Raw genomic sequence first — 72,089 nt, 5'->3', positions numbered from 1 at the left:
CCACCTGCCTCAGCCTCCCAAAGTGCTGGTATTACAGGGATGAGCCACCGCGCCCAGCTCCTGGGAGTTTTAAACTCCTGCACGTCAGCCCTCAGGTGAGCTGTTTCAGGGCAGGGCTGCTTCTTCCCGGATACTTGGATTCATTTCCTGTGGCTGCTGTAACACGTTACCACCAATTTGGGTGCCTTAAAACAACAGAAATTTCTTGTCTGATATTTCTTGCTGCGAGAAGTCTGAACTCAGGGTGCTGGCAGGGCTGAATGTCCTCTGCAGGCTCTGGGGAAGGGTCTGCACCAGGGTGTCTCCCAGCTCCTGGGACTGCTGCCAGTCCCTGGCGCTTGGCTTGCAGCTTCCTTGCTGCAGTCTCTGCCTCCATCTTCACAGGCTGCCTTCCCTCTGGACGTGTCTACCTCTGTCTCTTCCCTTTGTGTAAGGACATCCATCGGTCACATCGGATTAAGGGCCTGCACGACTCTAGTGTGACCTAAACTTGATCACATCGTCAAAAACTTTATTTCCAAAGAAGGCCGTATTCACAGGGGCCAGGGGCTGGGACTTCAACCTACCTTTTTAGGGGGACACCATCCAGCCCACAATAATGACTTTACTTTCTTTGTCTCAGCTAAGCCAGCTTCTCACAATTACTGTTCATAGCCAAGAGACTTTACCATAAAACACATTAAATGTCAGCCTCTTTTTTTTGAGACAGAGTCTCGCTCTGTTACCAGGCTGGAGTGCAGTGGCGCAATCTCAGCTCACTTCAACCTCTGCTTCCCAGGTTCAAGTGATTCTCCTGCCTCAGCCTCCAGAATAACTGGGATTACAGGCATGTGCCACCACACTCAGCTAATTTTTGTATTTTTAGTAGAGACGAGGTTTCACCACGTTAGCCAGGATGGTCTCAATCTCTTGACCTTGTGATCCGCCCACCTCGGCCTCCCAAAGTGCTGGGATTACAGGCGTGAGCCACCGCACTCAGCCAGCCTCTTGATGGATTGTAAAAATCATTCATTCTTAGCTGGGGGAAATTTTGCCCTTGGGGGCATTTAGCAATATCTGAAGACATTTTTGGTTGCCATGATTGATTGGGGGTGGTCGTGGTGCTACTAGCTCTAGTGGGTAGAGGCCAAGGGCACGCTCACCATCCTGTTACGCCCAGGACAGCACTCACAACATGGAAGCATGTAGTCTAAAGTGTTGGTAGTACTGCAACTGAGAAATTGATGTAACTCAAACATCCCATATTGGTTAGCACTTCAACATATCTTGTATGGGGACACAGTTCAATCTATAACAGATCTCCCATTTAATTTTATTCTGGCCTTACCCCAAGTTAGACATCTGAATCATTACAGTGATGATAAATGGTTGCTCAAATGCAAGGCAGTTTTACTTGGGGGCATGGATGAAAGCTAGATGTGACAGGAAATGAGAAGCCTCTATTTTAAATGTTGAATCTGTGTTAAAATCTTTTTTTTTTTTTTTTTTTTTTTTTTTTTTTTTTTTTTTTTTTTTTTTTGAGATAGAGTCTCACTCTGTTGACCAGGCTGGAGTGCAATGGCATGATCTCGGCTCACTGCAACCTCCACCTCCCAGGTTCAAGCACTTCTCCTGCCTCACCCTCCAGAGTAGCTGAGATTACAGGAGCGTGCCACCATGCCCAGCTAATTTTTTATATTTTTTGGTAGAGACAGGGTTTCACCATTTTGACCATGCTAGTCTCGAACTCCTGACCTCAAGTGATCCACCTGCCTCGGCCTCCCAAAGTACTGGGATTACAGGCCTGAGTCACCACACCTGGCCTAAATATTGAATCTTAATCACTTATTTTTGTGAACCCCTGCAGCAAACGAAAAAACTAACAGTGCTGGAAGCAGATGTGTCGAAAAGGTCCAATATCATGTTGTATAGTTAGGAAATGCCACTTTGTTAGAAAAAATTGCATGTTCCATGAAATTGGGGACTGCATCTGTTTGTTCATGGCAGTATTACCAGCACTTAGAGTGGGGACTGGCACACAGTAAGTGCTCAGTGAGTTAGAGTCTCAGGGAGGAATTTTGAGGAAAGCCCTTACCTTGGAGGCCTCGCCCCTTACTACTCAAAACAGAAATGACTACAACTCCCTTTCCGGGATGCCATGGCCGTGGTGTTTACAAGTATGAATTGCTACATGTGCAGATGACAGAGCAGAAGCTTGCGTATGTATGAAGAGTACAAAGTATTACTCAGATCACACATAAACATAAACATAATTATACAGTGCTCACCTCTGTAAACCTCCTAAGATAATAGTGAAGAGGACACAGGCTAAAAATGGGAAGTCTAAGTGGAAGGGCCAGACAGTCCCCAAAGGAAAATGATCTGTAGACCTAAGAAGGGCTGTTTGTGAAGCCAGGACCAGGGGTGCAGACAGGAGCTCAGGAGGCTCCACAGCCACCGCTGCAGCCAAGGTAGTGCTCCCAGCCATGCCATCTGTCTTCCAACTCCAGCCTGGTCTGGAATCCCCCTCCTCCACACCACACTCCTCTGGGAGGTGGTCTCCTTTCTTCCTGCCCAGCACCTTTATGTTCTTTAACTCAAAAGGTAGTGGAAAGAGAAGACAAGGGCCCTACGAGAGACCTGGGGAACTCTGAAGCCTTTGACTTTGTTCTCAGTAATTCTTAGTTGGCCTTGGGTTAATCTGTTGGCAACAAAGTCCAACGCAGCAGTGATAAAGAACTTTCCCACTGTGTCAGGCAAGGCCTTTGAAAAAGCAGGGCTGGGACAATCCTGGTAAGGCACGCAGGGGACAGTCCTGCCTCTCACAGCCTGTCCAGTGGCCCCTACTTGCTCCTTGGGCCCCCGGTGCTCACGCTGGCCCATGCCAGGTCTCAGGACACCCGCCCCCTTCCATTCTGTCATGTCTAAAGTGTCTACCCAAAGACTAACCTCCCCTGGAGTTCAGGAAGACTCCGCTCTAGGAACGCAGCTGACCAACGTTCCAGGCAGGAGCAGCCAGTTGAATCTCGTGTCCTCTGGGCTGCTGTCTCTGCCTCAGTGGCTTCCTTGGAATCTCACCCTCCCAAGGGAGTCCCACCCCACTGGGGCTTCTGGGCCCCCCTTAGACTCAGCAGGTCTCTAAAAGCCAGGGCTGAAGCATATTAGAGTTTTGCTACAAGTAATAATAACAATAAATGTAACCCTAATTATGGGCCTACCACTGTTCTAAGAACTTTACACACAGCCAGGTGTGGTGGCTCACACCTGTAATCCCAGCACTTTGGGAGGCCGAGGCAGGTGGATCACCTGAGGTCAGGAGTTTGAGACCAGGCTGGCCAACATGCTGAAACCCTGTCTCTACTAAAAATGCAAACATTAGCTGGGCATGGTGGCAGGTGCTATAATCCCAGCTACTCCGGAGGCTGAGGCAGGAGAATTGCTTGAACCCAGGAGACAGAAATTGCAGTGAGCCGAGATCGTGCCACTGCACTACAGCCTGGGAGACAGAACAAGACTCTGTCTCAAAAAAAGAAAAGAAAATAACTTTACACACATAAATCCATGTCATCCTCCCAATAACTCTAGACAGGCTATATCAGTGTCCCCACTTTTCAGATGAGGAAACTGAGGCAGATGTCAATTAAAGCACTACTTGACACAGCTAGCAATTAAATAGTAAAAATAGTAGTGAAAAGATAATTAGTAAAAAGATAGATAATACGTTTTTGTGGGTTTGTTTGAAAAGTTAATCTTCCATTTATGATACTGTTTCCACAGAAAATGCTTTTGAATTTCAAAGAACTACTTCCTAAAAAAATTTTGAACCAAAGTCAAGCCTAGGCCTTCATACCCATATTTTAATAGTGGTGTTTTGGGCTTCATAGAACCTTGGCAAGAAGAGCCTTCCTTCTGCCCCCCAACTCCTACCACACAGCCGCCACCTCCTCCCCTGTGTCTCCCCCACCCCACAGCCTGGACACACTTCCATTAGAAAGTACTGGAACTTTTTTTTTTTTTTAAGATGGAGTCTCACTTTGTTGCCCAGGCTGGAGTGCAGCGGCGTAATCTCAGCTCAGTGCAACCTCTGCCTCCTGGGTTCAAGCAATTCTCCTGCCTCAGCCTCCTGAGTAGCTGGGATTACAGGTGCACGCCACCATGCCTGGCTAATTTTTGTATTTTTTTAGTAGAGATGCGGTTTCACCATGTTGGCCAAGCTGGCCTCAAACTCCTGACCTCAGGTGATCCACCCGCCTCGGCCTCCCAAAGTGCCGGGATTACAGGCGTGGGCCATCACTCACGCAGATACATCTTTGCAAGAGCAGATCTTAATGGAAGAAATTACCATAAAATTATCCCTAAAGTTTGCCAAAATGATGAAATAAGAATTGCTCAATTTTTTTACAATAATAAGAAAGTCTGGAAGCCGCAGCATCTCCTTAGGAGTTATGAGTAGAATAAATAAAAGCTTCAAGAGGGAAGCCGATTGCAGGATCCCAGGTGGGTGGGGAGGGTGGAGGGGGATGAAAGTTGATTACAAACATGCCCAGTAGCAACTGGGAGTGGGCAGCCTGAGCCAGGAATTCCCAAAAGGTTGAGGGAGTTGTACAGAAATGGGTGAAGGGTCAGAACCCAGTCGCTGGGTCAGATTGCAGTAATGTCTTCCTGTGTTAGAAAGAGTGATTCATTATTTTCAAAGGAATGGATAGAAGAGGCCATCCTTACACACATCTGGGACCCAATCTTCTTTATGGTAAAGAAAGGTTGGTCATCACTCTTTGAGCCCTTTCAGCTTAGAGTCTGTGAGTCGGAAGAGTTTGTCCTCGAGCAGAGACACTAGAACCAACTCAGGTACAAACACGTTTTCATAGTGTTTAGAGAATGTGTTGCTTGCATATTATGGCTTCAAAGTCAAAATACAACTCCAAAGGACAAACAATTTAGTAGAGTCATGAAAAAGCAGGTGAACCCGCTGTAGGATTGGCAATGATTGAGGAGGCCAGGCTGGTGGGCTCTGGCAGAAGGAAGAGCTCAGCAGACAGGGCAGGGGGCAGCGTCTGTTCAGCACGATGCTATCTGGGGCTGACCAGAATGGCTTCATGAGTGTGTCTGGGTGTGCACATGTGTGTGTGAGTACGTGAGTGTGCATGCACACGTGCTTGCTGCAGTTAGTCACTACAGTGCTTGTTTTTGCCAAGTTCTCAGCTCCCGAGTTGGTGCCTGTGAAGCTGGTGCGGTCTGCAGATGAGTTTTCTCTGTTTGGGCTCCTGGAGGCTCCAGCTGTGCCAGGCTAGAGTATGGCCACTGGTGACTAAGCAGAAAAGCATGTGTCCAGCTGGGTGTGCCTCTCTGGGCAGCTGCAAAGAGAAATAATAGGCTTCTTTTCCTGTAGGACAAGCCCCTTGTCAGTCTGCAAAGAAGTGACTGGTTCCTCAGCCAGCCACAGGGAGACCCTGAGGTGTAGAGAAGAACCTCTCTGACCCTGGGGAGCTGAGGGGATGTTCTGTAGTGTCGCAGGGGGGATTATTCAGGCTACCCAAGCTGTACAGCATGGCTGGAGGGAACATACAGTCATCCCTCAGCATCCCAGGGGCATTGGTTCCAGGACTCTGTGCAGATACCAAACTATGCGTGTTCAAGATGCTTATGAAATCACAGTCTTTACATACATCCTCTGCACATCCTCCCATATACTTTAATTAATTTATTTAGGTATTATTTTTATTTTTTAGAGGAGGATTTCACTCTGTCCCCCGGGCTGGAATACAGTGGTGTGACCATAGCTCACAGCAGCCACAGTCTCCTGAGCTCAGGCAATCCTTCCACCTCTGCCTTCTGAGTAGCTGGGACTACAGGCCCACAGCACCATGCTTGCCTAATTTTTGTACTTTTTGTGGAGATGGGATCTTACTCTGTTGCCCAGGCTGGTCTTGAACTCCTGGCCTCAAGTGATCCTCCCACCTTGGCCTCCCAAAGTGCTCTCCTGTATACTTTAAATCATCTCTACAGTACTTCTAATACTTAATACAACATAAATGCTATGTAAATAATGGTTATACTGTATTTTTTGTTTGTATTAATTTTATTGTTATTTTAATTTTTTTCCCAAATATTTTTTATGCGCGGTCAGTTAAATCTGAGGATGTGGAACTTGCAGATTTAGAGGATGGACTCGACCTGTGTGGTCATCACCTGGACTGTCCAGCCTGCTTTAGTGCATTGCTATGTGCCCATTCCCAAAACCAATACTGGAGCATGTAGTAGGGACCCACCAGGCCACCTAGTCAAGGCTACAGCTTGACTCCCTGTGGCCAGGAGTCCCCAACTACACATAGCCATGGGACAAGGGAGAAAAAGGCAGGCCTTCTTGGCCTCACTGCCCACCCACCATGGTCCTCGGCCCGCCGCAGCCACAGCTGTCCTTGACCCCACCTTGCAAGCTCTGCGTTTATAGTCTTGAGCTCAGCCTGGGGGACTTCATTCAAAGCCCAGGCCCTTGGGCGCGGTGGCTCACACCTGGAATCCCAGCACTTTGGGAGGCCGAGGCAGGCAGATTACCTGAGGTCAGGAGTTCAAGACGAGCCTGGCCAACATGGCAAAACCCCATCTCTACTAAAATCCAAAAAAATAGCCAGGCATGGTGGCACATGCCTGTAATCCCAGCTACCCGGGAGGCTGAGGCAGGAGGATTGCTTGAACCCGGGAGGTAGAGGTAGCAGTGGGCCGAGATTGCGCTACTGCACTACAGCCTGGGAGCCAGAGTGAGACTCCATCTCAAACAAACAACAACGACGACAACAAAAACAGGCCCTGAGTTTAGTAGCTGAATCTTGCCTTGTTTCTTATACCTAAGTTCTCAGCCTTATTAACTGAGCTCCCAGGAAGTTTGCTCCCATCAGAGTTCCCAGGATGGACACCTTGTTCCCCAATGGCTTGTCCCATTCTCCCTCAGCCTTCCCGGGATCTGGGTGGGGTCTCCTTTGCCGCTACTGAGCTTTCCTGTGTCACTTGCTGCCCCTGGCGCCTCTGCCTCCACCCCAAGTCATAGCTTTCTCTGTGGCCTGCCCTCCATGGTGTGAACACTGCCCACTCACAGTCCCTGGCTGTTCTCCTGCATCCTGCTCCAGCTCAACTTTTCTGCTGCCCTCTTTTGCCATGCTCCAGGGCAGCACCAGACTGGTCACCGGTTGCTATGGTCTGAACGTGTCCCTTTAAATTCCCATGTTGGAAACTTAATCCCCAGTGCAACAATGTGGGAAGCTACAGCCTTTTGGGAGGTGGTTGTGTCACAAAGGGCTCCACCCTCATGGATGGATTAATGTGGCTCTAAAAAGGGCTTGTGGGAGTGGGTTCACTCTCTCTTCCCCTTTCACCTTCTCCCATGTGAGGACACGCAAGAAGGCTCTCACCAGATGTCACTGCCTTGATTTGGGACGTCCTAGCCTCCAGAAGAATGAAGAAATGACGTTCTATTTTTCATAAATTACCCAGTCTCAGGTATTCTGTTTTAGAGCACAAAACAGACACTGGCGTTCTTCATGCTACCATGCCCTCCGTGTGGCTCCTAGCCAAGGCTGTCCACAATGCAGCGTTGTGATGCCTTGGGATGCAGGGTCACCCTGCCATCACTATGTGTACCAGCCCTCCAGCTGGCTACTTTCTGGGTTCCTCCATGGGTCAGGCAGGAACTTCAGCACATCCTGCGTATGATGCAGGAGCTGCAGGACACTTGGTGGGGTGCTACACTCTGGCCCTCCCTTCTACCCCACCATGCTGCCTCACCCTACTTACTGCAACTGTGGGCACTCAGCCAGTGTTTTAGCGCACTGGGCTGCTATAACAAATTACCACGGACTGGGTGGCTTATAAACAACAAAAAGTGATTGCTGACTGTGCTGGAGGCTGGGAAGCCCAAGGTCATGGTGCTAGCAGATTCTCAGGGTTCTGGTGGTCGGAAATCCGAGATCAGGGCTGCCAGCATGGTTGGGTTCTGGCGAGAGCCCTCTTTGTGGCTTGCAGGTGGCCATATTCTTGCCGTGCCCCCACATATTGGGGGACTGGGAGGCAGGGAGAGAGAGAGCAAACTCTCCAGTATGCATTCTTATAAGAGCACTAAATCCCATCATGGGAACTCTGCCTGCATGCCTCATCTAACCCTGATTGTCTCTCAAAGGCCCCATCTCCAAACACCATCACACTGGGGGTTAGGGCTTCAATGTGTGAATTTTAGGGGCATACATGCAGTTCATAACGAACGTCTACCTTGCAAGGCTGTTGTGAGGGTTAAAGAGATAGTGCCTCGGCCGGACGCAGTGGCTCACACCTGTAATCCCAGCACTTCGGGAGGCTGAGGCAGGCGGATCACTTGAGGTCAGGAGTTTGAGACCAACCTGGCCAACATGGTGAAACCCTGTCTCTACCAAAAATATAAAAAAATTAGCCGAGTGTCGTGGTGCACGCCTATAATCCAAACTACTCGGGAGGCTGAGGCAGGAGAATCACTTGAACCCGGGAGGTGGAAGTTGCAGTGAGCTGAGATTGTGCCACTGCACTCCAGCCTGGCGACAGAGTGAGACCATGTCTCAAAAAAAAAAAAAAAAAAAAAAAAAAAGAGAGATAGTGCCTCTCCTATAGTGCCTTCCTCCAGCCATCAGTAAGTAAATATAGCACATAGAGTTTAGCTCCATTGGACTCAAGTAGCCATCAATAGGGGACTAGATAAACAAGCATGTTAGACTAGCTAAATAAGCTCAATGGACACCATGTGACAGAACAAGGAGTAAAGAATTCCAATGGTCCAATATGGAGCCATCTTCAATATACATCTTCAAGCTGGCAAGAAAAGATACAGAATGCTGCACATAGTAAGCCACTCTTGTGTACAAAAGGGTGCAAAACAAGAACATGTGTTTGTATTTGCTTGTGCTTCAATGAAGGGAAATGTAAGAAACTCACAGAAGTCATTAGCTGTAAGAGAACATCAGTGAGGAAGAAACAGGTAAGAGCAATTCTCAAGTTACAGCTTTTAAAACATCTGGGTTTTGAATCATGTTATATATTTCTATATAAAACATTAAATTACAACAGATGAATAAGTAAAAGGTTTGCTGCATTCCAGCATCCACTGTGTGTAGGGGCAGGGCCTAGAGATGGTTGAAGCATTTTACCAGTGTGGAAACTGAACCTAGAGAGTCCCAGGACTTACCTAAAATCACACCGTGGGTGGCAGGATGAGAATCCACATCTACTGACTCCTGCTGCAGGGGCCTCTCCCCATCGCTCCTTTCCATGGTTAAGGCTCTGTATTCACTCCAGGGCTTTCTCAGATGGAGTGGAGAAAAGATAAATTAATCCCCTCTAATTTCTCACTATCGGGAAATTTCCAGAAACCAGGGATATAGGAATAGGAAAGATGTAAATTCCTTCCTGCCTAACAGATACAATCACAGGGTTTCATGAACGGCTCTCCACCTTTGCATGGAGTCACTGCCAAGGGAGAGGCCCCCCCGGAGTCACCTGCCCTCGCTGGTCCAGCCAAGTGCACAGGATACGGCTGCTTCCTCCCGTGGCTGCTTTCCTCTAGTGACTCAGCAGGAGAGCTCCTGAAATACAGCCCTGGGGTGGAGGAGCTCGGGGAAGCCCTGGTCGTCTGGGGGAAGCACCCTTGTCACTGTCCCAGAGATAGCTCTCCCAAAATGTGTTTTCAGCTTCCGGCCAGTGGGGCACTCCAACCCATGGGGTTTTAGAATGACAGGAAGTGTGTATTGGAAAGTGCCTGAGAAATCTCTAGACCAGTGCTCGCTCCTCAAACCCAAAGTGCACAGAATCGCATGGGGTCTTGTTACAATGCAGAATCTGAGCCAGTAGGTCCAGAGCGTGGCCTGAGATCCTGCATTTCTAACACACTCCTAGGCGAGGCCCTCCTGCTGGTCTCTTACAATTTGTGGAAGAAGGAAAGGAAGTCCCAAGAGACACAGAGGCTCCACCAGCGGTGTGGGCTCCTATCTCCTGCCTCTCTGTGGAGGGGATACTTTTCCTGCTGAGTCACCGTGCCTTGAACTTGGACCCTTTTTCAAGGAAAAACAAAAGCCATGGTCACTGGTCCCCAAGATTATGTCTTATTCTCAGTCGTTATAGATTACAGACTTTCAATCTATTCTAAAGTCTTTTTCTGCGCCTTTGGATGGGTGTTCGCGGGCTCCCAGGATGCAGCAGGGAGTGAGGTTGAGGCCATGCCAGAGGCTCCGAGCCTAGGGGGCGGGTCCTGCCTGGCCATGCGAGGGTGGGAGTGGGGCAATTGGCTGACTTGGGGATGCAGGGCACCGGGGACGTGGGGAACAGGGGTCCCACCACTGCCACTGCTGCTCCCGCAGCTGCTTTTGCCACTGCGGTCCCTGCCCTCACTCCCGCTGCAGCCGTGATGGCGGCAGCAGCTCTAGACGGCCCACCCACCACTACCATTACCAGCACTTTGGGAGGCGGAGGCAGGATGATCACTTGCAGACAGGAGTTCAAGACCCATCCGGGCAACATGGTGAGATTGTTGTCTCTACAAAAATAAAATTTTAAAAATTAGCCAGGCATAGTGACACATGGCTGTAGTCTCAGCTGCTAGGGAGGCTGAGGTGCAAAAATCACTTAAAGCCATGACTTTGAGGCCAAAGTGAGCTGTGATTACACCACTGCACTGCAACCTGGGTGACAGAGTGAGATCCTGTCTCAAAAACAGAAAAAAGAAATTGATAGACGAATGGGTAGACAGATGATAGACGCAAGCTGCCATGCAGAGAAAAGGGTCTCTCCCCTGTTGGAGTTTAAATGGGAGAGCAACCATGAGAATTAGCAGAATTGAAAACAACTGAACTCATGGAAGCAGAGAGTAGAACGGTAGCCACCATTCTACCGGGAGGCTGGGCTGGGAGAGTGGGGAGACAAGAATCAGAGGGTACACTGTCTCAAGTAGCTAGGAGGAATAAGTTCAATTTTTTTTAGATTGATTGCACAATGTGGTGAATATACTTAATTGAGCACTGTACATTTCAATATCACTAAAAGTAAATCTCAAATGTTCTCATCACAAAAAATGTCAAATATTTGAGGTGATGGATGTTAATTAGCTAGATTTAATCATTTCACACTGTATTCAAAATCATAACATCACTTTGTGCCCCATAAATATATACAACTACAATTTGTCAATAAATAAGTTTAAAATGTTTTAAAAGAAAAACAGGAGACTCAACACGGCAATTGTATGGCCTTGATTCACCCCAGAGCTTCCCCTCCAGAAATCTCCACAGCACTCAGCTCCTGAAGGCAGCAGAAGCTGCCCACTGCTGCATGCCCCAGCTCAGCCCTGCCTTGCAGCCCAACTGTGCCAGCCACAAAAGCAAATGAGGACCCAACCAGGCATCCCAAGTGCTCACTGGGCCAGGCAGTTCCTCTGGGAGTCCATCAGTGACTTCCAAATCCTGGCCTAGGACATGTTCACAGCAGCCCCACAGGGGAAAATAGAAAATAGAAAACTGATAGATTCCTAAAGCTGGAAACCAGAAACTGAAGCCAACTCTCACAACTCATAGACTCTCAGAGCTGGAGGGAGGTGAGGCCACAGGGAGGTGGCATGATTTCTCTTAGGTCACAGAGTGCAAATCATACTGCTGCTGCATATCTCACTGTTTCAGTCATGTACCAATCCAGGTCGCTTCAGGATGAGGCCGTGAATTATCAAATATGTTGTAAGTGGATGAACCCTGGTTTTTAGTCTTGTACTAATTTTTGTTGTTTGTTTCTTGTTTATTTCTTTGTTTCTTGAGATGGAGTTTCACTCTTTTTGCCCAGGCTGGACTGCAGTGGTGTGATCTCGGCTGACTGCAACCTCTGCCTCCCGGGTTCAAGTGAATCTCCCGCCTCAGCCTCCAGAGTAGCTGGGATTACAGGCGCCCACCACCATGCCCAGTTAAGTTTTGTATTTTTAGTAGAGATGGGGTTTCTCCATGTTGGCCAGGCTGGTCTCGAACTCCTGACCTCACGATCCATCTGCCTCGGCCTCCCAAAGTGCTAGGATTACAGGCATGAGCCACCGTGCCCGGCCATGAACTAATGTTTTATTGTGTGCTTAATAAATACTTGTCAAGTGAATGAGTACTTGAATAAACCAATAATTCACACACCCCTGCATTCCAAAACTCTAAACAAATTAGATTTATGATTCTACAAGGTTCCAATAGATTTGGTTTTAATATATTAAAATCTATCAAGTTCTCCTGCCCTCAAGCTATAGGAGCATAGAGAGATTGTCCTTAGATGCCAATAGGCATTAGGGATGGCAGCCTCCACTTTCTGCCCACGGGGCCATGTGCGGGAAGGAGAGGGTGCAGGTGGACAGGAAGCAGCTGGAGAACCATTGGGCTTAGGCCTTACCTGACATCGGACTTAAAACTAAATGACATAAATAAAACTTCATGGTGTGAGCGTATTCATTTGTTGAATGTCAAATGCGAACATTTATAATATGTCACAGTTTTGATAACATTGTTTTGGCATATCTTCTAGTTTTAAATATATCAGGGCAGTACATTCATTGCACCTGTGCCTGCACTTACACACATGCACACCTGAGATCCAACCCTAACACTCTGGCCTTGCTCTGAAATGCCCAAGGGCTTCCTGCTTTCTGGGTCTTGACAGTCTTGTTTATCAGGATCTCTTCCTATGTCCTGCAAGGAAGCAACTGCTCCTGGCCACAATGTCTATAATCAAAGCTAAGTCAGGATTTACTGACTTGAAACGGAAGCAGTCGTTTGAATGCTAAAAACCATATCACAGGGCAGGGTGTAGCTTATGGATGTAATCCCAGCATTTTGGGAGGTCAAGGCAGGAGGATAGCTTGAGTCCAGGAGTCTGAGACCAGCCCAGGCAACATAGTGAGACCCCATCTCTACAAAAAAGAAAAAAAAATAGCCAGGTGTGGTGACATGTACCTGTGGTCCTAGCTACTAGGGGGGCTGAGGAAGGAGGATTGCTTGAGCCAGAATTTCAATGCTGCAGTGAGCTTAGATCTTGTCACAGGGCTCTAGACTGGGTGATAGCAAGACCTCATCTAAAAAAAAGTCTTGATATGCTGTGATACACACACACACACACACGTGTAATATGCTGTGATATATACATACACACGTGTGTATATCATATGTATATTACACAAATATATGTGTGTATATCACAGCGTATCAGGACTTGGATAGGTCTTAGACGTCTCCTAATCATGGCCCTTTCATTTTATAGGAAAGATCCAAAGAGAGTGCGTAACTTTCCCAGGTCGGATTGCTGGCTTGTGGTAAGACCTGGTCTCCAGAGGGATTTTTTTTTTATCATTAATTTGGTGTCTTCAATTAGGAAGACAGAATTAGAACCAGTGAAAAACACATCACATTCCCAGGAAGATTGTACTTCTCTTTCATTTGTATCAAATATCAGATCATTGAGAGCAATCTTTGCTAATATAGCAATCCTTGTGGAATTGCCCAAATATATGATAAACCAACCATCAGAAGCTTTTGCCACAGTTCGCATGGGGAAGAGCAGGTCAGATTCACTTACTGGCTCTGGAGGCTTCATGGGTATACCTCTTACCTTTTAAGCTTCATTTTTCTCATCCGTAAAGTGGGGCTGACAAAAGTACTTAAGGTTTGGGCCAGGCGTGGTGGCTCACACCTGTAATCCCAGCATTTAGGAGGCTGAAGTGGGTGGATCACCTGAGGTTAGGAGTTCAAGACCAGCCTGGCCAACATGGCGAAACCCCGTCTCTACTAAAAATAGGAAAATTTGCCAGGTGTGATGGTGGGTGCCTGTAATCCCAGCTACTTGGACTGAAGCAGGAGAAGTGCTTGAACCTGGAAGGTGGAGGTTGCAGTGAACACCACTGCACTAAGATTGCACCACTGCACTCCAGCCTGGGTGACAGAGCGAGACTCGGTGTCAAAAAAAAAAACAAAAACTTAAAAGTTTGTTATGAGAATTAAGTGAAACTATGCATATGAAGGCACTTAGCATAGTTTCTGACACATCTTCAGTGTTAAGTAAATATTAGCAGAGTTATTATTGTATTGTTGCTGCTGCTTTTGTTATTATGCAGATGAATCCACTTCTCACATAGGTGCCCCGCCCTCTCTCCCACCTGACCCTTCCCTCTTAGGAGGGGTCTCATGTCCCCACTCCCTGAGTCTCTGTGGCTCTCAACATTTATTACCAAGCACCTGCTTACAATTACTGACTCTCTTGAATCCCATGATTTGAGGTTTTGTCTGCCAAATTATATTTATTAAGAAATAATTCCTTTTCCAAGGTCTAGTTCAGGATAAAAATGGTCACAAATTCTTTCTCCATTCTCTGAATCCATGACTTGATTTGATAGTAGAATATGGTGGAGGTGATGCTGTGCAGCTTCCAGACAGGACCCAAAAGGCCTTGCAGCTTCCGCTGGTGCTGTCTTGGAGTGTTGCTATTGCACATAAGAAGCCTGGACTAGCCTGCTGGAAAACCAATTAACAGCCCCAGCTGACTATTGACCGTGGGAGTGAAGGTGTCTTAGACCAGGCCTGGTAGGCCCTCTAGATGACTGCGGCCACATGAGGGACCCCAGACAAGACCAGTAGAAGAACCACCCAGTTGGGCCCAGATCAGAGAGCAGAATCTTTAGCAAATAAATAACAATTGCTTTATGTGACTAAATGTTGGTATGGTATGGCCTACCAGGTAGCAATGATACATCACAGAAATTGTTTCCGGAATTGAGATGCTGGCATAAAAAAGAAGAAAAAAAATGCACGTACGTGACATCATCTTTGGGAATAGTTAGGCTGAGTCTGGAAAAGTGAGGAGGCTGTTAGCAACAGTTGGAGCAATGACAGACAGACTCTTCATGGAGAGTGAAAAACCAGTGAGGAGATTCTTATTTCAGGTTGGAAAGAAGGCGACACATGTTATATAGTGGCAGAACAACTGGGAAAATGTCACCTGTGGTAACTTAGAAAACAAAAAGCGTATTTATTAAATTTGTAGCTCTGGTTAAGAACATCTCTAACAATGTTGAGAGTCACGTGAATGTTTTTAGCAGAATATAAGACATTGCAAAAGAGAAATGAGCTAAGAAGAAACTGTTGAGTTTGCAAACAGAATTTAGACCTATAGAGGGCTCAGGACTTAATGGGTTAGAAAGTAGAATTCAGCTAAGCTTTAAAGCATTGTCTCAGAGTGGCCTGACATGGACAAATAGAGATCTGTCTCAAAACAAATGGATAGTGTGGCTTTGGGGGCATGGAATGTACCCTATGTGATTCATGGGAATCCTACACAGTCTTAAGAGTTGTCCTGATGAAGGCACCACCAGCCCAGACTAAAAGAAAACAAGACAGATCACATTAAAGAGAGAACTCCAGACTCCCAAATTTCTTCCTTTCTTTTTTTTTTTTTTTTTTTTTTTCAAGAAAGGGTCTTGTTCTGTCATCTAAACTGGAGTGCAGTGGTTCAGTCACAGCTAACTGCAGGATCAGACTCCTGGGCTCAAGAGATCCTCTTACCTTAGCCTTCCAAGTAGCTGGACCTAAAGACACATGCCACTATGCCTGGCTAACTTTTTTTTAAAATTTGGTAGAGATAGGGTCTCACTATGTTGCCCAGGCTCATCTCAAATTCCTGGCCTTAAGCAATCCTCCCACCTTGGCATCCCAAATTTCTGTGAGCAGGCAGCAGACTTGAGAAAGGCACTAAGTTTCAACTACAGACTTTTTATTATAGAGAAGGAGGGATCTCTTGGAAAGTAGTTAAGACCTCAGAGGGCTGAGTCATGAACCACTGAGAACAGCGGACTAGAGAGCCACTTCCAGAGAGCAGAACTAGGCCCTAACTACGGATCAGCTGTGGCCACCATGGTGGATTTCAGAATTTCTGTGTATTCGTGATTGCCAAGAGCCACTTGTCCTTCCCCTCTTCAAATGTGAGTGCTTACTGCAATTACCCTGGCCCTGTTTCCCCACTGTGTGTGTGGAGGGGAGGGGAGAGGGCAGGGAATTTGTCTTTTTAGTTTACAAGCCTACAGATTGTAAATGAAAAAGTATCTGAGATGCATCTCAATCAATTGAGAAGTTTATTTTGCCAAGGTTAAGGATGCACCTGTGACAGCCTCAGGAGATCCTGATGACAAGTGCCTAAAGTGGTCAGGGTACAGCTTGGTTTTATACACTTTAGGCAGATGTGAGACATCAATCAATACCTGTAAGATATACACTGGTTCAATCTGGAAAGACAGGACAACTCAAAGCAGGGGCTTCTAGGTCATGAGTAGATCTAAAGATATTCTGATTGGCAATTTGTTGAAAAAGTTATTATCTAAAGACCTGAAATCAATACAAAGGAATGTTTGGGTTAAAATGATAAGCAGTTGTAGAGACAAAAGTTTTATCATGCAGATGAAGGCTCCAAGTAGCAGACGTCAGAGAAAATAGATGGTAAGTGTTTCTTATCAGACTTTGAGAGTCTGTTCTGTTAGTCTTAAGGTCTCTGTGTTAGTGTTCATGAAACATGTCTGACCCTTACTTTCCATCATGGCCTGAACTAGATTTTCAGGTTAACTTTGGAATGCCCTTGGTTGAGAGGAGGGTCTGTCAGTCAGTTGAGGGGGTTAGGGTTTTATTTTTGGATTACGAGATCAAGAGAAACTGCACCCTTCCAGAAGACTCTCCTATATCTGCACCTGCTCCAGGGCATGAGATGACAGGTTCTGAGCCTAGTTCCGTGATGGGATGACCACACCCTAGGATGGTGGAGTGCGTTTTGCCGGAGGAAATGACGTAAATAATAATGGCCAAAGGGTGAAATGGGACAGGTTAAAAATAGCCACGAATTCTTAGCAGCTCCTCCCATCAAGAGAGATAGTTTATTTCTCCAGCCCCTGAATCTGGCCTGGGCTTTTGACTTTCTTTAATGAATAGAATGTGCTGGAAGTGACACTGTGCAGCTTTCGAGCAAAGCTGTAAGAGAGCTGCAGCTTCCACTCCTGCTCTTGTAGAATGCAGATGCTGCTGCTGCTGCCACTGTTTATGAAGCCCAGGCTCACCTGGCCACGCGGAGGAGAGCCAAGGCTCCCTTGAGGACCCCCCAGCTGACCTTCATCACGGCTGACCCCCAGACATGTGAATAAGGCCACTGCAGACCATCCAGGCCTAGCTGACCCACCAGGTGACTGCAGCCACAAGAGTGACCCCAGCCCAATTAATTTCAGCCCAAATTGCTGAATCACAAGATTGTGAGCAAATACATGGTTATTTTAAGCTACTAAGTTACAGATTGCTTTGTTACATGGAAATAGATCATTAAGATGGGTAATCTATTTTTTAATGCAAAAAATACAGGATATTGCTGCTAGCCTGTGAATAATTTCACTTCGCTTGCCCCTGCTCCTCTTCCTATCTGTGGATGCTACAGACTCAGACTCAGGAGAGCATGGGAGGGAGTCATCATCTTCATTCTGCTACTTCAGTTTCCCAAGGTGTTTCTGATGTGGGCTTAGGACACCACCTTTCCCTTCACCCCCATACAGATCTGGAAGCTTAAGGCTCTACCCTGATTCTCACACTTTGCAGCATATTAGAAGCAGCCCTCTAAAGCTGTGCTTCTGAAATCTTACTGTTCAAGTGAATCACCCAGGGGCCTTGTTGGTGTGGATTCTGACTGCACGTTGTGGGCTGGCCTGAGAGTCTGCCTTTCTCACACGTGCCCAGGCGATGTTCTTCTGAGGTCCGTGAACAACACTGGGAGTAGCAAGGGTGGAGGGGGGCTGGCTGAAGCACGGAACAGCTGGGCTCAGCCTTGGTTGTGTTGAAACAGCCTCTGGAGTGTCATAAGATGCTGATGTCTTGCCCCCATTCCCAGAAATTCTGCCTTAATTGGTCTGGGTGTGGCCAGGGACGGGATTTCTAAATGTTCCCTTGGTGATTCCCACGTGCAGCCGGGGCTGAGGGCCCCCGCTCTGAACGATGAGTCCTGGCTCTTTGGAAAGGGCCCCTCCCATGCAGCCAGCTCCCACCACATCTGCAAAGACTGTGCCAGACCCCCAGTAAGTGAGCTCTGTTAACCCCTTCAGTGCACATTGAGCCAGCCAGAAGACTGCTGGAGAGCAGTGACTGGAAACGGCCAACGCCTGTGCTCGCAGCAAAGCAGGGCACAGGGATGAGGCACGAAGCGCTGATCACAGCTGTGTGGTCGGTCACAGCGCTGAGCCTCCCTCAGCTTGGCCTTCCTCACCTGTGAATAGAGTCTTCAGGCTACCTTTGTGGGGTTGTCCACCAAGTACCTGGCTCAGGTTAGAGACCCCATAAATGGGAGCTATTATCCCTAAACAGGGCGTCCGTTGACCTGAGCAGCCAGTTGCAGAGAAGTTGAGAGCAGCTGATGTCTGGGATTCACGTTCGCCAGTGTGAAAATCCTGCATGGGAAGCGATCCCTTCTGGTAAATGCGAGACTCTGCCGTTTTCCGTGAGGGTTTAGAGGGTTTAGGGTTATTATTACCTGCTGCTGCCCTGCCGTGAAGCCGGGATGAGAATGGCTTCATTTTAAAGACTCAAAGAGTGAAAACCTAAATATTTTAGAATTTAATGTCTTCTTCAGAAGGCACTCTTTCTGTGTTTTGAGGTGAGAGAACCTCATTAAAAAAAAAAATAAAAGCAGGCTGGGCACGGTGGCTCACACCTGTAATCCCCGCACTTTGGGAGGCCGAGGCGGGTGGATCATGAGGTCAGGAGTTCGAGACCAGGCTGGCCAGTATGGTGAAACCCCGTCTCTACTAAAAATACAACAATTAGTTGGGCCTGGTGGTGCGCGCCTGTAATCCCAGCTACTTGAGAGGCTGAGACAGGGGAATCACTTGAACCCGGGAGGTGGAGGTTGCAGTGAGCTGAGATCGTGCCACTGCACTCCAGCCTGGGGGACAGCAACACTCCATCTTGGAAACTGAATGAATAAATAAGCAAACAAAAAATGGAGTATGCTTTATGATATAATGGAGTATACTGAATAAACCCCATGCCACATCAACTGGAAACTAGTAAGACTGGGGATTTATTTGTTCATATTAAAAAGGCAACTTTGTATACAATTCTTGGGAGGTTTGGCTTTGCTTTGCTCCTCATGAAATACGGAATGTCTGTCTCTTGGGAAAGACAATTCCAGCATCCAGGAGGATGGGGAGGGCAGAGGAAGGTGTTGTGGTGTTTGCTGGGTGGTGGTGGCCCTATGAGAGTGACACAGAGAGTGTGTGTGTCAGGAAAACAGGTGAAGGGGGACAAAGAGACAGACGATTCCAACAGGACCATCCAGAGTCCAGCGGATGTGGCTCCTGTACCCCAGCACCCCACACAATGTCTTCTCACAATAGCGCCTCTTTCTTTTCTTCTCTCTTCCTTCCTTTCTTCCCCCAGACCTATACTCTTTAAATCACAAAAGTACCAAATATTGCACACATCTAAAAGTGAAAAATGAACCTCCTCTTTCTTTTTTTTTTATTATGCTACTTTAGGTTTTAGGGTACATGTGCACAATGTGCAGGTTTGTTACATATGTATCCATGTGCCATGTTGTTTTGCTGCACCCATTAACTCGTCATTTAGCATTAGGTATATCTCCTAATGCTGTCCCTCCCCCTTCCCCCCACCCCACAACAGTCCCCCAAGTATGATGTTCCCCTTCCTGTGTCCATGAGTTCTCATTATTCAATTCCCACCTATGAGTGAGAACATGCGGTGTTTGGTTTTTTGTCCTTGTGATAGTTTACTGAGAATGATGTTTTCCAGTTTCATCCATGTCCCTACAAAGGACATGAACTCATCATTTTTATGGCTGCATAGTATTCCATGATGTATATGTGCCACATTTTCTTAATCCAGTCTATCGTTGTTGGATATTTGGGTTGGTTCCAAGTCTTTGCTATTGTGAATAGTGCTGCAGTAAACATACGTGTGCATGTGTCTTTATAGCAGCATGTTTTATAATCCTTTGGGTGTACACCCAGTAATGGGATGGCTGGGTCAAATGGTATTTCTAGTTCTAGATCCCTGAGGAATCGCCACACTGACTTCCACAATGGTTGAACTAGTTTACAGTCCCACCAACAGTGTAAAAGTGTTCCTATTTCTCCACATCCTCTCCACCACCTGTTGTTTCCTGACTTTTTAATGATGGCCATTCTAACTGGTGTGAGATGGTATCTCACTGTGGTTTTGATTTGCATTTCTCTGATGGCCAGTGATGATGAGCATTTTTTCATGTGTTTTTTGGCTGCATAAATGAATCTACAATGAACTCAAACAAATTTACAAGAAAAAAACAACCCCATCAAAAAGTGGGTGAAGGACAGGGACAGACACTTCTCAAAAATGAACCTCCTCTTTCTACCCAACTCTGTGAACAGTGGTTTTTACGGTTTAGTACGCAGAAGAACCACCTGGAGAGCTTGTAAATAAGCCAGGATTCCTGCGACCCATCCCCAGAGGGTCTGATTTACCAGGCCTGGATTAGGGTCTTCATTGTTAAGAGTCCTTAGCCCCCAGCAGTGATTGTGATGTTAGTGACCTTTGAATTCTGCTTTAAGGTATGTTGCCGGGAGCTGGCTAGTACTGGCTGCTAGGGGTAGGGTGTGTGTCTTGTCTTGTCTTTTCTTTCTTTGAGATGGAGTTTTGCTCTTGTTGCCCAGGCTGGAGTGCAATGGCGTGATCTCAGCTCATCGCAACCTCCGCCTCCCAGGTTCAAGCGATTCTCCTGCCTCAGCCTCCCAAGTAGCTGGGATTACAGGCACCCACTACCATGCCTAGCTGATTTTTGTGTTTTTAGTAGAGATGGGGTTTCAGCATGTTGGCCAGGCTGGTCTCGAACTCCCGACCTCAGCTGATCGGCCCCCTCGGCCTCCCAAAGTGCTGGGATTACAGGCGTGGGAGCCACTGTTCCCAGCTGGGTGTGCGTCCTTTCATATTTAGCCATGCTGACCTGGAGCACATGTGACCTGGTGTTATATGACCTGGAGCGCTCACACACGGGACTACATTACATGTGATACATAGTTCTCCCTGTCTGGCCATGGACCATAAGCCAGAGCCCATCTGTTATAAAACCTGCATTTGACTAGACAAATTAAGAGTAGGATTAGAGAATCCTCATATGCTGCTTTCTGTAATACCGGCCCGGGTGTTCTTGCTATCCGACAAAACCTGCCCACACAGAGTCAGACAAAGCCACCCCTCCTTGCCAGTGATATGCTAGAGTTCTGGCTGGTCTTATCTGCAGCTGGCAATAGATTAGGCTTCCTGCTACCCTACAAATAGCCTTTAACCTATTCCCCTGTGGTAATTAATATTTTGTGGTGAGCCAATACCTGCACAGGTATGTTCCATGCCTGACCGGTCTGAATACCAGGATTCATTCCCTAATAGAGCCAACTGCATGGCCCCAGGGACTGAGTTGCATTGTGGAAAGAGTAAACGTTGTGACGCCAAGTAGGCCTGAGTTCAACTGGGTGCCCCTTTCACCAGCTGAATGCATGTGGTCAAGTCAATTAACTGCACACAGAGCCTCAATTTTTCACCTGTTAAATGGATATAGCAATGCTTTGCTCACAGTAATGGTCATGAGGGTTATGAAATGACACAGAAAGAACTTTACCCACAGTAAGCTTTCAGCAAATTCATTCATTTGGCAAGTATTTATTGAGTGCCCGTCTATTGCACCCCGATGGATTGCTAGCCAGACTCTACTTCCCGTGGCCGTAGCAGTGCTGGACTGGGCCCTGGAGTGCGGTGTAGTGGTGAGCAAACAAAAGAGACAAATATCCCTGTTGATGGAGCTCACGGTCTGAAGGGAGCCATCATCACTATCATTATTGTTCCATGATCATCTGTTGCTCTAAGACTGTAAATTGACTCGATCTTTGTGAAGGAAGGGAGGCAGCTAAGCGGGATTAGGAGGCGGGACGCTCAGAAGACTTGTCTTGCACCAGGAATATGGATGTGCTTGAACCTGATTGGAATCCATCACAATCGGGATGTTGATGAATTCAGGTTTCCACATACAACTCATTAGATAAATGGCTAAATATAAGCCTGTCCTATACCAACCGTAGTAGCCAAGCCTTCAGGAGGAAGCAAGACAGATCCCCTTGCCTGTGCTTACCTTTCTTAGTTGGGGAAATATTGAAGGGGCGGCCCCTGGGTTCCCATCACCAAACTTGAAACCAGCCTGCTGAAGCTGACCACGTGGTCAACGAGATTCTGAAACCAAGTAATGCGCTGTAGAGGCATGTTTCCTGGGACTGCGTGGTTTTGTTTTGTTGCATAAATTTCAAAGTATTTAACATGTAGCCAAGAAATTGTTGTGTTCAGAAAATTGCAAAAGAAAACTCAAGAGAATAAGGCCTCCGGAAAAAAAACAAACAAACATGTTTTTAGGGTAATGAAAGCCAGGAAAAACAAATAATAATTATTAAATCGATTTTGAATTAGATTGTTATTTCAATTCTTTGTGTGAATGACTAAATCATAATCTAGTCACAAGTGATAGAAAAACTGTGAACTGAAAGCCAATTCCAAATTCAGCACTTTTAGATGTTCTATTATATTCAATGTGCTGATAAAGCCCTTGATGGAAAGAAAGATATATATATATATATATATACACACACATATATATACACGTATGTATATACACATATATATACACGTATGTGTATACACGTGTAGATACACGTATGTGTATACACGTGTAGATACACGTATGTATATACACACGTATATGTATACACACGTATATATATACGCGTATATATGTGTGTGTGTATATATATATATCTTTTACCAAGTTTTACTATAAAGAAAATTTATTTCTTCCCACTAAATAACATGGACTAATGTAAAAATATGTATATTGGCTTGAAGAGGGGCTACCTTTGTAGCTGCCCTGCAAACCTCATGTCTGGGTCGAACCCTGCTGGGATGAGCTTCTGGACAGTCTGCGTGGGATAAGGTCTCAACAGATGGGGTTGAGACTCCCACTCACTTGGTAATTCTGAAAATGTAATCTAGTGTGTGTGCACTTGTTTATTATTTAAAATCACATTTGTTGTCCAGGCACAGTGGCTCACGCCTGTAATCCTAGCACTCTAGGAGGCTGAGGCGGGTGGATCACCTGAGGTTAGGAGTTTGAGACCAGCCTGGCCAACATGGTAAAACCCCATGTCTACTAAAAATACAAAAATCAGCCGAGCACAACGTGGCAAAACCCCATCTCTACTAAAAATACAAAAATTAGCCAGGCGTGGTGGTGCATGCCTGTAATCCTGTCTACTTGGGAGACAGAGGCAGGAGAATCACTTGAACCTGGGAGGTGGAGGTTTCAGTGAGTCAAGATGGCGACACTTCACTCCAGCCTGGGCAACAAGAGCAAAACTCCATCTCAAAAAAAAAAAAAAAAATTACATTTATTCAGCACTGATTCTATGGTACAAATTAGATGCAAAAATGAGCTGGCCTTGCCCTACACTCACAGAGCCTACAGACAAGGACCCAGGGAACTAGAAGTCAGTGTGGTCCTGCAGGACCCTCTGAAATCTAACCTAGCTGCATGACCCAGCAAAGTCTGCAGGAAAGCTAAGAACAGAGGCAGCCCTGCTGATGCATTATTTAGCCAGACTGCCCTCCCCACAGCCACCAGCCAAGCATGTGTTCTGCCAAGAAGAGACAATTAGGTGGCCGCACTGTGGTAGGGCAGACAGCTCTTGCAGCTCTGCATGAAATGGGCACTGAGGTGAGTGAGTACTTCCCTCTCCTGTTTTAGACCAAGGATCAGTCAACTTTTTCTGTAAAGGATCAGACAGTAACTATTCTGATGTGTTTGTGCTGTGAGGTGAGTGCTGCAACGCCCCCCACCGCTCTGTCGTGGTAGTATGAGGGCAGCCGCAGGCACAGGTCACGGAGGGGCGCGGCTGTGTTCAGTAGGGCAGCATTCATAGAAAGAAGCCAGCAGCGACCGACAGGCCCTCGGGCTGCAGTTTGCGGACCCCTACTTGAGAGCCAGGCCAGGCCAAATTCCCAGTTGCCCTTTATTCACGGGGAACTATGTAAACATCAAGAGACTATTTTCCAAAACTCGTTTTAAAAAAATCTCAAGCACATAAAAACACATTGTGCTTCTCGGTGTTTGTTTTTCAGAAGTGTTTTTCCACTGGCATTTTAACTGAAGGGATTTGTTTCTTCTTTCATTTCTCCTGGTGCTTCTTGGCGACAGAGTCTACATACCGACATTTCACCCTTTCCTCACCCTCGAGAGTAAGACTTCCAAGATTAAGTTTATTGTACTCGGGAGCTGGCCAAGCAACCACATAGCTCCTGTCTCCTGCTCCAAATCCTCAAGGCAGTGCCAGCTGCATTTTTCCAGGCCCAGACAGCATGCCAGAGGGGCAACGTCACAGTCCAGGCAGCCAGGCCTCCGATTCCTGTCTCTTTCCTCCTGAAAGACACATGAATCATATCAGCTTTATCATTTGACTCGGAGCTCATTTCCCTGTTCCACAAACGCCTGGAGTTAGAGGCAGTGAGAGCCAAGTATAATCAAAACATGAAGTCCTTAGTTGCTTTCTCCCCTTAAGAATGGAACACATGTTCTCCCATCTCAAAAGAAAGCACCTCAGCTGGCTTAATTTGGAGTCTTTTGGCCTGAGCGCTTGGCTCCTGGGTCAGACACTGGTGATCTTATCTGAAAAGCTGGGCCCTGCCTGTGCCCAAGGCAGGTGATGTCCCAGCCATGGTGGCAGCAGGGCCCTTGTGTGCATCTATCCCTGGCACCTGTGGACTGTGTGCTTAGGGGCAAGTATCTCCTGCAAGTAACCCTAGCTGAGTGTGAATGCAGACAGCAATCTGTGCTCACATTGCAACCTTTCCCTGGGCGTCTTACCATCCTTGCTCTGGGGTGAAAGGGCTAATGGGAAAGGAAAAGTCTAACAAAGAATTTGGACACATGAATTTGAAACTAAAATATCAATGACTTGTAAATACGAGGAAGGGATGGGGTGGGTCAGAGGCAGGAGCTATCCAGATACTGCTGTTACCTGCTCACAAACACATATTGCTAAATTTATTGAGCACTTACTACGTGATAGACCCAGGTTTAAAAAGGATTTTACTTGCACTAACTCATTTCATCTTCACAACAATGCTGCGAGGTAGATGGAGTTGTTGCAGTTTTACAGATGAGGACATTCAGGTCCCAGGAGGTATCTTGCCTGAGGTCGGACAGCTAGCTAAGGTCAGAACCCAGATTGATGGCAAGGATTCTGAATGACTGTGAGTATATGTGTGCTGTGTGATCTAAGAGAATAACATGATAATAAGCAGATCCATTATTACAGTGCGTGTATGTGTTTCAGAAACTCCCTGTGTGTTTTAGTATAATCATGTTCGGCATGATGAGATTAGACATTTATGTTTATCAGAGCCACACTATTGAAAATATACAACTGGCCAGGCGTGGTCGCTCACGCCTGTAATCCCAGCACTTTGGGAGTCTGAGGCAGGTGGATCATGAGGTCAGGATTTCAAGACCAGCCTGGCCAAGATGGTGACACCCCGTCTCTACTAAAACTACAAAAGTTGGCCGGGCATGGTGGCTCACGCCTGTAATCCCAGCACCTTGGGAAGCTGAGGCGGGTGGATTACCTGAGGTCAGGAGTTCCAGACCAGCCTGGCCAACATGGTAAAACCCCATCTCTACTAAAAATACAAACATTAGCGGGGCGTGGTGGCACACCCCAGTAATCCCAGCTACTGAGAGGAGCTGAGGCAGGAGAATTGCTTGCGCCCAGGAGGCGGAGGTTGCAGTGAGCGGAGATCACACCACTGCACTCCAATCTGGCCAACAGAGCAAGACTCTTTCTCAAAAAAAAAAAAAAAAAAAAAAAAAAAAAAAATCAGCCGGGCATGGTAGCAGGTACATGTAATCCCAGCTACTCAGGAGGCTGAGGCAGGAGAATCGCTTGAGCCCAGGGCAGCAGAGGTTACAGTGAGCCGAGATCAGCCACTGCACTCCAGCCTGGGCAACAGAGTAAGACTCCATCTCAAAAAAAGAGAAGAAAGAAAATACACAACTCAATATATACACTATCTAACTGCGCATCCATGCAAATATTACTATTTAACACTCCTGGATCCTCTATGTTCCAGGTTGGGGTCTGCGTCCCTGGCTGGTCCCAGAACAGACCTCTGCAGCTATAGATGTTATCACTTCATACGCTGGTCTTCTTGGGCTGCGACGTTACTTTGACCAAGTAATGCTAAGTATTTTCTAAAAACATTGGTTAGGCCAGCCTTACCCACATTTAACTGGCTTTTCTGCATCTTCTTTAAATAATATTTTGAAAAAGTTTGTGAAAATTGAATTCTGATTCTCCCAGCATTTGTCTAACTAAAGGGAGGAGGTGTTTATTGGTCCGGAGGGTTGCAGAGGTCAGACAGTAGCATACCTTAAAGTACTATGGGTCCCCCCTCAATTGGCCAATTAGCCTAGTGAACTCTGACTTTCACCTTCCCATTCCATCTGCTTCTCTGACAGCTGTTCCATATCCTCTCAGGGAAGTAATCTGTGTTTAATTTTGACTTTAAATGAGAAACTGAAATTCACAAGTGTATGTTTTGTACCTATTTTGTATTATGGCAAAATACCCATAATGAAATTTATCATCTCAACGTTTTTAAGTGTACAGTTCAGTGGTATTAAGTTCATTTACACTGTTGTGCCACCATCACCCCCATCCGTCTCCAGAACTTTCTCCTCTTCCCAAACTGAAACTCTGTCCCAATTAAATAATAACTCCCATCCCCCACTCCTCTAACCCCTGGCAACCACCCTTTTACTCTCTGTCTCTGTCAATTTGGTTACTCTAGGCACCTCATATAAGTAGAATCATACAAAATTTGTCCTTTTGTGACTCGCTTATTTCACTGAGCATCATGTCCTCTAGGTTCATCCATGTTGTCACACGTGTCAGAGTGTCGTTCCTTTTTAAGACTGAATAATATTCCATTGTGCAGCTGAAGCTCATTTTGCTTATCTATTCATCTGTGGATGGACACTTGTGTTGCTTCCACCTTTTGGCTGTTGTGAATATGCTGCCGTGAACATGGGTGGGTAAAGACCTGGCTGAGTCCTTGCTTTCGATTATTTTGGATTTATACCCAGCAGTGGCGTTGCTGAAATTGTATGGTAATTCTATTTCTAATGTTTTGAGGAACCACCATACTATGGTGTTTATTGTTTTTAAGGGCTACATAGAATGGACAAAACTATGGTTGAGTCTAAAAGAAAGATAAAAATAAACCTAGGCTTGACAAATTTGAAGTAATTCACCAATGGGACTGCAGTTTTGCCTTTTCTTTCTCATTTATCCACTTATTTGAGAAGTTTTTTTGCGAGCTTTCTTTAAGGATCCAAAGTAGGGTCTATTATTATTAGCAGATAATGGGTATTATATTAAAGACTAAATAGTAAAGGAAGAAAGCTGTATGAGATGTGCTGTTTGGAGAAGATTCTGAAACAGCTAAGTTTATTGCTTGACTCTCCATCTCCCTGGCATATTCACCAAAACTGCACTACAGTCTTTCATATTTGCAGCCATTTATTCACTTGACAAACATGAAGCTTCTGCCATGGGCTCAGCGACCGTGCAGCATAACACTTAGTCTTCACTGTCCTGTAGATATCTGGGTTCGTGTCTTATAGCGCCAACCCACACAGTGCCTGCTTGAACCACCCCAGGAATCAGACAGTGAGAAAGATGAGTGTGAGGGCGTCTGCGGGCTGGTGAGGCCGTGGAGACCTGCAAAGCTCAGAGCTTATCAAAGGGGCAACCACTCATCCTTCTGGCTACTTATTGCCCTGTGGGAATGCAGGTCAAGTTTTCCAGATCTTCCTAATTTCCAGGAAAAACAAAATATCCAGCTCCTAATGTAAAATCTTCCAGTTTTAAGTTTTAGCCACTTAGTCAGAAAAAAAAAAGAAAACACGGCGCAGGCCAAATCAAAGCACATTTACAGGTCCCTGCAGCCGGACAGCCATGAGCTTTGACCTCTGCCCTCATTGAAACTCTCTCCTGGAACCCTCAGGACATATCTGGTGAGCGTCTTGTTTTCCTCACCGTGTCTATCAAGAGGGAAAGAATGAACCAGGAAATGGAGGTAGAGGTGGATCTCCAGGAAGCTAATGAAGCCATAGCTCCTTGGCTCCTTCGTTCCCTGGGGCCTTGTGTTTTGTAATGTTTTCCTTGATTAGGATTGCCGTGCCTTTCCATTCTGGCTTCCCCTTGTCTAGTGTGGCAAAACTACAAAGGGAAAGTTGAGTTGAGGAAACATTCGGTTTGTGTTGAGACGGGTATATTTTTGTGGTTAGCAGAAGTAGTGCCTTCGGCTGCAGCAAGGCCGCTCCCCTCTGACCATTGTCTGGCATAAGGTGAGAAGTTTTGGGGGCGGAATGATTGGACGCGCCCAGAGCCCAAGCCCCAGATTCCACACTATATCTGGGATCCTGGAATTTCCTGCCCCACACCTGGAGCCTGCATCAGAGCTTGCTTGGGGCCCTCATCTGTATCTACCTTTCTAAGGACAATAAACTTCACTGCTGGTGAGTTTATTGGTGCTCCAAGAGGTGACCAAGAGGCGACTGCCTACAGGGAGTGTGGATATAACTCAGGTCTGCATATGTGTGAGGCCTGGCAAGATGCAAAGTGGAGGATGAAGCCTTAGGTGGGTAAAGGAGGTGAGAGGCCAGGCTTCCATGGGAATTATAAATCCAAACCTGGCCTTTAAGCTCATTATAAGGGCATAGTTTTCATAGAAGGAGGAGAGAACAGATTTATTTAACCATTCATTAGTGTTCTTTATGCTATTTAAAGCCTTTACACATTTAGACATGTGGTGTATATAGGCCATTTGTACTCAAGCCCAGGGCATCAGAAATATTAGAAGTGCACCTGGGTCATAGTGACTTTTGCCCATAGTTGCTTTTGTCACTACTGCTGTGTAAGTATTGCTCCAAAACTTAGTGGCATGAAACAATCATTTTATTATGTTCATGGATTTTGTGGGACAGAAATTTGGACAGGCCACAGCTTGTCCCTGCTCAGCAACTTCTGGGGAGCTGGGAAGACTCCACAGTGGGGGTGACCCTACTGACCGGGGCTGGAATCAAATGGAGGCATCCACACTCATGTCTGGTGGTTGATGCTGGCTGCCAGTGGCGATTGTAGCTAGGGTTGTCAGCTGCATCCCCTAAACATAGCCCAGGCTTCCTCAAAGCTTGGGGGCTGCAGAGAAGTTAGACTTCTTACATGATGAGTCAGGACACCAAAGATGAGTATTCCAGGGACCAAAGCCATAGCCACATCACCTTTTGTGATCTTGCATTCTGTTGGTTACAACCAAGTCACAATCCCACCCAGATTCAAGAGAAGGAGAGGTAGACCCACCTCTCAATGTGAGGAGTATCAAAGCATTTGGGGGGGCCATGTGTTAACTATCACACAGGTTAAAATATTGCCAGCCATCGTGGTGTTGGGATGGCTTCCAGGAATATATCTAATGGCAATTCAAAGAGCATTTCAAGGATATTTGAAATTCCTTGAAATTTTATAGTTACACATGAAAGAAACTTAGTAAAGGTTTTCCTCGTATTTGACAAAAATTCTAAAATTTATGTCACTACCAGTCATGCATTGTTTTAGTCATGAATTTTCAAAGCTGAAACTTTTCTGAAACATTAACAATAAAAATTGTTTTTCATCAACCATGCTGTAGGAAAGACTGACTTCTATCTTTCTACTCTCTGTAGAAAATGTCACTAAGGTGTTACCATATGGAGAGGTGATGAGGAGTGTGCTGCCCAAAAAGTGGTGTTTCAGGCTCTTGTATAATCACATGAACATCTTTAATAAGATTCTGGATACAAGAATTTAAAGTAGTAATTAGTCTCAAAAAAAAAAAAAAAAAAAAAAACCAACATGGGCAAGAGCAGTTCAGGAAAACTTCATGGAAGATGAAAGAAATGGAATTTCAGTAGAGCGAACGGAGGCTGGGGGCAGGACTGAGTCAACTGGTCAACCCATATCGGCAGTTACACCTGATATCAGTTCTGATTGGCTCAGACTCCACCCTCATTGGTTAGTGCCTGCCATAGCAGTTGGTAAATGTTTTGCATATCATCCCTGCCTGTTAGAGTGAACAATATTAGCAAAGGCACTGAGAAGGAATAATCTTGGCCTGTTTATCAAACGGTAAGGAAATTAGACTGGCTTGAGTCCAGCTGGGGCAGTTGCGGGAAGTACAGCTGTTTAATTAGAGTAAAGCCAGTTGTGAAGCATGTTGAATGCCAAGCAAAGGAATTCGTACATGTTCCGGGAAGCAGTGGGGAGTAATGAACCTTTCAGTAAATAATAACCACTTTTAAAATTTTATTTTAAAAAGACTACTGCAGTAGTTGAATCAGGAGAAACTAGGAAGACCTTGTGAGAAGGTGGTTGTAATATTCCAAGTAAGAATGATCAGACATGAACTAAGAAAAGAGGAATTTGGGCTTGTGTGTGTATCACTTCCTTAACTCGAGTTTTGTATTATTAGATTATAATAGATCACGTATGGAAGACCTCTCATGCCCCACTTAAAATGTTCTCGTCCCCGCTCCTTCCAGCCACTGCTACAGTGAACAGTTTATCCAACCAGCTTCACGCAGCAGCACGCTGAGAATGCCTCTTCTCACTGCCTGTCCCTGGCTTCTCAGATGCAGTGGCTGGCTGGGGTGTCCCAGGCAACCCACTGGGCACTCACTCATACACCGCTAAAAAATGTGGGGTAACAACATCCTGTGAAGGAACCATCTTCCATTGGAGATGGGAGCTCTTGAATCAATGCTTCCCCTGTTCTCCCCACCCCACAGTTCTGAGATACACTCCAGAGACACACTTCTTTGGGGGAACCTAGGCTAAGAGACAACAGGATCCTCTAATTCTTTGGTGCCGCCATAGTGGAACCTCGCATGCTGTTCTGCCCACAGCAGGAGCATCACATCTTCATGACTCACCCCTATGTTGAATAGCTAGTATCTCCTTTGACCTTTTTAATTTTTTTTTTTTTTTTTAATCTGAGACAAAGTCTCGCTCTGTCTCACCCAGGCTGGAGTACAGTGGTGCACGATCTCGGCTCACTGCAGCCTCTGCCTCCCAGGTTCAAGCGATTCTCCTGTCTCAGCCCCCAAGTAGCTGGGACTACAGGCATGTGCCACCACACCCGACTAATTTTGTATTTTTAGTAGAGACGAGGTTTCACCATGTTGACGAGGCTAGTCTTGAACTCCTGACCTCAGGTGATTCACCCACCTCGGCCTCCCAAAGTGCTGGGATTACAGGCATGAGCCACTGCACCTGACAACATTTTTAATTTTTAAAAACAAGTTTGTAGAACTGAGTCAGTCCCATATACTCAGCAGTAGTTTCAAGCCTGTGGGTGGTAATTTAGGATACTGGAAAGAGCCGAGAATTTAGAATCATAAGATCTAGATTTGAGCCTCGCTACCAACTAGATGAGTGACCAAGGGCAAGACATACACCTCTTGGAGTCTTCAGTATCCTCGTCTGTAAGATAGGTGTAGCTACTGATCTTCACAGTGTTCTTGTATCAAGCAGGACCGTGCGTGTGTGGTGAGCATTTGCTAATTTCAGCGCTCAGCTTCCATTTTCCCTTCCTCTTGGTTATGTGATCCCAGTTTTTGTTTGGATGACTATCACGTTTCCCCAGTGCATCCTGTGTTTTACCACCATTCTCCCCTCTACCCCCAGCTTTAGGGTAGGCCCTAAATAAAATATTTTTAATCTAAAGGGACTATTCATCATTTCCCTGGCTATGATGATTTTAAAAAGCAAGAAGAAATTTACTGGCAGATCTGATCACCCTTCTGAGAGAGTAATCAAGTAAGACAGCATGTAGCCCCCTGGAAATTGCTGGAAATCATCATGTGGCCCTAAGGAGTGCCAGCCTAACAATGAAGCAGAAAGAGGGATGGTGAAATTACTGAACTTTTGAGTCAAGTCACATCCAAAGCCCATGTGACCTCTGATCTTTTCAGATAAATAAGTTATTAAATATTTTATTTAAACCAATGTAAGTCAGGCTTTCTCTTATCAGGGACAGACTCTCAACTGATAGAGTATACAAGCAAGCTTTGTAACTTGCAAATGAATATAAAACATTTTTAAAATTATTTTTCCACGATGAATTAGCAAGAATACCTATGACCCATGGGGCAGGTTGAGAAAAATTTCTTAGCTTTTATTTTAATTTAGTACTCTATTTTGGAAAAAATTGGTACCGACTGACAATATGTTCAGAACTAGAGCCCAACAAGAATAACTACATACGTAAAAAGAAACAGGCATTTTAAAACCTATAAAACTGAGTTGTGTGTGACACTGAGTGAGAATATGATATATTCTTATATTCAAATATGTATGAAATTCATATATGTATAAAATTCACAAGTCATAAAAGTAAAGACTGTCAGATTTGGCTACATAAAAATAAAAATACAAAAATACAAAAAATACAAAAACTGATATATGGCAAAAAAAAAAAAAAAGAAAAGAAAAAAGAACCCATAGAGTTAAAATGTAAGTAACGGAGAGGGAAATCTTTGGAGCTTATACGAAAGATCAGTGGATAGCCTCAACATACAGAAAGTTCTTATAAATCAATAAGAAAACAATTGGTAAAAGATTTGATCATACAATTTGAAGAACATATTAAAAGATGCTAAAGTTAAAATCAAAGTCAAGGGCTATCAGGTTTAAAAAGGTTACTGATAATTATATACATTAAGTTCTAGGCACTATAAGAATTATCTCACAGAGATGCATATATAAGAATGATCATTATAGAGTTAAAAAATAACGTATGTTTAACAATAAAAAACTGGTAAAATATATTTTGGTATAGTCTTATATTAAAATATATGTTGGAACCATTAAAAAAGATTAGATAGGCCTTTTAGTGTTACCATGGAAAGAAATATGCTATATTGTTTGAGGATGTTAAACCACATAGAGAATGATCCCATTTGTATTAAAATATACATTAACATATGCATTAAAAGTCTGAAGGCAAATGCCAACAATAATGGTTATCCTTCAGGTGTAGAATTGCATAGAGGCCGTTTTATGTAAAGCTTTCACAAAATTCAAGCAGTACAAAAATATTTTTATTTTAAAATAAATAGGTGAGCAGATATCAGAGAAATTCAGGTTGGGTAATCTGTGGCCCCCTTGATGGTAGAATGTGTTCCTCTTGTCCTGGGTTTCTGCATGTCAGTGAAGTGCCCAGCAGGTGACAGTCCTGTTGTGTTAGGGAAGGGTGGAAAGAAGGAGGAGGAGGAGCATGAGAGAAGAAAATATTTTCCCCCAACCAGGAAACTAGAAATGGAGAAATTTCACAGGGAGCTTCAGGGGAGCATAAGGGGTTGCATTTCTAGCATTCACTGTCCTAGAGTTGGCTCCTCGAAGCCTGTGCAGTTGCCATTGCTGTTTTGCCAGGTTCTGTCTGTAAGTCCCAGTGACCGCCTCCTTCCCCACTATTGCCCAACCCAGGGTTTCTTGTAACTGATCTCATCCCTCCTCTGCCCTTTGGACTTGACTTTGGACTAATTTGACAACGCATCAGCCAGCCCCATTACGAACAGCTGAAGTCTGATGTGATCCATGAGTTAGGGCCTTTGCTGAGTTGGCGTCTCTCCACTTCCACCCCCGCCACAAGAAACTGGGGTTTGGAGTCTCTAGATAAGTCACAGGAGGAACGACACAAACAAGCTTTGGGCTCCCTTGTTTCATGTCCTGTTATCAACTTAGATGAGTCATGAGAAGGTTCTCTTGGTTGAATCCTAGCCTTGCACAACTCAAAAGGATCAGAAATTCTCAGCGTGTAATTTTTCAGATAAAAAATGAAGCTTAGAAAACTTACGTAACTTCCTCTAAGCCCATAACAAATTTGCAGTAATGCCAACATTAGAACCCAATTCTCCCGACACTGTGGACTCCCGACCTCACGCGGGACTATTTCCACTCTGTATGCCATGTCTTTGGCTGCCGCATTTCCAGCTGCAGGATTCCAAAGCTTCAGGGATGTGTGAAGAGTGAACTTTGATACCTTCACTCAAAATACAGAATTGAAAGTGAAAATGTAGCACTGAATGCTTTTAGTGTAATGCCTAGTGTTGTCAGTGTCAGTAGTATCACAGTGTCATATTATCAATGTGATATTTGTTCGTTCATCTATTCATTCATTCATCAAACATTTCTGAGCATGTACATCATGCCAGACCCTGCAGCAGAAAAAAATAAAACCACACAGCAGTAGCAAAGGGGCCATATAACCCAGCAATAATTTTAAGCCTTACATCCTTATTCAGTCAGTCTGGTCCTGTCCCCTAGACCCCTGGCCTTTGGTCTTGGCAATCCTTGTATAGAGAATTGCTGCATCATTGCAAAATACTCAGTTTACTGAAGACCCTCTAGCAATATTCAGTTGCAGTCAACTCTTTTAGGCAAACCCTGTGAATATGGTAGCTGTGTATGGTGGTTGCACGGACGATCTCAAGGATAAAATGCAGGAAGCTTTCACCTTTTACGTTTCATCTGCCCCTGGAATCTCAGTATCCTTAGCATCACTCACAGTAAGTTCTTCCAGGGAAAACAGTATGCACCATCTAGCAGACACCAAGACCCAATCTTAATACCTAGAACAATTATAGATAATCCCACTGGCTCAGTCAAGATCCAGCAAGTTAATTTTGGTTACAAAGAAAACATGGCTGTGTGTTAGTAGACTCTCAAACTATTACATCTTAGGAACAGTGTGTCTGAAAATGGACTTTCTTTGTATCAGAATGGCCATCTGTACATGTCTTGAGGAAGCATTTGGGGAAGCCCCAAGGCACAATGCCATTGGTGTCAAGATCACTGACACCATTGACAGCCAGTTATATGGCACATGTGGCCCAAAATGTGCCAAGGAGCCTGAGTCTACTGAAGGACACTATGTATTGAAGCCAACGAGAGAGGGAGGCATGCTACAGTCCCTGAGATCACCTTCAGCACTCTGAAGGGTAATAATCCTCTGCCTCCACCATAGATTTGCATTATCAAGAGAAGATACAGGCTTCGTGCAGGCTTTTGGAAAATCTGGGTGACAGACTAGTCACTTAAAAAAGGAATGTTGAAGTCCAACATTTAGATGGAAGGAAAAGGATACTAAACCTCACATCTTATATAAAAATTAACTCAAACTGGACCACAGATCTAAATGGAAAATGTAAACTATAAAACTTTTGGAAGAAATCATCAGAGAAAATGTTTGTGGCCTTGGTTTAGGCAAAGAATTCCTACATAAGATATCAAAAGCATGATCCATAAATGAGCAACTGATAAAATGAAGTTCATCAAAATTAAAAATTTTACTCTGCAAAAGACAAGAGAATAAAAAGAGAAGTTAGATTGGTAGAAATTGTTACAAATCACATGCCTGATGAAAGACTTGTACTCAGAATACAATACAAACTCTCAAAACTCAATAGTAAGAGAATAACCCAATTAGAAAATGAACAAAAGATCTGAACAGACATTTTACTAAAGAAGATGTATGATAGCAAGTAAGCACGTGAAAAAATGCTCAACATCATTTGCCACTTGGTAAATGCAAATTAAAACCACAATGGGATGCCACTACATACCTGTTAAGTAGAATGCCAAAATATAAAAAAATAAAAACCCATAATATCCAACGTCTTAGTCCATTTTATGTTGCTATAATAAAATACCAGAGACTGGGTAATTTATAAAGAAAGAAATTTATTTCTTACAATTCTGGAGGATGGGAAGTCTAAGAGCATGGCACTGGCATGTGGTGAGGGCCTTCGTGCTGCATCACAAGATGGCAGAAGACATCATAGAGAGGGGCCCACAAGAGAGAGCTCAACTGGCTTTTATAACAGACCCTCCCTCGTGATAACTAACCAACTCCCATGATAACCCGTTAATCCATTAGCCCGTTAATCAATTAATCCATGAAATGATTAATCCATTCATGACAGCAGAGCCCTCATGACCCAATCACTTCTCAAAGGTTCCACCTCTCAACATTGCCACACTGGGGACCAAGTTTCCAACACATGAACTTTTAGAGGACTTTAAAACCATAGCACTAAGTGCTGACAAGAATGCAGAGGAACTGGAACTCTCATATATTTCTGAGAATGACAACTGATACAGTCCCTGTAGAAAACAGTTTAGTAGATTTTACTAAGTTAAACAAAGACTTACCATATAACCTAGCAATCCTATGCATAGGTATAGAAATAAAAACAAGCTGGACTGGGCCTGGTAGCGCATGCCTATAATAACAGTGCTTTGGGAGGCCAAGGCAGGAGGATTACTTCAGGCCAGGAGTTTGAGGTTGCAGTGAGCTATGATTGCACCACTCCCCTCCAGCCTGGGCAATAGAGCAAGACCCCATCTTTTTTAAGAAAACTAAAAAAAAAGAAAAACTGGAAAGAATGTCCTTCAAGAAGTTAGGGAATAAACTGTGGTGCTTCCATGCAATCGAATACTCCTCAGCAACAAAAAGGAATGAACTGGCCGGGCGTGGTGGCTCACTCCTGTAATCCCAGCACTTTGGGAGGCCAAGGCAGGCAGATCACCTGAGGTCAGGAGTTTCAGACTAGCTGGACAACATGGTGAAACTGTACTAAAAATATAAAAATGGGCCAGGCACGGTGGCTCACACCTGTAATCCCAGCACTTTGGGAGGCCAAGGCAGGCAGATCATGAGGTCAGGAGATCAAGACCATCCTGGTCAATATGGTGAAACCCTGTCTCTACTAAAATACAAAAAATTAGCAGGCATGGTGGTGGGTGCCTGTAATCCCAGCTACTTGGGAGGCTGAGGCACAAGAATTGCTTGAACCTGGGAGATAGAGGTTGTAGTGAGCTGAGATCACACCACTGCACTCCAGCCTGGGTGACAGAGCAAGACTCCATCTCAAAAAAAAAAAAAAAAAAAAAAGGAATGAAGGAATGAACTACTGATACATGCAACAGCATGGATAACAATCAAATGCATTATACTGGAGTGAAATAACTGACTTAAAATTTACATATTGTATGATTCCATGATGTGACATTCTGGAAAAGGCAAAAAATATAGGTATGCATCAGAGTCAGTTTGTGTTGCTATAAATACCTGAGATCAGGTGATTTATAAAGAAAAGGGGTCTATTTGGTTCACAGTTCCACAAGCTGTATAAGACGCATGGCATGAGCATCTGCTTCTGGGGAAGCCTCAGGCTGCTTCCACTCAAGCAGAAGGCAAAAGGGAGCTGGTATGTGCAGAGGTCACATGGTGAGGGGGGACGCAAAAGGAGAGAGGGGGAGCTGCCAGTCTCTTTTTAACAACCAGCTTTCTCAGAAGCTAACAGATCAAGAGCTCACTCACCTCCTCCGCCAGGAAAAACATTCATCTATTCATGATGGATCCACCCCCACAGTCCAAACATCTCCCACTAGGTTCCTCCTCCCACATTGGGATCCAATGTCAACATGACGTTTGGAGGGTCAAATATCCAAACTAGCGGTGTGGAAAGTGGATCAGTGGTTGCCAGGGGTAGCGATGGGGAAAGAGTGTGACTCAGGGATAATACAAGGAGTTTTCTGGGATGGCAGAACCATTCTGTTCCAGCTTGCAGTGGGGATCACATGATTTTGTGTGTGTCAAAACTCATAGAACTGTATACCAAAAACATTGCTATATTTTGCTATATTTCAATTTTGTTAAAATATTCTGTGAAGAGTATTTCATGGCAAGACTTCAGCAATACCTCACATATACTCCCATAGGAGAGCAACAGCAGTCATCAATAAATCATCCTCCCTCCCTCCCATACCCCAGGTTAAACTATTAATATCAACCAAGACACTGGGGACGTGTTAGCCAGGAAGTCATATGCCAAGAGTTTCTTCTGAATAAACGGCAACACAACAAAAACATAGGGCCGGGAGCGGTGGCTCAAGCCTGTAATCCCTGCACTTTGGGATGCCAAGGTGGGTGGATCAGGAGTTTGAGACCATTTGAGACCAGCCTGGCCAACATGATGAAACCCCATCTTTTTTTTTTTTTTTTTTTTTTTTTTTGAGACGGAGTCTTGCTCTGTCACCCAGGCTGGAATGCAGTGGCCAACATGATGAAAGCTCATCTTTATATTTTTTTTATTTTATTTTATTTTTGAGATGGAGTCTTACTCTGTCGCCCAGGCTGGAGTGCAGTGGTGCTATCTCAGCTCACTGTAACCTCTGCCTCCTGAGTTCATGCCATTCTCCTGCCTCAGCCTCCTGAGTAGCTGGGACTACAGGTGCCCACCACCAGGCCCAGCTAATTTTTTTTGTATTTTTTAGTAGAGACAGGGTTTCACCGTGTTAGCCAGGATGGTCTCGATCTCCTGACCTCATGATCCGCCCGCCTCAGCCTCCCAAAGTGCCGGGATTACAGGCCTGAGCCACCGCGACTGGCCAAAACCCCGTCTTTATTAAAAATACAAAAAATTAGCTGGGCATGGTGAGGGGTGCCTGTAATCCCAGCTACCCGGGAGACTGAAGCAGGAAAATCGCTCGAACCCGAGAGGCGGAGGTTGCAGTGAGCCGAGATCGCGCCACTGCACTCCAGCCTGGGCAACAAGAGTAAATCTCCTTCTCAAAAAAAAACACAAAAAAACAACAACATAGCATATAGCCAGGGCTGTGGAGTAGCGGCATGTAACAGTCATAGAGTCCAGGATCTAACCAGCTGGTGTGTTGCACCTGCCCCGCTTCCAACGAACGGAGCCGAGCACCACTCAAAGGCCGGAACATGTTCTTTGGACCTTAGCAGGCAGAATGCCCCACGCTGGAGCATCAGCAGATGAGCTCACAGGGTGCAGTGGGTGCTTCTGAAGCTCGGGTTAACTGGAATAAAGAACGGATTTTCTGCCATGTGTGCCCTGAACAGCACCTTTGAAATCAAAGTGAAAGATGAGCATGATTTAGACCTTGCCAGAAATTACAGGTGTCCAGGCATTTGTCAATACTTACACAACAATATACCAAAAACAGCAAATGATGCTGCTGTATGTACATTTAAAAATAAATGAAAAAAAGCGTTAGGGTAAAGCCTAGCTCAAAGTGTAACTAGGGATAAATGTTAAGCAACCAGCTCATGTCTTTTTATTTATTTGGCCCCACATTAAAGCAATGAATGGCAAGAATATATACCACAAAGTTGTTTCTTCTTTTATTTCTTACCACAATCAATGGTGCTTCTAACAGAAAATACAAGTCTGCACATAGTTAAAAGATGGAGGGGGTGGGCCATAGGTCCAACCTGTTAGGAGCCGCAACAGGAGTTGTCCTGTTTATACATTGCACAACTGTCCTGTCACTGGGGCAGTATCTTCCATGTTTACAAGCTGTTTAAAGAATAAACCCTAACAGTGATGAGCCAAGTAAAATACAGACTGGCAACCACAGATGATAACGCAACTCCCCTGGGGCTGGCGAGTCCCTGGAGGATCACGATAGCTCTGGGAAAATTATTAAGTGGTCTGGTTTTCCATGAAGCTGGGGGTGTGAATGGGTTTATCAAAAGCTCCAGGGTGCTCCAGGGTGGTGGTTCCCTGGGCAGGTAGTCACAGTCACAGGGGAGACCTTAGGGTGTGTTCTCTACAAAAGGGCTGAAAGTGAAGGGAACAAATGTACATAGAGTCAAACAGCACATTCTATCTCTGTTTATTGTTATAATGTTGTCAGAGACAACATAAATAACTGATGAACATGTTAACACCATAAATGAGATAACAGGCAGCACCTCTCTGATTTGTTTTGTCTTCAGGGTTCCCCAAGAGTGCTTGGTCCTTCACTTGCTTACGCAAAGTCAATGCTAGATTCAGGTATTTTCTGAAGCACTTTCCTATGTTAGAATTTCAATTCCTGAACTTATTAGATAATTGTTCATCATCCGCTTCAAGTGTCAAGAAGTTATCTCAGGGTGGCCTCCCTCTACCAGTCTCATTATCCAGGAATCCTGCAGCAGTCATCCTGGAAAGCAGCTCCAGGAACAGCCTTGCCTGCTGCAAGCCCGGCTGTCCCTCGGCCTGCTGGCTTCTGTGACACTCGTGATGATGTTCTGCCAGGTGCTCAGTGTTGGCTGTGAGCCGTGTGCACTGTGGCCATCCCTGAGCCCAGTCAAAGGTCCAGCAGAGCAGCAGCTGCTGCCCCAGCAGAGGAGCGCTTCACCCAGGATCATTCCAAGTTGGGAGGAAAATAAAAGTTTCAAGGCAATCATCGATCCCACCATTGTTCCCCTCCCAGGACCTGAACCACCTGCTTTCAGTTTGACGAAGGAAAAAGAGCACAGAGGTGTTTAGATACCAATCATCTTTGCCAAGGACAGTATTGAAAACAAGAGGAGGGGACTGCCAGAGAGCCAGAGTTGGCTTCAACACACGTTTTTCAATTGCCTCCATGGGCTGCAGCTGTGAAATGTAGTGTGAGAAGCCACATCCGTAGCACTTTCCAAAAAAAGAAGGGTCCCGGAAAAACTGGCCAGTGTCATACTGTAATGCTTTCTACATGTTTCCACATAAAACAACACTTTCATCTTCTACGTTCCTTTAAGAGGACGGTGGGAGGGGGGACATTCCTGATACATTTAGTACATGTGCTATTCTAGGCAGGCTTCTGACTTTTTCTCAGACCCTTTCCTATGCAGGCATGAACTCCTAGCCACTCTCCTCAGCCCCTGCCTTCTGTCATGCCCCTCTTTTCCCTGGTAAAAATTCTAAAAGCTATCCCTCAGATGATACTTTGCCACTTCAAAACAAAAGATGTACCACCCTTTGAAAGAGCACCAGAGCTTCTCTCCGTAGCTGCCCTTCTCCTAGAAGGTGCCTGTGGGATACTAGCTACCTTCACCCGGCTGTAGTAAGCCCCGTACTGGTGAAAACACCCCATAATTTTATTTTTGAGAAAATTGTAAAAGACATAAAAGCATACTATGAAAATAACATTTGCCGTAAGTTTCTAAAAAATACTTTTCATTAAGTGAAGGACTCTAGTTTGCAATTAATATTTTATCTGCAGGGATTGAGATGTTATTAGTGTGGTAAGTTATACACACACAGATTCTAGTGTTGTGCTACCTTTGAGAAAGGCCTATTTTGTCCGTTTTCATGTATGTATTCATAAACTGCTGAATTCCATTTGTTAATATTTTGTTTGGGCATTTTGCCGTTCTATTTATAATTAGGATTGGCGTGTACTGTAATTTCTTGCATTTTTCCTATCTGGCTTAGAAATTGACAACATCCATAAATACCCTCTTCTTCAAATGACCTGGCCAGACATTTCAATCTATCATAAGAAAAATTAAATCTTCATCCACCAAAACAAAAAGTCAGTAGACAAAATTTAAAATTGATTAGTCACAAAATAGCAATGTAAGAATTATTAGAAAATAAGGAGGTAAATACCAGAAGAAGCAACTGAAAGGACTGGAGGTGGTTGCCTCCAGGGAAGAGAAAAATAGACAGGAAACTGCTTGCTTTTTTGTTTGTGAAAATAACCCTTTCAGGATTACTTTTCTTTTTAAACCAAGAATATAAAACCATGTTCCATTCTTTTAAACCGTTTTATCAAACATGTATTACTTTGATACAAATGAAAGAAAAAAATGAGGTCTTACAGCTCAGAGACATTTATGGTGCAGAATTTATTTTGAAATTGTGACATCTCTTAGGTTTCATTTCTCTCTCCCGTGGTGTGCATTTCTCCCCCCAGGGAACACATATAGAAGTCATAGGTTTCTTGTTCAAGCTTTTCCCTTCTAGTATATTTTGTACTTCCCTGTCTCTGAACACGTGAGGGTTCTTCCCCTTACACCTACCTGATTGCATGCCAAAATATTGGCTTTCCACCAGCAAAGATTGGAAGACATTTTTAAACCCTTTATTAGAAAGCATGCAATAATATTATTTAGATATCCTTTGAAGGACTTCTGGTCTGGTGGCGGAATTCTGAATTCATGCACTAGTTCTTTTTTGGCACCTGGTTGATGTGAGGTGTTGTGGCTTTGCTTTGACAACTGGTTCAGGATACCCTGGTGGTGTTGGAGGGATCATTGAGTGGAGACGCTATCGGGGCACACCCTACACCCAGGCCAGGCCCACCATCAGCTGTTTCATTTCAAGGCTGACTCTGGAGAGGACAGTATATCTGCCACTTGTAGGATAATCCGTTTAAAAGAGAATTCAGATTGGTGGAAAGTAACATGAAAACCGATCATGACAAAAGGTGTTATTTGGGAGAGTCTGTTATTGTTGCTTGTATTGAAAACTAAGTTCTTTTTCTCCTGTTAAAATAGTTTTAGTTTTGCGAGATTTTTAAAACACTGATGCTGTTTGCATATTTTACTTTGTGACTAAGCCTGGAGGAGGGCACATTTTTTTCTAAATTAGTTTGTGTATTTAATCGGCATTTCTGAGTCACTAGAACAGAATGCTGCTCCCTCCCCTCTGTTGTATTATTGCTATTGATACTTTTATTTATTTATTTATTTATTTATTTATTTATTTATTACAATAGAATGTACCACATTTATTTAAATCAATGACTACGATGATTATATAAAAACAAGAAGAATACCAGGCGCGGTGGCTCACGCCTGTAATCCCTGCACTTTGGGAGGCCGAGGAAGACAGATCACCTGAGGTCAGGAGTTTGAGACCAGCCTGACCAACATGGCGAAACCCCATCTCTACTAAAATACAAAAATTAGCCGGGCATGGTGGTGGGCGCCTGTAATCCCAACTACTCGGGAGGCTGAGGCAGGAGAATCACTTGAACCCGGGAGGCAGAGGTTGCAGTGAGCCGAGATCACGCCATTGCACTACTCCAGCCTGGGAGACAGAGCGAGACTCCGTCTCAAAAAAAAAAAAAAAAAAAAAAAAATACTTAAATGGAAAAAAAGTCATCAAATGGGATGCAAAGTTTGATTAAAATTGCTAAATATATACAGATCTATGTGCACACAAAATATTGGAACGGAACTCGCAAACATTAATAGTTATGTTACTTACGTGTTCATGTTGAGTGAACTTTATTTACATTTCTTTTCAAACTTTTCTGTAATATGCCTGTTTCCTCCTTTATGACAAAACCTATTGGAAAAACAAACCACAATGTCTGAATCAGGGAAGAATAACTAGAACAATCATTCTCTTTTGTTCTATTCTTCTTTCTTAAAGTTTCACCATTTGTGTGGGCTCAGGTCCTCAGCCTCATTTTGTTGATAAAATTTAAGAGCTTAAAGCAGTAGCTTTTAGTTTGGTGGGTACTTTTCACTGAGAATTAAGGCTGAAAGAGGAAGTTACCATCTTGGAACTTAGGGGAAAATTCTAAAGAACAGTATATCAGACTTGTAGGATACATCTCCTTCTTTCTAGTTGTTTTTCTTGTTAAACTTTTCTGAGAATTTGAGGCTCAACCTTTTAATTCTGGGAGCTGGCTATAGTATTTGGAGGCCGTGACTGAGTTCAGGAGGTGGATGCTGGATAATGGGAGGGTGGACGATAAGGTTTAGGGATGATATTGACATTCAAGTTCTGATTCGATTAGAGGAAGAGTGAATATAGTATTTGTGGCCAAACTGTAGTCGATTGAATTAAAGTTTAGTAGGTTGGATCATTTAACTGAAAAAAAAGAGGTGGAGAGGCTATCTTATTTATGTTAAGTGTAATAAAGGTAATTATATGGGAAACCTGAGAGAGGAGACTATTGGTAACTTTGTCCATCTGCGGGTGGTGATGGTGATGGTGGGTGCTCGAGGCTTCCTTTTGGAGATGACATTTGTGCTCATCTTCAGGGATAGCACAGCGAAGGGCAGGACTTTCTAGACAGAGTATGTCCAAAGGTAACAGTTATGAAAGGGCAACTTTTTTTTTTAGATGAAGTCTTGCTGGGTCACCAGGCTGGAGTAGAGTGGCGCGATCTTGGCTCATTGCAACCTCCACCTCCTGGGTTGAAGCAATTCTCCTGCCTCAGCCTCCCGAGTAGCTGGGACTACAAGGCATGCACCGGCACGCCCACCTAATTTTTTTTTTTTCACCATGTTGGCCAGGATGGTCTCGATCTCTTGACCTCGTGATCCACCCGCCTCGGCCTCCCAAAGTGCTGGGATTACAGGCGTGAGCCACTGCACCTGGCCTGAAATGGCATCTTCTATTCAGGCGCAGTGAAAAAGCTGGGTGAGTGCCGCATGGGTCCACCTATTAGAGAGCTTAGAGGACAAACAAAGAGATTCTGATGTGGCTCTTACAAGGGAAGTTGGAGTTTTTCAAGTAGGAGAGTAATGTTATCAGATTCATTTTTTATGAAGATCTCTGAGGATATTGTATAGAAGTTAGACAAGAACAAGAATACAGGCATACCTTGGAGATACTGTAGGTTCAGTTCCAGACCACCACAAAGACAGTCACACAAATTTTTTAATTTTCTAGTGCATATAAAAGTTATGTTTATACTACACTATAGTCTAGTAAGTGTGCAGTAGCATTTTGTCTAAGAAAATAATGTGCATAATTTCATTAAAAATACCTAATTGCTAAATAATGCTAATGATCCTCTGAGCACTCAGTGAGCTGTGCCCTATTTGCTGGTGGAGGGTCTTACCTCAGTGTTGAGGCTGCTGACTGATCAGGGTGGTGGTTGCCAAAGGCTGGGCCTGTGGCAGTTTCTTAAATCAATATTGAGTTTGCCACATTGATTGATTCTTCCTTTCATGAAAGATTTCTTTGTAACATGTAATGCTGTTTGAATCAACTTCTTCCAAACTTCTGTTAATGTTGATATTTTACCTCCTCCCAAAAACTGTGAATGTCCTTCATGGCACCTACAGTGGTGAATGCCTTCCAGAAAAATTTCAATTTACTTTGCCCAGGTTCATCAGAGAAATCATTATCTACAGCAGCTATAACCTTTGGAAATGTATTTCTTAAATAACAAGACTTAAAAGTCAAAATTACTCCTTGATCCATGAGTTGCAGAATGGATGTTGTGTTAGCGAGCATGAAATCAACTTTAATCTCCTTGAGCATCTCCATCAAGCTCTTAGGTGACCAAGTGCATTGTTAATGAGTAGTAATATCTTGAAAGGAATCATCAGAGCAGTAACTCTCAACACTGGGCTTAAAAATATTCAGTAAACCACGCTGTAAACAGATGTGCTGTCCTCCAGGCTTTGTTGTTCCATTTACAGAGCACCGGCAGAGTAGACTTAGCATAATTCTTAAGGGCGCTAAGATTTTCAGAATGGTAAATGAGCATTGGCTTCAACTGAAAGTCTCCAGCTACACTAGCCCCTAGCAAGAGAGTCAACCTGTCCTTTGAAGCTACGAAGCCAGGCATTGACTTCTCCTCTCTAGATATAAAAGTCCTAAATGGCATCTTCTTCCGATAGAAGGCTATTTTGTCTACATTGAACATTTATTGTTTAGGGTAGCCTCCTTCATCAGTGCTCTTAGCTAGATCTTCTGGATAACTTGCTGCAGCTTCTCTATCACACTTGCTGCTTCACCTTGCACTTTATGTTATAGAGATGACTTCTTTCGTCAACTTCATGAACCAACCTCTGCTACCTGCAGACTTTTCTTCTCAAGCTTCCTCACCTCTCTCAGCTTCGCAGAATTGAAGAGACTTAGGGCCTTGCCCTGGATTAGGCTTTGGTTTAAGGGAATGTTGTGGCTGGTTTGATCTTCTATCCGGACCACTAGAACTTTCTCCACATGAGCAATAAGGCTGTTTTGCTTTCTTATTATTCATATGTTTACCACAAAAGTGCTTTTAGTTTCCTTCAAGATTGTTTTCCTTTGCATTCACAGCTTAGCTAACTGTTTGGCAAAAGAGGCCCAGCTTTTGGCCTATCCTGGCTTTTGACATACTTTCCTCACTGAGCTGAATCATTTCTAGCCTTTGATTTAAAGTGAGAGACGTGTGACAATTCTTTTCACTTGAACACTTAGAGGCCATTGTAGGGTTATTAATTAGCCTAATTTCAATATTGTTGTGTCTCAGGGACTAGGGAAGACTGGGCACAGGAAGAGAGGTGAAGGAACAGCCGGTCAGTGGAGCAGCCAGAACATACATAACATTTATCAGTTAAATCAATAAATGTCTTTGTCTTCTATTGCACACTTCGGAGTGCCCCCAATTACGATAACCTCACAGAACAACGATCACAGATCGCCATAGCAGATATCATAATGAAAAAGTCTGAAATATTGCAAGAATTACCAACATGTGACACAGGAACACGAAGTGAGCACATGCTGTTGGAAAAATGGAGCCAGTAGGCGCTTGATGCTGCATTGCCACAAATCTTCAATTTGTAAAAACAAAAACAAAACACACAGTATCCCAGAGCTCAATAAAATAAGATATTCTTGTATTCTGGTGATGGGGCAACAATGAGAAGGCCTTAAATAAAAAAAAAAAAAAAATGTTAATTTTCTAGATTAAGGCAAGTGGTGGGGAATGGGAGAAAAAGGAAAGTGTGAAAGCCTCTTCTGTAACTGATTACATGTGGAGGAACGTCATTCCAGGAAAAGGCCTAGGTTTCTGGCTTGGACGATTTGATGAGTGCTCACACCCTGCTGTTCTCCTCTGGACATGTGGGTGCCATATGTAATTATCATATGATTCACGCTTCTTGGTAAGGTTATGCTCACAGGCACTGTTGCTCTTAGACGGGAGGAGGCTGAACCGCAGTATATATTTCACAACCAGCTTTTCTAAACTAGGTCCCAGGAAGCACTGGTTTCAGCGAGTGTTGCCAGATCTCCTGCAGGGGAGAAACGGTCACGAAACATGAACTGGTCTGCCCTGCTCTTGGAGAGTTCCAGTGGAAACTGGCATGTTAAAGGCTCACAGTAAAGACACCGCTATACTCTAACTCAGTTTCCCATGGTTATTGGCGCTTAGAACCCGGGGGAAACTGCTGTATAGAAGAGGTCAAACCAGCTGAGTGCAGGTTTTGTCACGAAACTGGGGGGCGAGTAGGGTTCTATTATCAAAGAATGGTTGTTGTGTTGGGGCCATAAGAAAGAATTACAAGCAGTGGTGCGCAGGTCATGTTCACGAGATGCCACAGCGCGGTAGCATCAGAGGCGGCAGGAGGAGGGTTGGAAAGCAGGGCTGCAGCCTTGTGGGGCGGTTGCAAGGCTCTCTGGGAGGCCACAGCAGCTTGCGCTGTGCCCACATTGCTTCTGCGTGTTTATAACTGGGCACGAGAAGGCTCAGCACGCACGCACGGCAGATGGGGGCCCGCCCTACCCACAGCATAAAATAGGAGCCCCAGCCAGCCTCGGCTGGGCAGGGCCAGAGGCGCCTCCTCCAGGATCCTCCCCGCGCTGGCCCGCCCCACAGGAGCACCGCCCCTACCAGGAGCCTGGCGCTCTCCCCAGGGCCCGCCTCCCCGCCAGGGGGCGAGCCGCCTCCACTTCCTGTTTCCGCAGCCGCCCTACCAGGAGCCTGGCACTCTCCTCAGGGCCCGCCTCCCCGCCAGGGGGCGCACCGCCTCCACTTCCTGTGTCCACGGCTGTCGCGAGAGCCGGGGACGAGTGGGCCTCTGCTCGTGGGTGGTTCTCGTGGAGGTCAGCTCCCGCTTGTCTCCGCTCGACAGGGTGCTTGGGCAGGTAAGGGTCCGCTCAGTAGCCCAACCCTCTCTGTATGCAGCTCCCCAAATTCAGCGCTGCGCCCAGGCGTGGCAGCCACCCGTTACGTGGGGCCATTCGCATTTGCATTTATTGAGGTCAAATAAAATGCTGGAAATTGGTGCCTGGTGACACTGTCAGGTTGGTGGTTACCCCAGCAGGTTGGCCCAGCCCCGGAACGCTTCCATCACTGCCGAAAGCCCTGTGAGGAGGCGCAGAGCTGAGCATTCCCCGCCGTTGCGTGGGGCCCCCCTCTACCTGCCGCGTTTTTCCTCTTTGCTGCAGAGCCCATCGGGTAGGCGCGGGCCATGGCGCAGTACAAGGGCACCATGCGCGAGGCAGGCCGTGCCATGCACCTCCTCAAGAAGCGCGAGAAGCAGCGGGAGCAGATGGAGGTGCTGAAGCAGCGCATCGCCGAGGAGACCATCCTCAAGTCGCAGGTGGACAAGAGGTTCTCGGCGCATTACGACGCCGTGGAGGCCGAGCTGAAGTCCAGCACGGTGGGCCTGGTGACCCTGAACGACATGAAGGCCCGGCAGGAGGCCTTGGTCAGGGAGCGCGAGCGGCAGCTGGCCAAGCGCCAGCACCTGGAGGAGCAGCGGCTGCAGCAGGAGCGGCAGCGGGAGCAGGAGCAGCGGCGCGAGCGCAAGCGTAAGATCTCCTGCCTGTCCTTTGTACTAGACGACCTCGATGACCAGGCCGACGCGGCCGAGGCCAGGCGCGCCGGAAACCTGGGCAAGAACCCCGATGTGGACACCAGCTTCCTGCCAGACCGCGACCGCGAGGAGGAGGAGAATCGGCTCCGAGAGGAGCTGCGCCAAGAGTGGGAGGCGCAGCGCGAGAAAGTGAAGGACGAGGAGATGGAGGTCACCTTCAGCTACTGGGACGGCTCGGGCCACCGGCGCACGGTGCGGGTGCGCAAGGGCAACACGGTGCAGCAGTTCCTGAAGAAGGCGCTCCAGGGGCTGCGCAAGGACTTCCTGGAGCTGCGCTCCGCCGGCGTGGAGCAGCTCATGTTCATCAAGGAGGACCTCATCCTGCCGCACTACCACACCTTCTACGACTTCATCATCGCCAGGGCGAGGGGCAAGAGCGGGCCGCTCTTCAGCTTCGATGTGCACGATGACGTGCGCCTGCTCAGCGACGCCACCATGGAGAAGGACGAGTCGCACGCAGGCAAGGTGGTGCTGCGGAGCTGGTACGAGAAGAACAAGCACATCTTCCCCGCCAGCCGCTGGGAAGCCTATGACCCCGAGAAGAAGTGGGACAAGTACACCATCCGCTGACACCCGCCTGCCAGAGCGGAAACCCGGGGGGAGACACTCATTTCTAGGCCCCGTCACCAGTCACTTGATTTCGTGACCTTGATTTCTTCCCCCAAATTTAATAAAGACAGGGTTCTCATGATTCACATTGGTTGTGCTATTGCTGATGTTATGCTTTGGTTGCTTGGTTGGTCTTTTCTGAGTATTTTAGTGTTGCTACCTGGATTTGCTGCATTGCTCTGCTGAGCTGTATTGAAACCATGACTGGGCCCACTGTCAGACAGAAATTAGAATAGGAGGCACATTTGTTACCTGGTGGTTATGAGCATGGACTTGGGGGCCACAGTGACTGAGTTAGATTCCCGACGCAGCCTCCTCCTTGCTGTGTAGTTTTGGGTAAGCTTATTAAACCCCATGCCTCAGTTTGGTCACTTGTAAAAGGAAATAACAAGAGCACTTACTTTATAAGATTCATGTGAGGATTAAGAGAGTTAATATTTGTAAAACGCTTAGCACTTAATAAATGTTGTTCTTGTTATTATTATGGTTTTGGATAATTTATTTAAAGGACTGCAATGACCTAGTTCAGAACCATTTGAGGGCAAAGGTGGACCTGCCATCACTGGTCCCAGGATCAGCAGTTGCCAGCAGGAGGGGGCTCGCAAAGGTTGGGGAGCAGCCCCCCTCTAGTGGGCTCTAGCTGGGTTGTCTAGCCCAGAAGTTAGGAGGACAGTGAGCTAATGCAAATAGCCTGCAGGGTCAGTATCATTGATTTTCCTTTTGCTCCAATATGGCTCCACAGGGCACAGTTACAGATCCTGTCTTCATTGAAAATGTTTGCATTTTATTCATTGTGGATTATTTCTGTTAATTTTGATTTTTTTAAATATTGTATTCAGGCCGGGTGTGGTGGCTCATGCTTATAATCCTAGCACTTTGGGAGGCCGAGGTGGGTGGATCACCTGAGGTCAAGAGTTCGGGACCAGCCTGGCCAACATAGTGAAACCCTGTCTCTACTAAAAATACAAAAATGTGCCTGTAATCCCAGTTACTTGGGAGGCTGAGGCAGGAGAATCGCTTGAACCTGGGAGGCAGAAGTTGCAGTGAGCCGAGATGGCCCCACTTCACTCCAGACTGGGCGAAAGAGTGAAACTCCATTTCAAAAAAAAAAATTTTATATATATATATATATATGTATATTTTTATATATTTATGTATATATATAATTCAAATATTGTTTATTATTTGGTTACTGAGTATTTGGGGATCTCCTTCTCCTTAACCTTAATGCCCAAGTTGGGTGCCTCACTCACCTTACCCTGGTCCTAGCCCTGAGTATAGCAGGGACATTTCTTAGAGTTCTTGCCTCAGCCCATAAGCAAGAACTTCCACCGAATCATTAGCCTTTTAGGACAGTGGGTCCCAATGGCTGTCCCTTAGGGTCATCAGGGAAGCTTTTAAACTTCCCAATTCAAAGGTCACACCCAGAGCCAGACCTCAGGGTCAGAAGTGGACATCAGTGTTTTGAAGCTCCCCAGCTATTTGGTTGGAGAACAAATGCTCTATGGCTGCCTTTTCCACCTCTTATGAACTCCTCCCCCTGAGTTTCGGTGCAAGTAGGGTCAGGGCCCAGGACAGGCTTTTGGCTCTGAACACTTCATTAGGGTGTGAAGCAGATTCTTCCTACCTGAAGTGAGACCCTTGGACCAGCAGCATCGGCACTTGGGAGCTTGTTAGAAAAGCAGATAGAAAAGCAGAATCTCAGGCTCCACCCCAGACCTACTGAATCAATGTGTAATCCAGTAAGATCCCCAGGTGAGCCACAGGAACACGAAGGTTTCTGGAAACTGGCTGGCTGGATGTCTGCTATTTAGTCTGCCCTTCCAACATAGCAGATCAAGACCTAAACTTGAGGGTGCTGATAGTAGAACCCCACGTCTTTGGTTGCTGGTCTAAGCCATATTCTCCAATCTAGTTTTCATTTAAAAGTTAGTATGCTGCCGGGCGCGGTGGCTCACGCCTGTAAAAACCCCAGCACTTTGGGAGGCTGAGGCAAGTGGATCACCTGAGGTCAGGAGTTCAAGATCAGCCTGACCAATATGGTGAAACCCTGTCTCTAATAAAAATACAAAAAAATTAGCCGGGCACGGTGGCAGGCACCTGTAATCCCAGCTACTCAGGAGGCTGAGGCAGGAGAATCGCTTGAACCTGGGGGACGGAGGTTGCAGTGAGCTAAGATCATTGCCACTGTACTCCAGCTTGGGCTACAGAGCAAGACTTTGTCTCAAAAAAAAAGTTGGTATGCTGACTACGATCTAAATCCTGCCTTATTTCTTAATTGTTTTGGTGTTACTTAGACTTAGGTTCAACTGCACATTACAAAATACACAAAGTACCTGTAGCTTAAGCAAACCTATTTCTCTGCTTCAAAGAAGTCTAGAGGTAAGTTGGCTGTAACATCAAGGACCCAGGCTGCTTCTACCTTGTTTCATCATATGTGTCTTCCATATCCATGGTTACTTCATAATCCAAGATGGCAGCTGCAGCTTTAACCATCACATTTACATCCTGGAAAACAGAAGGTAAGGGGAGAAAGAAAGTTCAAAAGACTTAAAACAGCTGTCTCTCAAGGAAGAGTCCTATAAGACAACAAACACTGTAGTGGTTGCTGGAACTTGGTTACCTGGCCACACCTGGTAGCATGGGAAGCTGGGAGATATAGTCCTTATCTGGGAAGCCAAGTTCTATTACTATGGGAAAAAATGGAGCGCAGAAATCAGGGGATAAACACAGTTTGTGATGTAGTCTATCCCTTTCGCTACAAAAATATCCAAGTGTCTCCTTTCCCCACACATAGCACACTCAGTCCTAACGCAAAGAAGACCACCACGGGCCCAGTAGTTATACCTGGGGTGATGTACAGGCCTCTCCTTCAAGTCTGAATGTGGCTCTTTGTCATCTAGCTACTTGTAAACTAAAGAATAAGCAGTCTGTCCTCTCACATACCTGATGTGCAATGGTGAAACAAATACAAACATTAGGAAAAGGGAATGCAAAGCACCAGCAAGAGCCAGTTCTCTGGCCACTGTCAAATTCTACTGGGAGGTATTGCAAAGACTCTGTCTGCCTTGGAGGTATCATCCCTTGGTTGCCCTGGGTCCACTGTCTGGGATGAACTCCCCAGTTCATTGTCCCACATACCCTCTGGCTTTGCCTTCCTGGTCTTCCATGACCACATCCAAGCCCCATTTGGCAGAGCTACAGATCTTTTGCTGCCTGCTTCCTGCTGATGCAGATTTGGGAACCGGAGATTGCTTTCATAGGTTTTTCAGTCTAGGCTAATGGGTTTTCTTTGATAATTCAATCGTCTCAAAAACTTAGATGGATTTCTAGTCAGTTCCATGTGCAATGAATTAATCCCAGCCAAAGTTATTTTCTAGACATGATGTTAAGTGTGAAACTGTCGTTATTACTTGCTGGCTTCTGAACTCTCTCCACCCCACTCCCTAAATTTAATGAGGGATACCTTAAAACAATATGGCACCCAGCATCAATCTTATCTCCTGCCGAGGCTGTAGCTTTGAAGCCACTAATGGTAACTTCAGTTGGGCGTAATGAAGCATTTGGCTTTTTATGTCATGCAGGGCTCCAGACTTGGACTGAAGTCTGTAGGTGAGGACCCCTTGCTGGGCAAGGCTGTCTCTGCCAGCACTGCTGGCAGACAGGTTAGCTCATGCCTGCATGCGTGTCACTCAGGTCTCTGCTGAAAGCAAGGAGAAATAGCCAACACAACAACCTTCTGAAATTTTTCTAAGAATTCCCTATCATTGCAGCCATGGTGGGTACCTGGCCTGCCTTGCATGCACAGCAAGAGAGAGGGTGACCAAAGGTGCCTGGGATGAGCCAGCAGCCTCTGTCACTGATGGACCCCAGGGAAGGAAGGGGTCAAGTGCAGCCTCAGACTCCCAGGTGTGCCAGATTACTTGACATGCCATATTTCACCAGTCATCAGAGCAACCCCCTGAGATTGTTGGCACCATTTGTCTGATAAAGAAATTGAATCTCAGTGGGCCTAGGTCACTGAAACGGGGTCACACAGTGTTAGAAGTGGGAATTTGTTGTATAAAAAGAACTATATTTGGTCTTCGTCCCAGGTTCCTGGTACGGAGCTCCTAAACCCCTTGGAATTTTCCTGAGTGATAGGAGTATCTTTTGATATTCATAACAAACATCTTCCAATGACATCTGTGTTTACCCTAATGAGGTGACCTCGGGTGGGGCCCCTAGTTAGCTTCAGAATGGGGATGCTCACCAGAAGAACAGTGACTAGAGGATTGGAACTTTCAGCCCCACCCACCAACCTCCAAGACAGTTACTTTTGGGGAACTGGAGGAGGGAGTGGGAGTCTGGAGGTTACACTCTGCAAAAACTCTTTTTTTTTTTTTTTTTTGAGACGGAGTCTCACTCTGTCGCCCAGGTTGGAGTGCAGTGGCGCAATGGGGGCTCACTGCAAGCTCCATCTCCCGGGTTCATGCCATTCTCCTGCCTCAGCCTCCTGAGTAGCTGGGACTATGGGTGCCCGCCACCACACCCAGCTAATTTTTTGTATTTTTAGTAGACACAGGGTTTCACTGTGTGAGTCAGGATGGTCTCGATCTCCTGACCTCGTGATCCACCCGCCTCGGCCTCCCAAAGTGCTAGGATTACAGGTGTGAGCCACCGCGCCCAGCACACTCTTCAAAAACTCTTGAACAAGATATGATGAGCTTCTGGGTAGTGAATGCATCTTTGTGCAGGGAGGGTGGTATACCTTAACTCCACAAAGGATCAAAGCTTCTACACTCAGAACCCTTCTGGACCTTGCCCTATGCACCTCTTCATCTATATCCTTTGTAATATTCTTTAAAATAAACCAGGAAATGTAAGTTGTTTCCCTGAGTTCTGAGAGCTGCTCTAGCAAGTAGGGTCATGGAAACTCCCAATTTATAGCCAGTTGATCAGAAGCACAGGAGGCTCAGACACAATTGGTGTATGAAGCAGGGGCAGTCTTGCGAGACTGGGCCCTTAATTTGTGGGACTGAAGCCATCCTCACGGAGTTAACAGGAATTCTGGAGAGAAATATAGTTATAATAAACATTAATCAGACTGCAATTTGACCCACTTCCTTGTAACTGAAAGTCATTAGATACTGATCATGTGTATCCCCATTGTTCCTATACATATCATTTTTGACTTTAAAATCCTAAAGCATTTGTTTAAGGATTGCTTAAGATGCCTTTCAGATCCTGAATCCCAGCAAAACACCTGATGCCAACCAGTTTGGAGACTCCCACAAAGGAATGGAATCAGTATGAGAATACCATTTCTTCATTTCCCTGTCCCATAATTTCAACCTGCAGTCTTTGACCAATCAACAGTCTCCACACTTTGGCCCACCACAAAACCTTAAAAACCCTAGTCCCAAACTCCTTGGAGAGATGGATGTGAGGTTTCCTCTTTTCTATTTGTTTTCCATCCCTACAGTGAAATCTCTCTGCTGCAACCTGGTGCGTCTGCACATTGACACCACCACGCACATCAGGCAGCGGGCCTATTATGGTTACAGGATCTGATGCTAATAACAACAGGGAGGTAGTGTTAGAATTGAACTGAATTGTAGGGCACCCAGTTGGTGTCAGAGAATTGATCAGAGTAGGAAAAAACCCACACGTCTGGTGTCGTAAGTATCCTGTGTGAGAGCGCAGTCACAGTCTTTTCTCAGAGACTTGACCCCAAACCTGTTTGTCTTTAGCATCTGTGATTTGTAACTCCATGTTTATTCACCGTCGTTAAGCATGCACATTATCTAAAGATACAGTGCTACAGGCTCCTGAGAAAAGCAGCAGTCTCCTTTTCTCCTTCTCACTTCCAGTTCCCCGAAGGTAACTACTTATCAATAGATCCTCTAGAAATTTACCTCTGCATCTCTAAACAACATGTGTATCTTACTACTACTTGAGTTTTCAGTTTTAGGCATCACCTCTGTTCTTCCTATTATAGATGGTAAGAATTTAGCACTCTTTCTTCCCTCTGCTTTTTTATCAACCCTACCACACATGTGAACACTCTCCACCTCCCATCCTTCCAGGATAAGTAAAAAGCAATTTTGATTAGATCAATATTCATGTGCTTGCAATATTATGATCATGTATATTATAAACAATCTTTCGTTATTTCTGGAATTAATAATTTTATGGTTCACAGCCACTCTTATTGGTCTATTATTGGCCAACTGCACATTCTTCAGTTCGCAGAATCTTGCAAAAAAACTATAGTAGGAGTGAACATTCAACATATGGCAGGAACTATTTAAGCACTTCAACTGTATATATGTTTTTAACTTTTATTTATTTTTTAGAGACAGGGTCTCTCTCTGTCACCCAGGCTGGAAGGCAGTGGTGTGATCATGGCTCACTGCAGCCTTGACCTCTCAGGCTTAAGCCATTCTCCCATCTCATCCTTTCAAGTAGCTGGCACTACAGGTGCACGCCATCCCGCCCGTTTAATTTTTTTATTCTTTGTAAAGATGTAGAGTCTTGCCGTGTTGTCCTGGCTGGTTTTGAATGCCTGGCCTCAAGTGCTCTTCCTACCTCAGCCTCCCAAAGTGCTAGGATTACTGGTGTGAGCCACCACACCCAGCCCACTTCAACTATTTTAATAAATTTCATCCTTATTCATGTCCTATGAGACAGGTGCTTTTATTCCCACTCTACATATGAGAAAAAAAGAGGCCTAAGTAATCTCCTCAAAGTTATACAACTAGTAAAGGCAGAGCTGGGATTCAAACTGTAATACTTCACTGCTTCCATTTTTGTACACAGCCCTGAATTTTGGGGGGGTTCAACCGTTTTGGTGACCATAGGGAACTCTCTAGAATGGACGTGCTATTTTTTCTACCGGGCATACATTCTTCTAATTTTTTTTTTTTTGGAGGACCTCCACATTACCCCTACTGTTGCTCCATGTGGCTTAGGAGGTAGGGCTATTACTTCCACTTTTACTCTGTGTACCATCCTTGGGCTTAGCATCCACTTTGTCATCTTCCTGACCATTGGCTCTTTTTGTGTGTGATGCTAGGAAAGGGCACAAATCCCATCAAGAGAGCCCCACCCTCATGACCTCATCTAACCCTCAATTACCTCCCAAAGGCCCCATCTCCAAATACTATCACATAGTGGACTAGGGCTTTAACATAGGAAGTTGGTGGAAACACAATCCAGTTCATAGCACTCACTAATGGCTGCAGGGGTCATGGAGTCCACGGGAGGATTTTCAGCAAGGAGGAGGTCAGTTATCGACAGGGGGCCCCAACACCAACACCAGGCAACATTGAGCAGGGAATAGCACTGGTGAGGCATCTCACTGGGCAAAAGGGCACTTTTGGTACAGATTTGAAAAGCTATTTCTACCTTGAGTAGTTTCCAAATGGAAAAACCTGGACAAATAATGCCTGGCACCATTAGCATCTGGTGTGAGCTGACAGCTGAATGAACCAGAGAGTCCCAGGATGTGAGAGCACAAGAGGCCCTGAGAGCCATCCCCAGAGTTCCCAAATGCTGCTCTGTGGCATTTTCAAACGTCTCTAGAGAAATGAGAACCAGAAGAATGATGAGACAAGTTTTTATAAAACTAAGGGTTTTTTCCCATTTAAGGTAATAAAATTTATGTTGTGTTTTCTCATTTTTATGTCTTTTTATTTGGTACTAAAGTTTTCTGGAAATTATAGTTATTTTAGATGCTAAGCGTTTTTTCTTTAATAATTTTACTTGGCCATAGTAAAAAATGATCACCCCTGGAAGTTCCTGTTATCACTGGCATCTCGACATCTGGAAACCCCTGAATGAGTCCAGCTTTTTAATTTAACAGAATAGAAGTGAGGCCCCTGGCAGGGAAGTGTCTTGCCCAAGGTCACAAAGCTGGCTAGCAAATAAGGGCATTGGACCTGAGAACTTGATGCCCACGTTCCCTCCTGCCCTCCTCCTCTTCTCAGGGGCACTGCACTGGAACACTGGGTGTTCCTCACGTGATTGGGTGAGATTTCTGATGACCCATGAAACGCATGAGGAGAATAAAAGTCTCGTGTTGACATCAGCAACCAAGGGAGCCCATCACCTGCAGTCCTGAGGCCGCATCTGTTAAGGGGTCCTACTCTGGTCTCCTAACGCCTGCATTCACTATTGGGTACTGCTGTGTTCCCTCCCTTTGCCAACTAGAAAGTCTTTCATTTGTTTTCAGCTGCTTTTGCGGGATGGACAAGACAATCCTCATGCAATGAAGGCAAAATAATGTTGGCTTGAAGACTGCCCACGCTGAACATCTTCCTATATTGTTGTTGTGGAAAAACCCCACACAGAGATGAGCTCTCAGGAACATCACAAAATCTCCCATGTTTTCGAAAAGCCATAATTAATTAAGCTACTTCAGAAAATATTCATAGACTGACAGACCCCTAACTAGCCTGACACAAGCAGGTGCCACTATATTGATCTGGGGGGCTTAGGGATCAGGATCTTATTTGTATTTTTCCTGATTCCTCAGAATGAGAGACAGGGGTTTTATGTTCCTTGCTGGAGGATTGCAGCAGGGAAAGGCATTTCCTATGGACTCATGTATTTTTGCCAAGTAAATGTCATAGTAAATAATATTACAAAGAAAAAGAAAAATTAGATTTTTCTCATACCTAACTCATGCTGGAAATTTATTTTTCTAGAATTTATTGCCTTCAAACCAATAAGTCAGACTTTTTGAGAAACAATATGTGTATATGCACATGAACATGATTACATATGTATTTGTGTATGTATATGAATGTGTATATGAATATGAATGTGCATATGAATATATGTATATAAATATGTGTGTGTGTATACACACACACACACACACACACACACACACACATTTCAATCTCCAGGAGAAACTTGAACAGCTCCAGGGATCACCGTGGAGATCACCAGGGATCTCCAGGAGAAACTTCACAGGCTTCGAGGATCACCATAGAACTGTGAATGTATTTAATTAGGGCAGTGTTACAAAGTGGTTATGACTGATGAGCTGCAGAGACTGAAGTCACTAAGAAAGCAGCAGGATTTAACCCCACTTGTGGGAACCAGCCTCCAAGAGGGCCCCCAGTGATTCTTTGTTGGTTTTATGCCCTACGTAATCACTAGGACTTGGATGAGATGACAGCATGTAACATATGATACAAGGTCATGAAAGGCATTGTACCTTTCATGTACCACCTTGCTCTCTTGGATCACTCATTCTGGAGGGAGCCAGCTTTCCTGTCATGAGAACACTCAGGCAGCCTCATAGAAAGGGCCACCTGGCAAGGAACAAGGAACAAAGGCCACGTGCTACCAGCCAACCAAAACTGGGCACTGAATGCTGGAATCAGATCCTCCAGCCCCATCAAGCTTTCAGATGACTGCAGCCCCAGCCGGCAACTCAGCTCATCTCATGAGCGATCCCATCTGTATATAATTAATATATACGTATTAACAGACATATTTCACATGCCAGAGAACACACTCAAAGTACATAGTTCAATGGTTGTTAGTATATTCACAAAGTTGTGCAGACATTACCACAATCTAATTTTGGAAGATTTTTGTCACTACAAAAACAAACCCTCTACCCATCACCAGATAGTCCGCATTCTCATCTCCTCCCCAGCTCTAGGAAACCGGTAATTATTTTGTTTCTATAGATTTGCTTATTCTCACCATTTCACATTAATGGAATCATTTACTATGTGGCCTTTTGTGTCTGGTTTCTGTCACTTAACATGACATTTTCATGTTTACCCATATGGTACCATGTATCAGGGTTTCATTCCCTTTTATGGCGAGGTAACATTCTAGTAGATACAACACATTTTGTTTATCCATCGTTCACCAGTTATAGGACATTTGGGTTGCTTCCAATTTTTGGCTTTTATGAATAATGCCGTTAATGAAGGTTTGTGTACAAGTTTTTGTACACAAATATTTCATTTCTCTTGGGTATATCCCTAGGAATGGAATTGCTGGGTCATATGGTAACTCTATGTGTAACCTTTTGAGGAATTGCAAGTGTGTTTTCCAAAGCAGCTGCACTATTTTACATTTCTAGTAGTATCGTATGAGGGTTTCAAATTCTCGGCTTCCTCACCAGTAGTGTATGAAGCTTTCAAATTCTCTGCCTCCTGAATTCTGCTAATTAATTCACCAACACGAATTATTATTATCCATCCTTTTTTTTTTTTTTTTTTTGGAGACAGAGTCTGGCTCTGTCACCCAGGCTGGAGTGCAGTGGCTCGATGTCTGCTCACTGCAAGCTCCGCCTCCCGGGTTCATGCCATTCTCCTGCCTCAGCCTCCCGAATAGCTGGGACTACAGGCGCCCGCCACCACACCCAGCTAATTTTTTTGTATTTTTAGTAGAGACGGGGTTTCACTGTGTTATCCATCCTTTTTATTATAGCCATCCTTGTGGGTGTGAAGTGGTATCTTGTTGTGGTTTTGATTTGCATTTTCCTGATGGTTACTGATGTTGAGCATTTTTCAATATGCTTATTGACCATTTGTATATGTTCTTTGGAGAAATTTTTATTTATATCCTTTGTCCACTTTTTAATGAGATTACTTGTGCTTTTATTATTGACTCATAAAATTTCTTTATATATTATAGATACAAATGCCATATCAAATATATGATTCACAAATATTCTCACATTCTATGTGTTGTCTTTTGCTTCATGGTATTCTATGAGCACAAAAGTTTTTAATTTTAATGTAATCCTATATATATATATATATATATTTTTCTTTTGTTACTTGTGCTTTTGGTATCATATCTAAGAAACTATTGCCTAGTTCCAGGTCATGAAGAATATACTTCTATTTTCCTTAAAGAGTTTTATAGTTTTACCTTTTACATTTATATCTTTGATCCATTTTGAGTTAATTTTTGTATACTGTGGAAGGTAATTGTCTGATCTCATTCTTCTGCATGTGGATATCTAGTTGTTCCAGCACCATTTGTTGAAAAGACTTTTCTTTCCCCATTGGATGATCTTGGCATCCTTATCAATATTTGGGTTTATTTCACATAGGTTTATTTCTAGACTCTCATTTCTATTCCGTTGATCTATATTGCTATCCTTATGCCACAACTACACTGTCTTGATTACTGGTGTTTTATAGTAAGCTTTGAAATAAGTGTGTGTCCTACAACTTTGTTCTTTTTCAAAGCAACAAATTCCTAGTTTATAGTTTATCTAAGAATGCCTTTATTTAATCTTCAATTTTACAAGATAGTCTTGCTGGACGTAAGATTCTTGATTCACAGGTTTGATTTTTTTTGTTTTTCCCATCACTTTGAATCACTGGCCTCTATTACTTTTGATGAGGAATCAGCATATTGGGGATTAAGTCAATTAATTTTATTAGAGTTCCTTTGCCTATGATGAATCATTTTTCTCTTGAGGCTTTCACGATTGTCTCTTTATTGCTGGCTTTCAATGTTTTGATTATGATATATCTTGATATGATATGGCATAAAACAGAGTGTGGCTCTGTTTTAATCCTACTTAGGATTAATTGAGTTCCTTGGATGTATAGATTAATTCTTTTTAAGGAATTTGGGGAGTTTTCAACCATTATTTCTTCAGACACATTTTCTGTTCCTTTCATTCTTTCCTTTCCTTCTGGTACATCTAGTATGCATATGTTGGTGTGCTTAATGGTGTCCCACATTGCTCTGAGGCTCTGTTTACTTTTTATTTTTGTTTCTCCAATTCATAATCTCTATTGATCTATCTTCAGGTTTGCTTATACTTTCTTCTGCCAGCTCAAATCTATTTTTGAGCCTCTTTAGTAAATTTTTCATTTCAATTATCATGCTTTGCAACTCTAGAATTTTTATTTCATTCAATTTTATAACTTTGATCTCTTTATATTTTCTATGTGGTGAGGTATTATCATCATACCCTCCTTTACTTCTTGGGCCATGGTCTCCTTTAGTTCTTTGAACATGTTTATAATAATTGCTTTGAAGTCTTTATTATGCCCAACGTCTGCATACTTCATGGGCAATTTCTATTACTTGCTTTCTTTCCTGTGTATAGGTCACACTTTCCTGTTTCTTTGCGTGTCTTTTTTTTTTTTTTTTTAAGACAGAGTCTTGCTCTGTCACCCAGGCTGGAGTGCAGTGGCATGATCTCGGCTCATTGCGACCTCTGCCTCCTGGGTTCAAGCAATTCTCCTGCCTCAGCCTCCTGAGGAGCTGTGATTACAGGCGTGCACCACCATGCCCAGGTCATTCTTTTTTTTTAATCATTTTTATTTTTTTTTAATTTTTAGTAGAGATGGGGTTTTGCCATGTTGGCCAGGCTGGTCTCCCAACTCCTGGCCTCAAGTGATCCGCCCATCTCAGCTTCCCAAAGTGCTAGGATTGCAGGCATGAGCCATGAGCCACTGTGCCTGGCCTTCTTGTGTGTCTGATAACTTTCATCAAATATTGGACATTTTAATTAATATATTGCAGCAACTCTAAATACTGATTTCTCCCCCTGTGGGGATTGTTTATTTGTTCAGTGTCTTGCCCTGACTCGTTCAGTAAAGTCTAGTCTCCTCCATTGTGCAGCCTCTGATGTCTCTGCCCATTTTCCCCCTCAATTTCATCTGTAAGCCTGGTTTTCTGTGGGTCACCCCTGGGTCAGCTCAGATTGTTAGTCAGTCTCTGATTTGTCAGAGGTTGTACTTAAGCCCCTGAACCAGTAAGGCTTTCACCACTGGATCTGTGTGTGGCTTCGAGACTGCTTTCACTGTTCAGGGAGTTTGTGAGTTTGCCCGGTGTTCAGCCAAGGAACAGTAGCTCAGAAGTTCCTCTTCATTCAGTCTTCAGAGGACTCAGCTTTGGGCAAGCACACAGAGCTCCTGACCACCAGGGAGGACTGTGGGTTTAGCTGGGATCCCTTTGGTTGTCGCTTTCTTTGATCTCCGCATTAAGTTTCTGGCTAGTCTGCCTCTGTTGGTATCACACTCAGTTGTTAGTCTTCACTAATTGCTAGTTGATTGTTCTACTGTTTTCAATAATGACCTGGGGCCTTAAATTGCTCAACAATCTAATCCAATTAAAGTAGAGCCCCTTGGCAAGGACAGTGTGTTATGAGTCTTGAAACTGGCTCCAATGCTTTCCTTGGCAGAAACTTTGCACTATGGAGCATGAGCTAGAGATGCAAGAAGATGGGCACCCAGCCGCCCCACCTGGATCCTCTTTACCAAGAAGGAGCTGTGTGTGTATGGGAGGTGAGAACCGGTGCCATGACAGCCTAGTATATAGCTCTGTAACCCACAGCTGGGGGTGGGGGAATGCAGGATACGATTTACCAATATTCACCAGCTGCCAAATATATCTGGAATAGCTCTTTCCCCTCCAGAAGCTGGAAAAGATGGGAGCTGCCAAGCCCACCAGAGCAGTTCTCCCACAACACAGTGCTGGAGGAATAGGGGACTGCATTTTTTACCAGTCCCACCCAGATCCTTTCTCTGTAGGGGTGGGAAAACAGGCTCCATTACCTGGCTGCCACCACCATTCAGTATAGGATTTCTGCAGCAGAGAGCTCTGGGAAATGGATCTACCGATATTCAACATCTGTGGAATCCACTGGGAATATCTCTTCTACCCCGAGGAGCTGGGGGAGATAGGAGCTGCCACTCAGCTTTCAAATTCTTTGAAGCGGCTCCTCTGCAACACAAAGCTATGGTGATGAGGGGGAGCCCTAGATCAATGGATAGCCTCCCCCTGTTCTTACTGTGTTTCCATAGGTTTGCTGAATACAAGCTTTGTTGTAAGCACTTTGATCAATCTCCAGAGATTCTGGCTGATCAGATTTTGCTAACTTTGATTAGCTTAGTAGCTGTCCTTCTGGGAGAGAACTTTCCCCAAGTTCCTCACACTGCTGCTGTGCTCCAAGATATGTTTCTAAGTTGGAAAAAAAGTCTGCGAGGAAAAGCAATACATATAATGTGCCACTATTTGCCAAAGAGGACAGAGGGAGAATGATACATATATTCACTCATATTGTGCTTAGAATATCTCTGAAAGGATATATAAGATTCTGGAAGCCACTGTCTGGTTCTGGGGAGTGGGATAGGATCGCTAGGAGACAGGCATGAGAAAGAGGCTTCCCCCAGTATATCCAGCTGTACCTTTTGAATTGTGAACCATGCAAATGTGTTACCCATTAAAATATAAAACCATAATTAAAATTTTGAGGCCGGGCGCAGTGGCTCACGCCTGTAATCCCAGCACTTTGGGAGGCCGAGTCAGGCGGATCACGAGGTCAGGAGATCAAGACCAACCTGGCTAACATGGTGAAACCCTGTCTCTAATAAGAAAACAAAAAACAAAAAATTAGCTAGGCATGGTGGAACGCGCCTATAGTCTCAGCTACTCAGGAGACTGAGGCAGAAGAATCCCTTGAACCCCGGAGGCGGAGGTTGCAGTGAGCTGAGATTGTGCCACTGCGCTCCAGCTTGGGCAACAGAGTACGACTCTGTCTCAAAAATAAATAAAGAAAATTTGAACTGATTTTTTAAAAACCACAAAAAGTATCCTAAGTAACAAGAGCTTGATTTTCTTTTTTTTTGGTTGAAAATGTTTTTTTATTATACTTTAAGTTTTAGGGTATATGTGCACAGCGCACAGGTTTGTTACTTATGTATACACGTGCCATGTTGGTGTGCTGCACCCATTAACTCGTCATTTAACATTAGGTATATCTCCTAATGCTATCCCTCCCCCCTCCCCCCACCCCGCAACAGGCCCTGGTGTGTGATGTTCCCCTTCCTGTGTCCGTGTGTTCTCATTGTTCAATTCCCACCTCTGAGTGAGAACATGCGGTGTTTGGTTTTTTGTCCTTGTGATAGTTGGCTGAGAATGATGGTTTCCAGCTTCATCCATGTCCCTACAAAGGACAAGAACTCATCATTTTTTATGGCTGCATAGTATTCCATGGTGTATATGTGCCACATTTTCTTAATCCAGTCTATCACTGATGGACATTTGGGTTGGTTCCAAGTCTTTGCTATTGTGAATAGTGCCGCTATAAACATACGTGTGCATGTGTCTTTATAGCAGCATGATTTATAATCCTTTGGGTATATACCCAGTAATGGGATGGCTGGGTCAAATGGTATTTCTAGTTCTAGATCCCTGAGGAATCGCCACACTGACTTCCACAATGGTTGAACTAGTTTACAGTCCCACCAACAGTGTAAAAGTGTTCCTATTTCTCCACATCCTCTCCAGCATTTGTTGTTTCCTGACTTTTTAATGTTTGCCATTCTAACTGGTGTGAGATGGTATCTCATTGTGGTTTTGATTTGCATTTCTCTGATGGCCAGTGATGATGAGCATTTTTTCATGTGTCTGTTGGCTGCATAAATGTCTTCTTTTGAGAAGTGTCTGTTCATATCCTTCGCCCACTTGTTGACGGGGTTGTTTGTTTTTTTCTTGTAAATTTGTTTGAGTTCTTTGTAGATTCTGGATATTAGCCCTTTGTCAGATGAGTAGGTTGCAAAAATTTTCTCCCATTCTGTAGGTTGCCTGTTCACTCTGATGGTGGTTTCTTTTGCTGTGCAGAAGCTCCTTAGTTTAATTAGATCCCATTTGTCAATTTTGGCTTCTGTTGCCATTGCTTTTGGTGTTTTAGACATGAAGTCCTTGCCCATGCCTATGTCCTGAATGGTATTGCCTAGGTTTTCTTCTAGGGTTTTTATGCTTTTAGGTCTAACATGTAAGTCTTTAATCCATCTTGAATTAATTTTTGTATAAGGTGTAAGGAAGGAGTCCAGTTTCAGCTTTCTACATATGGCTAGCCAGTTTTCCCAAGAGCTTGGTTTTCAAGGAGGAGATTGAGGACTTCAGGAGATATTGGCAGATTATTTTTAATATTTTTGATTAAGTGGGCAAACAGAAGAGTAATTAATAAAATAGAATCAGACCATTATAATACTCAGACCATTAACAGAATAAAATGGAATCGTTAAATAGACCTTCCCAATTATGAGATCAGGGCTAACCTCTCCACAGTTTGTCCTTGAGGGAGAAGACCTTAAGCCAGGTAAAGCTATAAGCTTTATATAGGTTCCAGTCAATTTCCATGACTTAGATGATGAATACCTGATCGAATTTTAGAATAAACATTCGACCCATGACAGGGTTGAAGTTTTGATCCATTTCCTCTGAGAAAGCTCTCTGACCCATGTGAGTTTGCCCACGTGCTCCCCAACAAACTTCAAAGTCAACATACTGAGAAACATGGGTAAAGTGATCCCTGTCAAACTCCACCCTGCCAAGAAAAATGCCCCAATACACTATTTCTCTAAAATAATGAGTGTTGACATGATTTACCCTATGTATTATTTTTTAGGGTCATTTTTAGACAATATAGTATGGTATACCACCATTAATCAATTTCCTATTTGGGGACATGAGAATACCTTCTAATTTTAGCCTATTAAGAAGGAAATTGAAATTTCCACCTGTTAGTCAAATCTTTAGAAATATCTATCACTATGTATTTAGAATAAATTTTTGGAGCAGAGTTGCTCAGAACAAAAGATGTAGAGATATTAGGGATTTTTAATAAACATTAACCAGTTACCTTCTGCAGCATATTAAATTCTCCAAAGACAATCACAATACATCTCTCATCCTACACACGCTTCTGCAATGCAATGTGGACTTGTTCCTCCCCCATCAAAATGTGTTCTTCTCCACCTGCTTTGGTGGCCTTGTGACTGCTTTGAGCGATGCAATATGGTGGAAGTGATGCTGTGCCCACGGATGTAGCTTTTAATTGGTCTGTCAGCTTCCGCTTCCCACCCCTTGGAAAATGTGCCTTAAAAAGACACACTCTCTTAAAACTAGCCACTTTGCAGAAAAAAGGCAAGTTACCTGCAGAGGCTGTGTGTAGATGTCTCACTTGAGCCCAAGATGAGCTCCCAGCCCACAGCCACTGCCAACTGCCAGCTATAGCCACATATGTGACCCATCTGGGATGTGCGAGCCCAGATGAGCCACCAGATGACTTCAGTCCCAGCCAACAACATGAATAGCAGACGAACCACCCAGCTAAGCCCGATGGACCCACAGAATCATAAGAAGGAATACAATGGTTGTTGAATATTATTTTAGGCCACTGAGTTTGGGGTTCGTTTGTTACATAGCAATCAATAACTCAACACTCTCCAAAAACACTGCTCCAATTTATATTCTCATCAGTGGTGTATAAAAATGTTTCTTTCCGCAAATCCATGCCCACTCTTGGTATGTTTTTTCATCTTTGCAACGTAACGGGTGAACACTGCTTCTTAACATTGGTTTGGGCTGGGCGTGATGGCTCACGCCTGTAATCCCAGCACTTTGGGAGGCCGAGGCAGGCAGATCATTAGGTCAGGAGTTCAAGACCAGCCTAGCCAATACGGTGAAACGCTGTCTTTACTAAAAATACAAAAATTAGCCAGGCATGGTGGTGCACGCCTGTAGTCCCAACTACTCAAGAGGCTGAGGCAGAAGAATCGTTTGAACTAGGGAGGCGGGGGTTGCAGTGAGCTGAGATCGCGCCACTGCATTCTAGCCTGGTGACAGAGCAAGACTCCGTATCAAAAAAAAAAAAACAAAAAGAATATAAGGCTAGACAAAATAGCTTCTGCCTGGTTTTGGTGGCACTCCCCCTTATTAGAGTGTGAAGATGCATACCCAGAAAGAAGTCACTAATATAATGACAGTATTTTGTTAATTTGTTTCTTTTTCTTTTTCCTTTTTTTTTTTTTTTGTTTCTTTTTCTTTTTCCTTTTTTCTTTTTTTTTTTTTTTTAGACAGAATTTAGCTCTTTTTGCTCAGGCTGGAGTGCAGTGGCATGATCTCGGCTCACCGCAACCTCCACCTTCCTGGTTCAAGCGATTCTCCTGCCTCAACCTCCTGAGTAGCTGGGATTACAGGTGCACACCACCATGCCCATCTAATTTTTGTATTTTTAGTGGAGATGGGGTTTTGCCATGTTGGCCAGGCTGGTCTCAAACTCCTGACCTCAGGTGATCCGCCTGCCTTGGCCTCCCAAAGTGTTGGGATTACAGGTGTGAGCCACCACACCTGGCCTATTTTGTTCATTTCTAAATAAATGACACAGATAATATGCTCCTTGTCTGTGCCAGGAAGGAGCAGATTTAGTGGCAGGTAGAGCAGGGAAAAGCGGCACATAGATGGACGCTCAGCTTCTCACTTGCAGGAGCAGCAGAGTAAACTCGCTCACCAGCACAGATGAAATGGAGGGAAAGATGCTGACTGGGCCACAGCCATTGCCAGCCTACATGTAGAAGAGACAGAGAAAGTCATGGCGGACCACAGTTCTTCCTTCTTGTCCCTGTGTTGTCTTTTTACCGACTCCACTTCTGACACCACATGTGTGGGCTTTTCCATAGCACGATTGATGCTTCAGCGCCAGCGGCGCAGCTGCATTTCCTTTGCTTCTGGAACTAACTTCTGGGAGTTAGCAGAGACCCCACAGGGTGAGGGCCCCATTAGACAACTCCCGCCTCACACTACCGCTGCGAATGAGTGGCCTGGGCTCAGATGCTCCTGTCCGGTGAATACAGATCTGGGTGTTCCCATGACCCGCCCCTTCAGCCTTGATAATTCATTCACAGAACTCAGGAAAACGCTTTACCTGCATTTACCAGTTTGTTGTAAAGGGCGCAAGGAGGAACCGCTAAATAAAAGAGACGTACAAGGCGAGTGATGAGGGGGGCTGGCATGGAGCTTCCTGACCCTTGCTGGGTGCACCACCCTCCCAGCACCTCTGTGTTCACCACCCCAGAAGCAAACCCCATTGTTCAGGGGTTTTGGGAGGCCTCATTATGTGGGTACAATTGATTAAATCCTTGGCTGTTGGTGATTAAAAATCTCCAGCTCCTCTCCGTTCCTTGAAGGTCGGGATTGGAGCTGAAAATTCCACCTTTCTAATCACATGGTTGTTTCCTCCGGCGACTAGCCCCCAACAGGAGTCACCTCCATAGCATAAACTCAGGTGTGATGAGAGAGGCTCATTATAAATAACTAAAAACACTCCCATCACTCAGGAAATTCCAAGCTCTGTGCCAGGAACTGGGGAAAAATACCAAATATATATCCCTTCTTATACCACAGTCACGTATAAACAACATCTACCTAAGCCACTGGCTTCTAAATCTGTCTGACCGTGACTCTTAAATACATTTTATATCCCAGCCAAGTACACAGTCACCACCCACACATATCTGTGTATGTGCCTGTATAAAACTGAAACCAGATTTCATTAAGTTCTAGGAAATCATACTCACCCTTAACCATATGCAATAGACCAATATTTTCAATTCAGTTCATTCATTCCTATTGCATTCTGTTTCTTCGTCTTCCTTTACATTTTAAATGCTGGCTTCAGCCCACAAAACTGATTTCTCAACCCACTAATGCATCCCAAGCCACAGTTCAGAAAACACTGTGTTCTCCATGCCAAGACTCATTATATCTCCTCTCTGAGACTTTACAAAGTAAAGAGAGACAGGAAGACACCCTCTGCAGAGGCAAGTACCCCCTGGACCAGCAGGAAGAGACGTGAGCATGAGATGTAAAGAGAACAGAGCTCAGTGAGCACCAAACCATCCAGAACCAGAGCAGGTGTTGGCAAAGGCAAGACTCCATCCCTTTCAGACAGGTTTCTCCTCGCCAAACTGCTGAAGGCACGTTTTTCAGGCAGCCTCTTGTTTCAAGTGGTGCCCAGTGACTGTCTTGGCCCCACACCTGTTCTCAAGTTTGTTCTTGAGTCTCTGTGGAACCCTCGGCCAGTTGCACTTCTGCCCAGGGCTCTGGGCTAGTCCTGAAAAGGCCAGCTTCACAGAGTCCTAGCGGCTTCACCTCCTGAAACTCCAGAGCCAACGAGTTGACCCTTACAGAGATCTCTGTCCAAACTAGGGAGTTAGTCAGAAAAGAGGGTTCTGTCTCAGCAGTGGAAAAGGGATTCGTATGGCTTCATTCTGACTCGAAGCAGCAATCCTGTTCCAGAAAGGCTGGCAGAGGGCTTTGTTCTTAGAGATGTACCCAGCCCATGAGTCTGGAGACAGATGTTCTTTGTTATTCTGTGAAACCATATGGCTTTTTACGCGTTCTTTCTTCTTCCCTGGGTTAAATTGCAATGGCATCGTCTCACTTCTTTTAACGGGCCATGTCTAACATCTGTGTGATGAAAATGCTCATTTGTGGGCTTGTGGAGCTTGAATAGCATCCAGGCTGCTGGGGACTTGCTGCCCCATGTAGGAGGGAGAGAGACAGGGCATTGCTGGAGTGCAAATCAGGTCAATTCACGAAGCACAGGAAATTAGCGATGCAGTGGGTGTTTAGAGGAAGAGAATTCTGACTTAAGTCTCCTGGAATATGGTTTAACCTGGACTCCTTTGCCTTCTCTAGAATTTGTATGTAATTTTTAGATGATGTTTATAGGGTTTTGTTTTTTATATTATAAGTCTAACACATGCTTAGAAAAGAAACAAATCACTCATAATCCGACTACTCAAAATAAACCACTGTTATTATTTTGATGTTTTTTTCCTCCCAGTCATTTTTGTCCCAGGTATGTATGTGTATGTAAACTTGATATACATTTTGTCATTAAACTTTATATAAGTTTATATGCAATTTTGAAAATCTGTCTTTTAAATTTACCATCATATTCATACATTGAAGGGCAAATATCTCTTTTATAACATCTCTCTCATCCTATCACTCGATCCACCTTTAATGCTTCAAAATGCCTAAACGCCACCTCTCTGTGTAAAGACAGCTTTGCTTCTGTCTCTCCACCACGAGGTAGCCTTCAAACGGGAAGAAATCAGGACACTAAGGTTCTCTGAAGCCATGCTCTAGACCCACCAGAGGCTCACAGGAGAGAATGACATGGCATTCAAACTGAGCCTTTGTGTGACTTTGAAGAGTGCTCAGCACAGCAGTAAGTGGGGCTGCTTCAGGGTTTTACCTGGGCCAGATAATGGGCATGAGATCAGTTCCTTCTATGTTTTTAGGAACTGAGGGCCTGGAACTGCCTGGAAAGCCAGTGCAAAGCAATCTCCTCTTGCAGAAAGGGTGATATTATGATCGGAGCCACGGGATAGGGACATCTCTCTCTCCTGTTGCCAGAAGGACCCCGCTGTAGAGCCCACACTAGAAAAGGCCGTTTGCAGAGAGAAAAAGGAACAGACACCCAGAATGGGCCACAGTCTGCACACAGGAACCTGCCCGATGGGAAACATGGGGACTGGATGAGGATGTAGCGAGGATTCCTTCCCAGAATGGCAGCCCCCAAGAGCCTGTGTTTTCTGCTGATGCTGACCTCGGGTGCAGTGTGTTCCTGCCTCTTAAGTCTCCTCCACAACTACATCCCCTGGGCCCCACCAGCCCCAGTCTACAGCCTTCTGACTCAATAAATGCTAATATTTAACCAGGAGATAAGGGCCTTGGTCTGCTTGACAGTTTTGTTTTTTAAGAGAGGTATCTTTCAAGACAGCACATTTCTGACTGTATCAACCATCTAACACCACTGATAATATCTGATGCTGTAGGCTACGAAGTGACAGAGTTAAATACTTTGATCTTCCAATCCCCCTTCCATCTTTGCACAATCATTTCCTTCTTTGTGCTAAATATTAACTGGGTCAGATGGATCATTCTGATCTGTGTCACTCAGTAGAGATTCAAGTCCCGCCTTCAGATGGAAAGTTCTAAGAAGCCAAGATGAGTCTCAAGTTCAATTATAAATAACTAGCAAAAAAGGGAAAGGAAATGAGATCAAACTTAAGTCATTTTCTTCAGGACAATTGTCTCTTCTTTCTTTTTCATTGTGTACAATTTCACATCATGAGTATTTCTGTTGCAAATCAGATCTAGTTCTGCCTTTGAAAGAGGCATCAAAATACAGCTCATGGGAAGAAGCGGCGTCTCACCTATAAGGATGAACTTGAGGACCAGCTGGTGGCTGAGGAGGGAGGATTGCTTGAGTACAGGAGTCCGAAATCAGCCTGAACAATGTGGCTGAGAATTTAGTGCATTGTTCTTCCTCTTCTTTTTAATAGATAGTCTCCCTCTGTCACCCAGACTGGAGTGCAGTGGCGCCATCATAACTCACTGCAGCCTTGAACTCCTAGGCTCAAGTGATGCTCCCACCTCAGCCTCCTGTGCAGCTCCCCACCCCAAGATGCCTAAACTTCGGTGGGCATGAGTCCCAGGGTGATCTCCCCAAAATCTACAATTCTGCCAGGTTCCCACCATTAGATGCTCAGTCAGAAGAACTTCAGGTGATCCGATTGAAAATGAGTGGGGCCCTGTCTTTGAGAAACACTGTGGCAAATAAGAGCAGAAAACCACTGCCTTTAGCAGCCCATTAGCCTCAGTGAGGACAAAAAGGGGGTTGAGAGGTGGAGACATACAGGCGGTACTACAGACCTCTCATTTAAGAAGTTTGTGGGCCAGGCATGGTGGCTCACGCCTGTAATCCCAGCACTTTGGGAGGACGAGGTGGGAGGATCATGAGGTCAGGAGTTCGAGACCAGACTGGCCAACATGGTGAAACCCCGTCTCCCTCTGTTGCCTAGGCTGGAGTGCAGTGGTGCAATCATAGCTCACTGCAACCTTGAATTCCTGGGCCCAAGCAATGCTCCCACCTTAGTGGGTCCCACCCTAAGATGCTCAGTCCAGAAAACTACAGGCATGCACCACCATGCCCAGCTAATTTAAAAAATTTTTTTTTAGAGATAGGGTCTTGCTATGTTGCCCAGGCTGATTGCCAACTCCTGGACTCAAGCAATCCTCTCACCTCAGCCTCCC

At 44.8% G+C, this 72,089-nt stretch overlaps 1 protein-coding gene across 3 annotated transcripts; it reads left to right on the top strand.

The window, feature by feature from the left end:
* The first annotated feature begins 30,225 nt into the window (after nucleotides 1-30,225).
* Nucleotides 30,226-70,678, top strand: FAM50B (family with sequence similarity 50 member B). 3 transcript variants are annotated; one of them, XM_055263414.2, is made up of 2 exons: nucleotides 30,226-30,331; nucleotides 48,169-49,689. In XM_055263414.2, exon 2 carries the CDS (start codon nucleotides 48,192-48,194, stop codon nucleotides 49,167-49,169), a length of 978 nt encoding a protein of 325 aa, XP_055119389.1. In that variant the 5' UTR covers nucleotides 30,226-30,331; nucleotides 48,169-48,191; the 3' UTR covers nucleotides 49,170-49,689. The 3 variants fall into 3 exon arrangements, 2 of the variants coding, with proteins under 2 accessions (XP_055119389.1, XP_055119388.1); XR_010119203.1 differs by lacking the exon at nucleotides 48,169-49,689 and adding an exon at nucleotides 70,292-70,678 and having other exon boundaries at nucleotides 30,251-30,331; XM_055263413.2 differs by lacking the exon at nucleotides 30,226-30,331 and adding an exon at nucleotides 47,664-47,865.
* Nucleotides 70,679-72,089: the final 1,411 nt, after the last annotated feature.

This window comes from Symphalangus syndactylus, chromosome 23 (genome assembly GCF_028878055.3).
Source record: "Symphalangus syndactylus isolate Jambi chromosome 23, NHGRI_mSymSyn1-v2.1_pri, whole genome shotgun sequence".
NCBI lineage: Eukaryota > Metazoa > Chordata > Mammalia > Primates > Hylobatidae > Symphalangus > Symphalangus syndactylus.
The sequence above is the reverse complement of the archived record's forward strand: the minus strand, read 5'-3'. Positions and strand labels throughout refer to the sequence as shown.

Bases quoted from the DNA above. Each gene is read 5' to 3' on its own strand.
- FAM50B (XM_055263414.2), top strand. From the start codon at position 48,192: ATGGCGCAGTACAAGGGCACCATGCGCGAGGCAGGCCGTGCCATGCAC.